This window comes from Microtus oregoni, unplaced genomic scaffold (genome assembly GCF_018167655.1).
Source record: "Microtus oregoni isolate MIOR12 unplaced genomic scaffold, Mior012 000059F_ref0000304, whole genome shotgun sequence".
NCBI lineage: Eukaryota > Metazoa > Chordata > Mammalia > Rodentia > Cricetidae > Microtus > Microtus oregoni.
In genome coordinates this window covers 2671328-2743416 of record NW_024543835.1, presented here as the reverse complement: position 1 = coordinate 2743416, position 72089 = coordinate 2671328, and positions in this window count along the sequence as shown.

Genomic DNA, 72089 nt, shown 5'->3' with positions numbered 1-72089 from the left:
GGCCATGATATTTCACCACTGTCAAAGACACATTAACTAAAATATCACACAAGTAATGAAAAGCAGATATTTATACACCATTTTGAAAACTAAATGTCAATGAACTAGAGCCAATAAGGAAACCCTTCTTTGCTTCTTTGCACAAAGGCCAATAATAAATTTTTGTGACTTAAAATGTTATAAATGAGCATGATAAAGGCTTCAAATTTCATTTCCTATAAAAAGCTTGATTGGAACAAAACTGGGCTTAATCACATATTTATTTTCTAGGTATACTTTTATTCTACAAAAGCACAGCTGAGTAGCTGAAATAGAGACCAAATAGCATTAAATGTTTGCAATGTGGCCATTTATGCATAGGTTTTCTGAACCCTGTTTTAGGATAGAACACATACAATGAAGTAAGATTGAATAGAGTAATCAAATTCAGATTTATTTCTAGGTCAATTATGAAGGTGAAATGGGGGGTGTGACTAAGAGAAGAGAAGAGAGCTGTTTTAAAAAGATGGAAAACTGGATCCTAGAATTATTATTGGCATCCTTATGATATCCTGAAGTCAAGGAAAGAAGATATGCTTGCTTTAAGGGAAACTGTGAATAGACTGAAGAGGAACAAAGCAATGTAGAGAGAGGGGGGGTGAATAGAAGTAAGAGATATCAGAGAGCCAATACTGGAAATGCACTTAAAGTTAATGCCATCTCATCATACCTTTTATTTATTTCAAACTCTACACATAAATAGAATTTAGAAGTGATGAAAAATTTTGTTGCACTTTGAGTATGAAATGCCCTTTTCCCCAGGCTCATGGTTTCGAACATTTGATCCATAGCTGATGGTGCTCTTTGGGAGGTTGAGGTCCCTTTAGGAGTGGAGTCTTGGTAAAGGAAATGAATGACTTGGGCAAGTCTTGAGGTTTTATAGCTCAGGTCCTCTTCCTGTTTACACTCTGCATTTTGAGTGCAGAATCAACCTGATCTACTAGTATCCTGATACAATACTTTGCCTTCCACCATGTTTTCCCTACCATGAGGCACAGCATCACATTGGAACTATTAACCAAATTAAATACTTATTCTTTAAAACTCTTTTATCAAAGAATTTTATCACAGTACAGAAGGGGAACTGAAATACGCTTTGTCATTCTGAAAGAAAAAAAGCAAGGACAGGGCTACCTATAAAACTGTATATGAAGTATTAAAATAATTCATCTCTATTCACAATTCTTAGTTGATGATACCATCCAAACCCATAAGGCAATTTGTTAAGGTTGTAAAAATATAATGCAATAGAAACTCTCACAATTTAAATCTATTGACATGTACATATTTTCATGTTTTCACAATAACCACATCTATGAGCAAACCATACCTAAAGGCCATTGGCAGGTAAACAAACTATGCAAATATTTATTAATTTGGCAAGTCTTTTTGTTTTGGGAGTAATTACAACCATCTGAAAATTAACTATGATGATCTTTCTTGTGATAATGGTGGTTACCTTATGAGTTTTCATAACAGTCTATTAGACCCATATGCCCCAAACTATGATAACATCCAATCCTTTGGGATTCTAGTTTTAATTTCTTAATAATCCTAGGGGATTAAATTGTCCTAGCCTGGCGGATTCCATTCAAGGAATACTTATTTCAAACTCACTATTTTTAAGCTATTGTACACTCTACTGTAGAACACAAAGGAATGTGAAGTCATAGTTCTCTAGGGTATCATAAAATAGGTAGGAAGCCAGGCAGGTTTACATTATAACTCAGAAAGAGATAATGCATTAAAAGAGGAAGCCAGAAACAAAATGTCTTCTCTGGTGAGAAGTACAGAAGACTTTATGCAGTATTAGACTCTAGACATAAAAGTAGCCTGATAACATCCTTAATAAGAGTCCCAGCAAAGAGAATTCTTGGAAGACATTATATATTACAGAGACACGACAGTGAAAAGTAGTGTCTACTTCCCTGTCAGGTTCATAAACCATGGCAGGGTCTCAGCTACCAGAATTATTAACAAGCTCCCAAGACGATTCTGATTCATGAGTTCTGCAAACTGTACTTTAAGAATTTTCCTAGGATATTTGTAAAAGGAGACACAGAGAGAGAATGAATATGGAAGAGCAGAAAAATGTGAAAGCTATGGATTTTCTGTTCATTGAAGCAAGACTGTGTGTAAAGAGGAGGTAGAGAAGAAATCAATGTAACACTCAGTGTAGTCAGTGAGTAACTTCTGACTATATATATCTCTATATACGATATTGTTAATCCTATTTATATATTTAACAATATTTTATATATAATAAATATGTATTTATAAATTTAATTTATATACTGTTTATATATAAATATATATAATTAAAACTATTTATATAAAGTTCAAAATTTGACAAAACTCATTGTTAAAAATCAAAATAGTCCTTAGCTATATGGGCACCATTGACAGGCAAATGGGGGTTTATGGGATATAATTAAGGTTCTATTTTTAATTGAAATAATGGAAATTAATTTGCATTATTTTATGTGCTTCTCAGTAATGTATATCACACTTAAATAAAACCTTAAAATTATACTACATAGGAAAAATAACCAAAATTTCTAAAATACTCTTAATAACTTCACAGCAAGATAATATCTTTCAATCCCCTCATAATTGTATGAAATTAAAAAAAACAAAGCATAGATGAAATGTTCAATACTATGCTAAAGGTAATTTGAGTAGGAAAAAATAACTTACATTTTGAAACAAAATTTTTTTAAAAAAACGCTTTTATGTACATAAGTGCTTGGTGTCATGTATATCTATGTACAACACACATGTATTGTTTTCTCATGGGGAAGAAAAGAACACTGAATCCCCTAAAACTGAATTAACAGATGGTTATAAATAGCCATGTCATTTCTGTGAACCAAGCTCAGGTCGTCTAGTACTATGGCACTGAACATTAATATCTACCTCCAACCCTAATGTAGCCTCTGAAGTTAAAGTCATACCTAGTTGTCCATTTAATATCTATACTAAACTTGCTCAAAATTTCCAAATTAGAATGCCCAAATGAAAATTCTTGCTATATTTTTAAACATTTTCTTAAATATTTGCTATATTAATAAAAGACATATGACAGTTACCATTAAATTCCTTCTTTCTTATACCAATTTTGTTGACGAAAAGTTGAAATTCATTATCAATGTCTTTCCACTATAGGCATTGCATGCAAGATATCATGGACTCTACATTAATAATATAATCCCTGAACTTCTAGTCCTCATCTGTAAGCTACATGCTAAGCACCTGATTTCAGAATCAAATGAAAAGCAAAACTATTTACCATGACTAAGAAATTTTTATCTTAGTGAGGTGCGGCCTACTTCTCTAACCCACCAGCTGTCCACGCTTTATATATACTGCCTCTTTCAATGAATATACTCACTTGCCATTACTCTGAATACTCTGAATTGGTAGAGTTTTTCATTTTATAGTGTTGTTTTCATTATTACTCTAGAAAATCAAAATATATGCCTTTGATATTAGGATCTTTAGCAGATGGAGTAAATAAATAACAGTGGATAGAGAAAAATAACTTCCCAGAGCACCATTGTCTATATAAATGAAGAAACTGCTAATACAATGAAAATTACCACAAACTATTGTTGTGGAATGTTTTTTTCCCAGATATTTGTTTTATGCTGTGGAATATTTGTTTATCTCTGTGAAGCTGTGTTACCTTGCCTGTCTATAACACCTGATTGACCTAATAACATGCTGAATGGCCAATAGCCAGTCAAGAGAAAGGATGGGTGGGGCTGGCATGAAGAGAGAGTAAATATAAGGATAAATCTGGGAAGAAAAGATTGAGGAGTAAATGAAGGAGAAGAGGAGAACTCAGTAGTCCAACCACCCAGCTACATAGCAAAATACGGAGTAAGAATAAAAGAAAAGATACACAAAAATAGAGAAAAATAAAAACCCAGAAGCAAAACGTAAATGGGACAATTAAAGAAAACCTGACAAGAAGCAGGCCAAACTAAGGTGAGGAATTCATAAGAAAGAATAAGCCTCTCTGTATTTATTTGGGACCTGGGTAGTGGACCCCCAAAAGATTGAAGAGTAAAGAACAAAGTATAAAGAGTAAGAACAACTAACTCCAAACTTCCTATCCTAACCCCAGGAAGATTAGCAGGCATGGCAAAGATAGGAATTTGAAGGCAAATTTTACTTCATTTACTGACAAACTTTGCTTCATTGGTTTCACCAATATGTTTCTATTACCACAGTTTGTCATTCCCGAGAGTCCAAATCCTTTTAATTTGTCTTGTTCCTTCTTTATATACTCAAATTTCCTTCTTCAGAGGCTACATATAATGCCAAATTACTAATCACCCTTTGGGTTACTCAACCCTAAATTTGTACCTGATGTTGCATACTGTATATGTTAACAATCTTCTTCTTTGTCTATTTCTTGTTAATTTATAGTTTTCCATTCAAATTTTAATGGAGGAATCTGGTATTTAAGGAGAAGAGACACTCCTCCCCTTATGGCAAGTAACTGACATTGTTTTCATATACTTGTCCGTTTAAATACTAAAACTTATAAAATATTTTTTAACAATTTAACTCTAGATGTTTATCTAGTCCACATCTCATGTTTTCCTTCACCTTAAGTGGTTTTAGGGATATTTTAATTTTTATTTCTGTTTCTTATTGGAAAATATAATGCTCTCTAGTGGATGCTATGATGTATTTATTGAGTGCTGAGTTTGAGTACTAATGTATAATAAAACAAGACTTAGAATTGAGCTCTAGTAGTGCAATCAGTTTATTATATGAAAAAATGCCATGCATATTTGTTCATCTAATTTACAATGACCAAGTCTACCTGGTGACTACAGAAGCCACCAAACACCAGTAAACTATTCCTTGAAATCTCACAGTATGAAAGAAAACAATATTATAAACTGGAGTTAATGCTGATTAAAAAGAAAATATTTTATAACTTTCAAGTGTTGATTCAAAAATAGTAAGAAGATGATAAATGCCTAGTGTTCAGTATAACTCCAGTGAGCTAGTAATGGACTTTGGTACTTATCGGCATAGGGACTTTTAGGACTATAAACAAGGAGAGGACCCTCCTTCTGCAATCACAGTGTTTTGTAATTACAGATAAAAGCTGGTCAGCATTTCCATTTAAAGAACTTAACTCAGCTGTTAAATGTCCATTAGCCTAATATATGGTTTATAATATCTTAGCTTAGCTTCTTATAAAACAACTAATTAGAGATTAATGAGATTTTTCAAATAAAATTATGTACATACCACAAAAACATCACTTCAAGTGTGATCATTTTTAAAACAATTAAATTACATTCATTTTTGAATTTTCTATTTGTATGAATTATTTGTGAAGGGTCTAAGAAGAATGAGAGTATTATTTAGTAATAAGCATCAAGTTGCTATGAGGAAGTATAATACCAAAATTATTGTGGCAGATTGTGAGAAACTTCTCAGATACTTCATTAATGAACTTGCCCAAGGAGATAAGGTATTGCTGACAAGAGGTACAGCTCTCAATTCGTACATGGGTTTACTTAATTGCAGAGAACACTATGACTAGGGCTCTGGACTTATTGGAGATGCTATGGATATTCATGATGAATATAGAAATATGAAGGACCATTTACTTATATCAACCCAATTTCAGACCACTGTTGCACCATTCAAATCTCTAAATTACCCAAGTCACTCAGAGATTTTAGAAAAAGATCTCTAGAGATGGTTTATGACATTGCATTCATTCAGAAAGGCTACCTTGGTAGGGTTCAACTGGAGACTGACATAAGTCTTAAAAAGTTCTCCATGACTTTCTGAATATGAGAAAATAGGTAGTCTTGAGAGACTAAATACCAAGGCTAAATCTCACCCATCTCCTTAACTTTAAAGGAGACACTCATCTTGTATGAGAGTGCCTAGAATATTTCCTCATTTATCTTTATATATACATGTGTATGCAGGTATAATACTAGGTAAGAAGAAGAGGCAATAAACTAGGATTGGGGGAGCATGGAAGGAGTTGAAGAGGGGTAGGGCATGATAAAAATTCAGTAATCATGAATGAAATTCTTTTAAAAATTAACTTTTATGTAAGAAATGGCTGGCCTGCATCAAACACAGCTTTTTTTCTTTATCCACTTATGCTTCCTATTCTCCTCACCTTATATTAGAGTCTGGGGGAAATTCCTCAATAAATATCATAAAAATTAAACTCCATCTTAGAGTCTGCTTTATAGAGATTCCAACCTGTAATACTCTATTCAGTATTTCAAAGAAATCAAGAATTTTAGAATATTTCTTTTTTTCTTTTTGTCTGCCAAAATTTGTATTTATCCCTAACTGAAGATGCCCCACAATTTGTTTGTTTATGTTATTTCTCTTTGAAAATATATAACATGGTAAGAGAAAGAATAAAAATCATCCCTACCAAGTCATTCCATCTTTTCAAAACAACTCCAGCATTCAGTCAGGTTTAATGCATTCTATTTTTGTTAAATCTGAAGAAAGGGTCCTTATAATACTTCCACTTCTTTCCTTTATGCAACTTTTTAAATAAAGATTATTCATTAATTTCATTTCTCAAAAAGTACTCCTTCCTATTGACATACATCCTTCTGTTAATTTTCCTATGCCATAGTAAATATTATGATGTAAATAAACTCTTAAAACTATTTCACCTTTCAAAAGCTCCATTAAAATTGAACACCTAACAATCTCTTACAGCCACACTTTTTCTATTTGTGTGATGAAAGCTCCATGTGAGCTAGATAGTTCCTTTAATGTCATTATTTTTAATTTGTAGCATCTCTACATAGTACAATAAATAATAGAGCTTTATAGGAACTAACATCAGACAAGAGAAAAACAAAATTCTAAGACTATGTTCCTAAGGGTTTTCTAATTCAGCTAACTGAATATTTTGAAAGCATTTATTTTTTATTTTTAAAATTTAATAGACTTTTTTGTAAAACATACCAATTCATGTTCCCACTCCCTCCTATGCCCTCCACACAACATCTCACCCCACCCCCATCTAATCCTCAGAGAGAGTAAGGCACATTGCTTTGTGGAAGGTCCAAGGTTATACGCTGAGCAAGGTAAACATCCAAAGAAAACAGGATCCTAAAAAGCTAGTATTTGCAGTAGGGATAAATCCTGGTGCCATTGCCAGTGGCCCCTTAGTCTGTTCCAGCTATGCAACTGTCAATCACATTCAGAGGGACTAGCTTGGTCCTATGCTTGTTCTTTCCCAGTTTGGCTAATGTTGGTGAGCTCCCATTAGCTCAGGGAAACTGTTTCAGTGGGTGAACCCATCATGGTCTTGACCTCTTTGCTCATATTCTCATTCCTTCCACTCTTCAACTGGACTTTTGGAGGTCAGTCCAGTGCTCTCATGTGGTTCTCTGCCGCTGTTTCCATTAGTTGTGTGATGAAGGTACTATGGTGATATTTAAGACAATCATCAGTCTGACTACAGGGCAAGTCAAGATCGGGTCTCCTCTCCTCTATTGCTTAGGGTCATAGGCAGGGTCATCCTTGTGGATTCCTGGGAATTTCTCAAGAGCTAGGCTTCTGCTAATCCTATAATCACTCCCTCAATCAAAATATCTCTTTCCTTGCTCTCAGCTCTGCCCCTTCTCCATCTAGAATATCCCATTCCCTCAAGTTCTCCTCAACCCTCCCTTTCTCCCCTCTTCTTCCACTTGTACCCTACCTTCTCCCCACACCCCCATGCTCCCATTTTTTTTTAGGCAATCTTGTCTGTTTCCAATTTCCAGGTGGGTCGATATATGTTTTTCATTGGGTTCACCTTATTACTTAGCTTCTCTAGGATCATGAACTATAGGCTCAATGTCCTTTGTTTATAACTAGTATCCACTTATGAGTGAGTACATACCATATTCATCTTTTTGGGCCTGGGTTACCTCACTCAGGATAGTGTAATTTCATCCATTTGCATAAAAATTCAAGATGTCATTGTTTTTTACCACTGAGTAGTACTCTAATGTGTAAATGTGCCACATTTTTTTTTTATCCATTCTCCTATTGAAGGGCATCTATGTTGTTTCCAGGTTCTGGCTATTACAAATAATGCTGCTATGAACATAGTTGAACAAATGCTTTAGTAGTATGATTCAAGACCTTTTGGATATATGCGGGATACTGACGTAAGTTGATTTGTAATTTTCTGTAAAACCGACATATTGATTTCCAAAATTGTACAAGTTTGCATTTCCACTAGCAATGGATGAGTGTTCCCCTTACTTCACATACTCTCCAGCTTACGCTATCAGTGTTTTTTATCTTAGCCATTCTGACAGGTGTAAGATGGTATCTCATTAAGGATAAGGGAATGCCATAAATAACTAACATCTGATTATTTATTTTGACCCACTCAACTCTCAGTGGGATGAGTGTATCATACCCTCTCAATGCCCATGGTTCTATACAGAAGAGGGAAAGGAAAGATTTTAAGAGTGCATTGCCCACCCCCAGCATGGGGGAATTGTCAAGGAAACAGTGTTTTCCAAACAGAGGACTGACACACATATGACTTCACAGAGAGTAGGAAAGAATACACAAGAACTGCACAGATTCAAACCAGACAAAACCCTAGCCCTGAGAAGTGGAAGTAGACACAAAGACCTGATTCTTAACCTAGAAGATATTTGAAATTGACCAGGAAGCAGAAGTGGACACATGCCCACATCCCTAACTCAGTCAGAAGTCATCTCCAATTGATAACCATTTTCAAATGAAAAAGTAGTTTTCTCCGAGGGAGCCTCACTGGGAAACAAACCACTCTTAAGGGTAGTCCCCATCTGCAACAATAGATGGCCAACACAAAGTTAACTCAATGACTGACACAAAATGAATTCAACAGCATCTTTAGACACCCTGCATCATTATGGTAAATCAGGGCATGTTTTAAACCTTAAAGATTCTTTGCATATACATTATGGCTTTAAGTTTTGTGTTTTTATATGATTCCTATGTGTACAAACGTGAGTGTCTCTGTGTCTATTTTTATTTTTTGTTCTTTTCCTTTGTCTCTTTTTCTTGTTTATTTGTTTTTTTTCCTATTCCAATTTGTTTGCTTTTTATTTATCTTATTTTACTTTTTTTTGTGTTTTTTAGATGCCTCTTCATTTTCTAAAGAGAGACAGAAAGGGTATGGATCCATATTGGAGGGGAGATGGGGAGGGATTGGGAGGCATAGGGGAAGGGGAAACCATGATCAGAATTCAATGTATGAAAAAATACTTTTAATAAAATTTAAAAAAAGAGATAACAGGGGATATAGTTTTGATGCATAATGTGAGTATATTCAATGACATTCATATTATATGGTAAGGATAAAACATACTAATACCAATAGGATATGCTACTTGATGGTTTCAGGAGTACTCAGAAAATTTACCTCCTTGATGCTATTTATCACAAAAGCAACCTGGTAAGACATGTGATAGCACACTGTAATTGACATGTTTATCTGTGTGTCTCACTAATTCAATTAAGATTTATTTTTCAGGCTAGTAGATTGACCTCATTTTAATTCATAATGTTTTGAAAGAAATGCTTCTGTAATTAGAATAAATACTTGAGTGGAAAATGAAACTAAGGAGAAATTTGCCTCAGGACACTCTGGTTTTAGACATGAAACTCTGTGAATGAATTCGTTTATGATATTTTTCTCAAAAATACACAAATAAACCAGTACAGCTTAATTATGTTATGTAGATATTTTATTCCTTGGAGTCAGTTTTGAACTTTTTACTTTATCTATTTATTTAAATTCATTTTTTTTTTTCTGAGAAGGTCTGACTAGGTTGCTCTAGCTATCCTTGAACCCACTATGTAGACAAGGCTGGCCTTAAATTCTCAGTGATCTGCCTCTCTCTGTCTCCTGAATGCTAGAATTAAAAGCATGTGGCACTCTACCCATTGAGATTTTTATTTAAAAAAATTATAAGTTGACAGTACCATGTAAAAGGCTCTTGCCTAAAATGGTTACCATTTGCTTCCCAATGATGATGAAAGAGCATAATGTAACATCAAACATTGATTTACAACATCTGATTATGGAGTAATTATTATTAAAGAACTGCTATAATTTGATCTTAAATGTCCCCCAAAGGCCCATATATCATGAGCTTTAGTCTCCAGTCCAACTATAAGGTGGAGGTTTTAAAATGTATACATTAGTGGTGGGTTGAAGTCACTAAAGAGGTACCCTTGAAGTCAATCATGGGGCCCTAAACCCTTCATTTTCTTACCTTTAGCACTCCATCCATTAATGACTGTTCTAAATTCTTTGCCATGCTTTGATGACTTCTCATAAGTACAAAACAGAGGAGCTAACCAGTCACAGGAAAGGGTTAAAACATTCAGCCAACATAAACCTTTTATCCCTTACAAGTAGATTATTTTTACTACTTCGCTACAGTAACAGAACTTACTGTTTTTTTTTTCTCTCTCAGCTTAGCTACTGTGAGTTGAATGCTATACCTACGATAAAGAAGAGAAGGGATTTTGACAATAGTTCTTATAAGAACTTTACAAAAATGAAAGTTAAGTTAGGAAAGCTGTCATTGAAGCATTAATTCAGGAGTTCGTTTTTTTTAGGGGGGGGATTCCTCTCAATTACAACTGGAAGAATGCTGCATAAACTTACTTCTAACACATATTTCTGTATCTTATTAACTATTGGCCTTTAACTCAAGATCTTATAGGATTACTAAGAGATCCATATAGATGTGAAATTTTAATAAAATATACAAATGAATATAAAAATGTCACCATATTCTGGATATTAAAACATAATTCTGCTTTTCTCCTTATTGATATATGGCATTATATACTGAATTTTTGTCATGGTTTTAATTTCCTCTTAATGTAAATCAATTAGACATGGAACTTCATAGCTGATTCGTTAAGATTGCCGATTGCCTCTGAGGAAGTAAGCGTCTTGATCTATAGCCACAAGTGGGGTAAGCTCAGTTATGAGTGAAGGACAATTCAAACTCTATTGTTCCATTGTTTCTGACCATGAAATTAGAGTTAGTGTTCAAATCCTAAAACATCTCAAAGTGAAATCAGACGTGATCAGGAGTACTCAGTGGGTACATCTGTAGATTTGAAAGTAAAATCAGTTTCTCCAATGATTCAGACACAGTAAGATATTTAGTCACTTGAAGGGTAGAACACGTTCTGTAACTGAGAATATTGGGGATTGGAAATTATTATTAATTTTAGCCTTTGTCTGGTGGGATAATATAAATGAGACCAAAATTCAGTGTAGAAAAATAAACCATAATAAATAATGATATAACAATAAATAGGTTGCAAAGAAGGCATTGGTGGAGAGAGTAGTCAAGCACCCTCTCTTATCTGTCTGCTCCTATAGTGAATTCCGCCAACAGATATTGCAAGAGTGAAATATGCTCTCATTTACTTCTGATCAGATAGCCAGTAAATAGTTTTGTTTTGGCTTTCAACTCAAGCCCTCATCTTTCCCTTACATTCTTTATCTTCTCAGGCACAGTGTGAAAACATTGGTAAAATACCAAGATAAATTTAATAGAATATCCCTGTAGGTAAAACATTACTGATAGATAAAATAGTAGTGATAGGAAAAATAATATTTTAGCTTTTGAAATGACAATCTCCAATTTTTAAATTTCAATTACATACATCAAACACCACATCAATGAAATATAAGAAAAATTCTTTAAGCATCATGAAAAAGTATATAAGGTTTTTCAAAGATAAACAGTTTGATTACAAAGCATTCACGATATAAGAAAGCAGTTTTCCTTAGTTACAGAGTAAGTATATATTGTAGCTAAATCCTAAAATATCAACAAGAAATAATGGAAGCTTTAGAAACCAATTCTCTGAAAATATCCCTACTTACAATCCTCAAAGGTCTGCTTAAACTATCTTTTGGCAGTTTCAATCTTGACAGATAATCTATTGCCTGAATGCTGAAGCCAACAGATTTCTCAAGTTTAAAACATTTAAAAAATGCTCATACATAATGCACATATTGAAAAATAAATAGTTAATCAAGCTATTAAAGCATACACTTGAAAATAAATTATGAAAACATCATCAGCTCTGTTGTTTAAACACATAATACAAAATACAGATTATCAATTTAAAATTCCATATAGTGATGAAATAGAGTGCTGAGAAAAAGTCAAAGCAAGACAATAAGGCAATGAGTAAAAACATTTATAAAAATTTCTGAAAGCTGGTAAGGAACATACTAATGACTATAGAGGATTAGAGTTTATTTGCATTCATGAATGGTAATTGTCTTTAAAAGAGCTAACACATAAATCACATATTTTATTAGATTCTATGAGAAACATTAATGTTCATTATTTATTTATTTTAATAATTTCTTTAAGAGTCTATGTACTAAAGAGAATTCTGTTCATTAATTTTTCTTATTTTAGGAAACATAAGAGTGCCTCTGGGATAATTTAAGGGGAAGGCTGCTCTTATTCTTAAGGAGGGCTTGGGAGACAATTCTTTTAACAACTAAGCAAGCAAGAAAACAAAAAGCACAAGCAAGACCTAATTACATAACTAATTACTTAACAATACAGTCAAAATAGTTATTTTACAATATTTTGGCATCTTTATATACTTTTTATATATTTTATTCATTCACTTCATTTCTCAAAATGTAGGTATTTATTTTAGAGGGATTTCCCCTGTCTATGAGGTATTATAAAATGCATATTCCATTGACTGGCTCATTCTGTTTTGGGGATGAGTTGTATTTATTTGTGTGATTGTGGGTACCACAGATTGCTGTCAGGTGGCTTCCTCTATTTCTCTTCATTTTATAATTGAAATCAGGCAGTGTCTCTCACTGAAACTGGGCCTCATTGATTGGCTTAGTGAGGCTGACTGGCCAATGAACTTCCGATACCCTCATTTCTCTGCCTTTCCTACAAGCACACACTGAGAGCTTTGCTTTTCTGTAGGTGCAGAGGATCTAAATACAGGTCTTCATTCTTGTGCAACTGTCACTTTATTGATAAAACATCTTCCCAGCCTTTATGTCCTCATTCTTGATAGTTAGAAAGTATACAAAAAAAGGATAAAAAGAGTGGAAATAATCTTATTTTACTAATCATTAATCTTCATGCTAAAGTTCACTAAAGCCGGGCGGTGGTGGCGCACGCCTTTAATCCCAGCACTCGGGAGGCAGAGGCAGGTGGATCTCTGTGAGTTCGAGACCAGCCTGGTCTACAAGAGCTAGTTCCAGGACAGGCTCCAAAACCACAGAGAAACCCTGTCTCGAAAAACCAAAAAAAAAAAAAAAATAAAGTTCACTAAAACTGAGACAAATGTGAGTATAGTCAATTCAATATGCATATTTCTACTTTCTTAGAAAACTACTTATAATTCATACTAAAATTTGGATATTTGATTCATTAAAAGGCCCATGAAGTGGAGGCTTGATTCTCGGAGAGGTGTTAGATGGGAACTGGGAAATCAATACAAAGCAGGACATAAGTGGAAGTTACCATCCAGTCTCTCTCACTCAGTCTTTGTTGTTTCATTTCTGCCCATGGAATGAACAGCCCTTCTGTGTTACTACTGCCATAAGGGGCTTCATCACAGTCCCCAAAGTGACTCGGTCAAATGATTATAGACTGAAGTCCCTAAACTATGAGGCTACATAAGTTGTTAACTTTAGGATAAAATTTTATTAGTATAGTGGAAAAGTGACTCAGAAAATTGAAACAAAGAAATTAGGTCTTTACCCAGACTATATATCCGCTGATATGTTTAAGGCTTTTGAATTGGTGTGCAATAAAGTCTTTGGAACTAATTGGAGAAGTTGTCTAGAAAAAGCCTTGGACACTGTAAGTACGGTTTAAAAGGAGGCTACACTGAGGGCTCAGAAGGACTGAATTCTGATAAGATTGCCAACAGGAAAACTGACACTGATTTTATGATTTATGATGGAAAATAGCATTTTACTGATAGTGACACTAAAGGTCATCATTAATTTTTATTGCAAAGAATTGGAATTCATTTTGACCATGTCTTGTTAATTTGTGAAGTTGGAGGCCAAATGTCAAAGACTAGTTTACTTAGGATCGATGATATAAATATTGCCTATATTTTAATTTAGCCAAAGTTATATTGAGAATTTGAAATGAAGAGGAATGGAGCAGAGCAGAAGTATTTGACAGGCATGGAAGGAGAAGTCATTGACATAGACAGAAAGAAGTCAAGTACTTTGTATAAGGTGTGAGGAGAAGAAAAAGCCCAGAGTGTGTGAAGTCCCAACTGAATGTGATTTACACAAGGTTTCTTTCCATTGCTGTGGAACATTATTTTAACTAGGAAAGGATATGCAACATTTGTTTTTGTTGTCAAATGTTACTTTAATGGTATAAATTTATGTTACATTTGTTCTGCTATCTTTGTTAACAATGTAAATTTATGCAACATTTGTTTCATTATGAAAAGATGTGTTGTTGTTTCACCTTGCCTGCCTAAGGTACTTAATTCATCTAATAAAAAGCTGCATAGCCAATAACTAGGCATTAAATGGATAGGTGGGTGTTTCAGGCAGAGAAAATAAATAGGAGGAGAAATCTAGGTTGGAGAAAGATGAGAAAAGAAAGAGGAGAGAACATGGGAGAAAGAGAATATGCCCCAGGCCAGAATCCATGTAGCCACCATCTAGACATGAGAAGCAGTGAAAGTAAGACACACAGAAGTTAAGAAAGGTTAAAAAGTTAGAGGCACAATATAGATGAAGAGAAACAATATAAAATCCAAGATAAGGTTGGGCATTCATAACTAATATTAAGTTTCTGTGTCATGGTTGGTTGGCGGCCCCAAAAAAGAAAAAAGAGTGGTACAGGCCATATCAAATACCAATGTTTCAGGCTGATAAGGAATTACCAAATAACTCTCCAAGCATCCGTGAGGCTCAGGGAGAGGGCAAACCATCCCTCTTGGAACCAGTGTGAATGTTGGTACTTTGTACAGAAAATATCCTTTGTAGCTTTCTCCCCTCCACCACAGGTATTTATCCCTTGAATACTTTTCCCCTACATAGACTGCTTCTATTGGGGATTAGCTAGACCTGACTCCTTGATTCAGGTGTATATCATAAGCCACACTCCTTGTTAAGTTGTATAAAATAAACACACTTATCTATAGGAAAAAACACAGCTTCTCCATCAAAAAGTCCAGTCCACCAGATCACAGATGTTCTGTGTCTGTGTGCCTTTAATTTCTTTCTTTTATTACCTTGATATCCTTAGTGAGAATTCTGGAATCCAAGTTGTGCAAGGACTCAGGGAGGTCCAGAGGATCCATGATGCCTCAGAGGCTTCGCAGGAATTTTCAGTTGCCCAACACATGCCCAAAGGTTTACAAAGGCACCTTTGGTATAAGGACTCTCTATTGAAAGAGATAAGAACACTTGAGAGCTTTGTATTGCCAAAAGTATCTGAGAATTATAACCTCTATTTGTTTGGCAAGGTACTCAGGGAATATTAGAGTTTGGTTCATGTAGTTCCAGGCATAGCCATTGCCAACAATAGGCCTCTATGTTGGTCAAATTACCTTAGCTCCTCAAGGAAGACAGGGTGATTGAGGCTTCCAAAGATTTTAAAGGAAACCCTGGGAGGGTAGGTGGTAAGTTACAGAGTCGAAGAGTATACATGCAGCCCTTCAGAGTGGTAAGTGAAAAATATCTGAATAAAATCAAATCTGCAGGGTTTTAGAACCCAGACCAGTTGCTTCTCAGGTCTTGCCCATCTGTAGCTGTATCTCTATTGTTTTTTAAAGTTAATTTTGTATACAGGTCTTATAACCGGGCTAATTATTCAGAAGCTATAAAACATACAAAATATATTAGATATTCATAATCTTTTTACTTGCATGTCTTCCCATATTCTCTAAGCTAAACATTCTTCCCCTAAAATATAATACTCCTTTCCTCTTTGCGGTAGTTTGAATAAAAATGGCCCCATGGTCTTATAGAAGCTGGTACTATTGGGAGCTTTGGCCTTGTTGGAGTGTGTATGGCACTGTGGGAGGAACTGTGCCACTGGAGGCAGGCTTTGATGTTTCATAAGCTCAGGCCAGGCCTTCTGAAACTCAGTTTATTCCTGCGGTGTGTGCATCCAGATGTAGTTTCCAGCTCTTTCTCAAGCACCACATCGGCCTGCATGTTGCCATGTTTCTCACCATGAAGAAACCTCTGAAACTGTAAGCAGCCCCAATAACATGTTTTCCTTTGTAAGATTTGCCTCGGGAATTTTGTGTCTTTTCTTAGAAATGGAAACCTGAACTAAGACAGCCTTCTGTAATTAAAGAATAAGGGACAGTCTGCACCTCCATCTACTATAGACAGTTTACCCATCATATGCCATGGAATCATCCATTCAGTGTTCTTAAATCTATAGAAATGAAAGGACCCAACTCTGCCTCTGGAGCTAGGATTCCTTATAGCCCCTGCCACCCTTTACTTCTGTGGCATTAATAAGACTTCTAATAAATTCATTACCTAAAATGACAGTCTGCTTTAGTGTTCCCCTTAAACTTAAACCGAATCATTTCACATTGACTATCCTACGAAGAAAAAGCAAATATGAATTTGAAAAATCCTGCTGAGGGAAGCTGAAGATGTTTAAATTTTGAGGATTGCTGGAATAATTGCAACTCTTTGGACTATGGATGCAGAGTAAATATATTTTCACTGTAAGATAAACTGAACTTTGTTGATAATGTATATCAAGTTTGGAGATAAAGGTCATTATTTAACTACTTTGATTTTAAATATTCCCCAAATGTTCATGGTTTGGAGGCTTGATACCCAGGGAATTTGTAAAACCTTCAAGAGATAAGACCTAATGGGAGTTGTTTAAGATATAGAAGATTCATTTTGATGGGAACCATGGTTGTGAAATTTTTCCTCATGTCTTTCTTTCTTTTTCTTTCATTCTTCCTTCCTTCCTTCCTTTCTCTTTCTTTCTTTTGTTCTTTCTCTCTCTTTCCCTTCCTTCCATCCTTTCTTTCTTTCTTTCTTTCTTTCTCTTTCTTTTTTATTCCTATCTTCTTGCCTACCAACAATGAGTTGGCTCTGACTTTCTTTTATAATACTTTCATATAATTAAATGCTTCTTATTAATGTCAATAGCAGCTGAGAGCGTACTGTATGCTTTTCAAATAATATGCCTGTTAATTTTAAAAGGATTAATAACTGCGAAAAGTAAAGAACCACCTCTTACTCATTTTCGCATCCCTCCTATATATTATATATTTAATCATGTTTAATCATCCCAATAAGGCTAACATTACAGATAAAAAAGCTTCAAAATGCACTTAAAGTCACATAACAACATTTTAGAATGAATATGTAAATGCAAGTCTATCTGAATAAAGAATTCCTGTAAGCACATAGCAGCATATATTTAATGTAGATGTCTTCATGTGTACTGTGAATATGTGCCTCTCTCAGTGGTTGATAAAAAAGCTGGTTCAGACGGTGGCCAGGCAGAGTAGAGCCAGGTGGGAAATCCAAACAAAAATGTGGATAGAAAGTAGGCAGGGTCAGGGAGATTCTATGTAGCCTCTGAAGAAGTAACATAAGAGTACATCACCAGTAAGCCATGGTCATGTGGCAATACACAGATTAGTAGAAATGGGTTAATTTAATTATGAGAAGTAGCCAATAATAAGCCTATGCCATTGGCCAAAAAATTACAATTAATATTAAGCCTCTGAGTAGTTATATTTTAAGTGGTACAGTGACTGGTGCGCAGAGAGACACCGACCCAGGAGGACCAGGCAAGATGGAGAAAAATGTCCAATTACATATGGCACCAAATGTGGGGCAAGTATATCCTTATAAAACTGAAGAAACTTTAAAAATGGGCTTATAAAACACATAGATAAGAATCTCACCGTGGAACTCAGGACCACGAGGGGTGCATCCACACACTGAGACAATGGGGATGTTCTATCGGGAACTCACCAAGGCCAGCTGGCCTAGGTCTGAAAAAGCATGGGATAAATCCGGACTAGCTGAACATAGCAGACAATGAGGAATACTGAGAATTCAAGAACAATTGCAGTGGGTTTTTGATCCTACTGCACATACTGGCTTTGTGGGAGCCTAGGCAGTTTGGATGCTCACCTTATGAGACCTGGATAGAGGTGGGCAGTCCTTGGGCTTCCTACATGTCAGGGAACCCTGATTGCTCTTAGAGCAGATGAGGGAGGGGGACTTGATCGGGGGAGGGGGAGGGAAATGGGAAGCGGTTGCGGGGAGGAGGCAGAAATCCTTAATAAATAAATAAATTAAAAAAAAATAAATTAAAAAAAATGAAAAAAAAGAAGAATCTCACCATGGTACCACAAAGGAGGCATTTTCTTTCTTTTTTTTTTTTTTTGATTTTTTTCGAGACATTTTCAAGTCATGAAGAACTCTGTATTACAGATTTAGCTTTTATTCACACAGACAAAAATAAATAAATAATGGTTTATTGGTAGTTTGCTACAAGGTGCTTGGTTTTGGCATGGACCTGCTGCTTCCCAGAGCTCGTAGTAAAAGTACCTCCACAATACTGGAAAGACAAAAGAGAAGGAACCATCTTCCAAGGCTGCTGCCTTGATTCTAGCCATTCCCTCATAAAGTTATAAAAGCTCTCCTGGTCAAAAAAAAAAAAAAAGATTACAGATGCACAATAAGGACAGATTCAGATATAAAAGACTTTTAAATGGGTCAAAATGTGTTTCTTTTAAAAAAGAAAAAAATAAAAACAGTCATAATTTAAAGCAATAATTTAAAAATTCTTAAAAAGAAATAGAGGAATTATATACACAAATATATGTAACTGTATATATTCTATATAAATATATATACCAGAGCAAATACACACACACACACACACACACACACACACACACATATATATATATATATATATATATATATATATATATATAGACATGTAAATACAGAAAATGTACAGACTCTGGATTATGTACATTATTGTATTTTCTTTGAAATTTTTAACATTAATGAGCTAACTGTTGTGATTTTAGGGGCTACTCAGTTAAGCAACCATGTATATTTTAAAGGTATCTTGACATCAAAATTTAAGTTTAAGAATATGTTGCTTTAGAAAAGAGGTTCTGCTTTTGTTTCCACAGATGAAAACCTGCGGATTCCTTACAGGTTAATATGGTTTGATTGAAAAAAAAAACCCTGAAATGTTTGTCAAGATGCTTTGTTCATAGAAAGCAGGAAAAGTTTGGAGAAACAACATCCATGTTCTCAAGAGTTGGGAGATTATAGATGGTCTTTGGTAATTTGGCAGGTTATGATTGTTTGTTTTATTTAGGTAAATATAAAAATATAGGACAAAAAGACAACTATTAATCTCAGATATTTTACATTGACATGAATTTTGGTATAATAATACAAATTTAAAGTTAATTTTATTTCACTGTATATATGCTTCTATTATTGTTTAAAGGACTTTTCTATATTGATACAAATTTAAGGTCAATTTTGCTATGCTACACGCATATTTCTACCCTTGTTTAAGGTATTATGCTTATGCAGCTCATTTAAAAATGTAATAGTCATCTGTAATAGTCAAACTTTGTTAGTTAGGTGTTCTAGATATACAGAGATATATTTCCAATCGATAGGTAATCTTTAAAAATCATCAAAGACCTACACAATATGGAATTTAAAATGTTTTAATAACTTAAAATTCTTTGGATGTGAGATGTCTGCTAATGGTAGCACCTGTTATTTCAAAGAGGATAATGGGCATCGAAGAAACTCATGGAGCTTGTCTTTAATGTGGCAAGGCTAGTCACTTGGGAATGATTCTGTTTTGTCCTAGACTATTTGATTGTATACTATATAAACTGTCATGCTGGACCCATAGGAGAGTGACTGCAGAACTCGAAGATGGGACCTTCAGGATTCTGGCTTCATGGGAGAGTGCCAGACATTCTACAGGACATAGAGGAAAATTATTGACAAACTGCTAATATTGGTAGAACAGTTTCTAATTTACCACTTCACTGAGAGACCTGCCATACACTCTAGGCCTATAGACTAAATATAGGTGCCCCAGTGTTACAGAAATCTGTGGGTAATTGTCCAGGAAGCCAGATATTAATGTCATTTCTCGAGTTTTAAAAGTTGCTTCAAATTCATTTCTAGTTTACTTAGGTAGTATTATATCCTTCTTGGGGCTTTGATGGAATTTAAGACTAGATAGCTATAATTATAGCTTTCCTTAGTTATGATAAACAATAAATTAGACAGGAAACTTTAGATTAACAAAGGTAAGAGAGATGATAGAGTATTTTCTTTAATTTTGTCAAATAAAAATAGATTAAACATTGTAGCTGTAATTCTTGCTTGATACCTGTTTTGTTATATTTAAGTTTTCTATGTTAAAGTTAACTCTTCATTTTTAATTAGACAAAAGGAGATGATGTGGGATGTCCTCTGTATGCTATAAATATGTGTCTCTCATCTGGTTGATGAATAAAGCTGTTTCGGACCAGTGGCCAGGCAGAACAGAGCTAGATGGAACGTCCAAAGATGTAGAGAGAAAGATGACAGAGTCACCTGAAGAAGTAACATGTCAAGGCATCACTGGTAAGCCACTGCCATGTGAAAATACACAGAAAAATTGTTAGTAGTAGGTAGTAACATGCCTATGCCATTGGCCAATTAATTACAATTAATATTAAGCCTTTGCATGGTTATTTTTTAAGTGGTTTTGGGTATTGGCAGGTGGAGAGAAACCAGTTTCTGTGGGATCAGGTGAGATGGAGAAACATCTCTATTTACACATGTTGACTTGCAAGAACTCAAATTAATGCTCAAGAGCCACTCATGCTCATCAGTCAGCAAAAGAATTTGAAACATGCAAATTATTTGTTTTTAATTTTAAATATTCAGGAATATTTATTAATCATCAGCAATGTGGGCTCATGTATATTACAAAGAAAATTTTAGAAACCAATGCAAAAAAGAGGAAAATAAAAACAAGGCTCTCAAATGTGTTATGAACAGTGAAAGGCATATACACAATAACTGCAAGAACAACAGTAAAACTGTTACCCTGTCAGAAAGAAAAATAAAAGAACTAAACTTGTATATGTTTCCTTGGAGAGACAAGGTCCAGGACAGGTAAGAGTATGATATCCATATTCTTCATAGGACTTATTAGATAACTGAATGCATCTTTTAAAACAAGAACATACATCCAGTTACCCATGTATAAACCAATAAACAATTATCAAAACAAGAAGGCTTTCCTCAAATTCTACTTCAAATCCAAATGATTGATCATATACTTGTCATTGATTTTCTATAATAAGGTATTCTATGTTTATAGCATATCCATCTATGACTGTAAAAATGTGATAGAAAGATAATAGTTATGGCTTCAATAGCAATGTGCTTGCTTGGCATTAAAAACAAAACTGTTTTTTTTAAAGAGAATTTAGAAATAGTCATTTAAATGAGTTTTATTAATGGTTATTTATAAAAATGAAATCTTCAAATAAATAGTTCCAAAAGAAGCTAGAAATATAAAACCATATCCCTATAAAAAGAAAAAATTATAAATACCTTATTTATACATACACATATAATAAATGACTTCTTAATACTGACATAATACTCAGTACTATAGAAATTATTTGAACATATCACATAATTAAGTCATATAAACGAGGTCTTTTTCTGTTTATCATCAAAGAGTAATTTTTTTCCCAGTGACTCTCAGAAAATGCTGGATAAAAGGCTAGAAATATCTGTCTTATTTAGGACTTCTATTGCTGTGAAGATTTACCATGAATGCAGGGACTCTTATTAAGGAAAACATTTAATTGGGTCTTTTTTACATTTCATAACTTTAGTACATTGTCAAGCATTGCAGCATGCAGGCACAAATGGTATTGGAGAGGTAGCTGAAAGTTCTATATCTGGATCTGAAGACAGCAGGAAAAAAATTGAGTCACACTAGCCTTATTTGAGCTTCTGAGACCTCAAAACCTTGCCCAGTAATACATTTCATCCAACAACACCACACCTACTCCAATGTGGCCACACCTCCCAATAGTGTCTGAACCTAAAAGCTATGTGGCCATTTTCATTCAAATCACCCCATTCCACTCCCTGTGCCTCTTAGACTTATAGCTATATCATAATGCAAAATGCATTTAGTTCATCTTCAAAAGAGCCTACAGTCAATACTAGTCTCAAAATTGCTTAAAAGTTCAAAGTCTCTTCTGAAACTCATACCATCTCTTAATTGTAATCCCCTGTAAAATCAAGAAAAAGTAGATCACAAACTTCTATCATATGATGGCACAGTGTATGTGTATATGTGTGTGTAGATAGATAGATAGATAGATAGATAGATAGAGAGATAGAGAGATAGAGAGATAGAGAGATAGAGATCGATTGTTTGGGCAAAATCCAAACTCTGTATTTCCATGTCTCTTGTCAAAGTACTCTTTAGATCTCCAATTCCTTTCAGCTTTGTTGACTGAAATATACTTCTTTCTCTTTGACTGGTTCTGCCCCCTGTCAGCAAGTTTCCTCAGCAGCTAGCTATTGCATTACTATGACATTTCCACCATTTTGGTGTCTCCAAGTTAATCCCGGCTTCACCTTCACAGATTCACACACAATGGCCTCTCTAGGCTTCCATGCAGGGATACCCTTGACATATTCTTGACCTCATCAGTATTCTTTAGACACTGAATGAGTTCCCATAACCCCTTCCTTCTATCCATGACTCTAAAGTCAGATCACAAGGCCAAAGCTCTCAAGTTTTGCTGCTTGCTAAGGCTGGAACATGGCCCCCCTCACTCAATTACCACCTCTTTTTTTATGGTTTCCTTCAATTTAAGCTTAGCTGGCTGAAACTTTATGTGTGATCTCAAACTCACAGATCTACCTCCCTCTGCCTCTGGAGTGCAAGGATAAAATGTATGTACCATTTTTTTAACATTAATTTTTTTCTTTAATCTGTTTTCACAAGTTGGAGTCTTAGCTGGGTAGGATCTTGCCCTGAGTTCACCATCCATTTTGTTCCATTTAACACTAGAATTTTATCAATTGTCCTTGAACACAGTATTTAGCTCCATTCAATTCTCAGTTTTTCCCTTTTCTCCTCAAATTGTACATTTTGTAACTTTCCTTGCTATGCCTGCTCCTTTTCATTATAGATCTGCATACAGTTCACACTAGACTATTTTGAAATCCCCGCTCCAAGCATAATTAATCAGAAACTCTTCAGTTTATCCTTAAGGAAGTTTTTTTTTTTTTTTTTGGCAGGTGGGGCAAGAGACGCTGGCAGAAAGCTGCCACATTTTTTTTTTACATAAATATCACTAGAATAGTCTCTAGGCTCATATTAATATTCTTCTCTTCTGAAACCTTTTGAACTTTGCCTTCACAGTTCAAATCACTCTCTGCTATAAACTGGTTTCATGGCAACAAGTTTAACATCACAACACTGAAAGACACATTTATAAATTGAAAATAATTAAATATTAATTAAAACTAAAAATATTCAAGTAATATGCACTTAAAGAAGGAAATCAAAGGGTCGCATAGATTATGATTATATATTAACATGCATATGCATTTCTTTTCTTGTATGTATATGACTTGTGTAAGAAGTGTATGTATATAAATGTACATGTATATTGGCATATTAGCATCAATTTATATCTACATTACATAAATCAGTAAGTGTAAGCCTAAATAGGAACTGGGATGTATTTCTAGAAAGAAATAAATCTTAACAACATACATCTAAGGATAAATATATTTAAAAATGTAACCTGTTCTACAGAATATTTATTTTATTAGCATTGTTTTGATTATTCTGATTATAAAATGAGAACAAAGATGACTGGAATTTCTATTTTTGTATCAGGCACCATGTTAATATTATGGCCATTCTACTTTGCTCACAATATAGTCTTCAGAGAATATCGTAAATTACCATTGTCTTTCTTACAATGATTAAGAAATATTAGTATATTTCAAAATAGAGATTGATTAGCCCATCCTCCAATTCTTTCCAAAAAGAATGTAATAACATAATTTGTGCATCGTTTGCTCCAAGCTTAATATTTGGCACACAGTAGTTGCTTAGTAGAGTTTCCTCAAATAATATAATAGATTCCATAGATCTAATCATGTTCCCATACTTTACTTTCAGCATTTTCCCTGGGCTAAATATAATTATTTCAATCAGAGCACTCATAAAATAGAACCATTTGATTAACTTATGTTTTTATGAGGTTTAAATCAAAAGCATTTTGTTTGTTTCATTCTCTTCATTTTAAAGCCCCTTTAAAATAGATTACTGTTTTATTACCTTAGTAAATATAGAATGTAGAATATAATTTTAGTCTTTACTAATGATTGGGGCCATTAAAAAGTTCCACAATCATCATGCTTACAATTATTCTTTGAATATATCGTTGCATATATGGAAAGTTTAGGCCTTTGGATTTGTGAGACACATCTAGATTTTTCTATGTACCATATTAAAATTGCTTTGGGAAATGAAGTGATGATAAGAATGTATCCTACATTGATGATTCTTTCGTGGATTTGCATGAAAGAACCAAAGCTGCGTAATAAGCTATTTCAGTTTCTCCTCATATTATCAACACTTGACCTCTTATGTAAATAAATTTGATATAATTTTATTCTACTCCTGAATTTGGTACATTTAATACTTTCTAATCTATTTATAACTGAATTTTGTTATTAATCCATTCTCAAAAATGAGAGAAGAAACAAATAGAATATATTTTGAATAATTTGTCTCTAAAACACTTCTCTTGCAGGAGAGTCTTCACCTAAACGATAAGTTTTGAAGATTACACAGGGGATTCATATTACCTGAGGTATATTTATTCATAAGATTACTTAACATTATGTATCATGGCTGAAAAGCAAGTGGATGACAGACATAGAAATAGAGCCACAGAGAAAGAAAAAGAATGAAGAGTGATGGAGAGGGAAATGTGATTGTCTATGATTTTCACATATACCATTATATAGAGAGAATGTACATGGATTTATCTCACAAGAAAGTGAGAAAACTTGGTACGGCATTACCTCCACCAACTCTTCTTTTCGTTATTCATTCCTTTACAATGATCTTTTTAGTTTTTTTCTTTCTTTAACCATAGTAACCCACTTTTCTTCAGATATAAAGTCAAAACATTGCATTACCCCTCTCTTTCTCTCTGTGAGTGTATGTGTACATGTGTGTGCATGTTTGTTGCCATCAATTTTCTATGACATATTTCTCTTGTTTTGTTCTTTCTTTACTTGGTTCTTGCATTGAGTGCATCATTAAAATGTCTAGTTATTTTCCTTGTATTACTTGTTCAATTCTTCTGCTTGCTTTTGGGCACGTGAAGCTGTCCATGCATCACTCCTGCTCTCATCTTTTTCTATGAGCTCTATTTTTAAATTCATAAATCTCTTTCACTTTTGTTTACATTGATGGTGTGGAAGTTCCTTCTGTCTATGTGTTGCTTTTATTGGTTAATGAATGAAGATATGCTTTGAGCCTATGGCAGGGAAGAACAGAACTAGGTGGGGAAAATTAGGCTATCTACTGGAAGAAAAAATGGCAGAGGCAAAAAGAAACCATGGAGCTTCTGGAGATAGATGCTTGGAAAATGACACGGTAAGCCACAGACACGTGGCAACAAACAAATTAATGGAAATTAGTTAAATTAATATGTAAGAGTTAGCTAATAATAAGCTAGAGCTAATGGGCCAAGCAATGATTTAATTAATATGGTTTCTTTGTAATTATTTTGGGTCTAAGCTAGCCAGGCAGCTGGGAATGAACAAGCAATCTCCTTACTACAAAGGACACCAATTGCTTTAGTTGGGATTTATAATGTACCTTGTTGAATAATTCTATTCATCCATTTCAGCTTTTTTTTTGTTTTTATTGTTGTTCTGTTTTGTTTTCTTTTTTAGTTTCTAGCTAGAGGAAAAGATTTAGTGTTAGATGCAATCTATGTCTATGCCAAAATTTACTAAACAAATGCATGACTTTCTATAGAAGATATACTTATCAATTTCTTTAAGATTAATGTAAAATATTTTATTCACACGTTTTTGTGATTAAGATATCAATGATGTTACAAGTGTCTATATTGGGTCACAATTTATTATAATTTGATGTATATATTCTGGTTTCATTTCTTTTTACCAATATCTTGCTTTTCTTTGTTCTTTATTGAGAAAGCAGTGATGTCATGATGTCAGAGTTGAAAATATGTTATTAATATCTCTCTGAGTTTATAACGAATTTAAACACTCAAATCCTCAATTTGCAAAAATTTTGTGGCAGACTAAACGTCAAAATTGAGAGGTAATAAACCGAACACATCCCTCTATTCTCATTTTCAATACAGCTATTACTACTGTTCTTCCCTCATTACAATCAGTTCCTAATATTTAACATTAATTGTTCAATAGTTTCCATTGATGAAATATCTCTTAAGTGTCTTCTAAATTTAATTTGATTTTAATTAACAGAAACATTATCTGTTCCTTAATAAAAGTTACAACTTTAGAGATATATTAGTCAAGAAGATAATGTTTTAATTAAAATTTGTATCATAATTCTTTAAAAATATACTGTATTGAGAGACACTGATTAACAAATATTATGATTTTATATCTTTTAGTAAGGCAAACTTTATATTAGTTTCTTATAATGTTTATCCTCTGAAAAATAGATAAAATTACAAACAAGAATGCTTAAATATCTTTACTTTTAAGAGCTATATACAAAATAATTATTCTACTATGTATTTTATTTAAAACAAATGTTATAAGGTTAATATTGTCCAATAACATTTAGAATCACATAACTCAAAGTAATGGAACACTTAATTTAGAAAATGAATTTCAGCTTCTTTTAATTGCATCCATGCCAAACTTTGTGATTAACACTGAACTTCATGCTAATCTGACATGTTAGCATTGTTGTTTTGAGGTAATATTGCATGAGATTTTATTATAGGGCATAACCAATAATTTCCTTGACAGTGGTAAATGTATTAATGATTAGTGCATATCTCAGTGTGTGTGTGTATATGTGTGTTTGTGTGTGTGTTAAAAAAAACTGTTTCACTGCTTCCCTACAATCACCAACACTTGATAAATTTCAATAAATTGGAATGACACATACAATAACAAGTGAAGTAATTTTTCTAATAGGAGAAGAATATTTCTTTGTCTGATAATATTCTAAATTAACTGAAAATAAATGCACACAAATGAGTTATGCCATACATTTCTGATGACATTTCAAATATATTCTAAACCACTGTAATGCAATCAATACCTAAAGGTCTAAGGATTGATTGACCACTGTTTAAAGTCACTCTAATGACTATTGTTTGTAAACATTTATCTTTATAAAATAAACCAAGTATCTCAAATTGTGTTTAAAAACACACACAGAAGTTTCCAAAAATACTTAGCCTGTAGCTTTTGACTCTAACTCTAGTTAATTTCAAATATATGTTTAAAAAGACCCATTGCATATATCAACACTACTATGGAAAAGGAATTATATTAAGGAAAAGGAATTGCTGGTTGATACAAGTATAAAGTGGAAAATAAAGCTAGCTTGTCTGGTTGCTTTATCCTCAGAAACTATACTCTCTATAAACATGTTTCTTTTCCCTCTTAATGAAAGAGGGTGCTTGAGTGACATGTAGAATACCTACAGAAAGAGGCAAGCTAAGCTTGGACAGATAGCACGCTATCTTCTTAATTGGTGACTGCATCTTTGGGTAGCAATTACCACAAATAAGATTGGCCATTGCAGTGCCTCTTTAAACTGAAAAGCAGAAGAGATGATGTGGACAACAATTGAGAAGGAAAAGGCAGAGTACACTTTAGAAAAAGAAGGAATCAGTAACAAGAGTCACTACCTGTATCTATTTAAGCATTATCCTTCAACATATTTGATGGAGAAATATGTTCGATTTATTTGATATATTAATAAAAATACTATCATATCATATTTGCTGATGATGTTATTTGTTTTAAATCTCTGTCTCTCATACAGTTTCTTTCTCTCTTCTATTTTCTCACCCTTTAATTTTTTCACATCTATCTGTCCCCACACTTCCAACACCAAAATACACAGATACTCACAAATCTATCAAATTATGTACCACAAGCCAATCTTTTGAAAAATCTAATTATCTTGTAAATGCACTCAATGATAAACAAAACTCCATGCATTTGAGTGTTTAATGGAATAATGAAGACATATTCACATAATCCAAGGATTGATTATAGTCCCTTTGTCACATCTCTCAGTACCAGGGAAGTCAAAATCTTACTGTAACTAAAGATGTCTCCCTCATACAAGGACGAAAGATTGCATTCAAATGTATAGAGAAAATTTCAAATGAGAATTGTAGGAGATTCGATTCTGCTTTCAAAGATCTCAGTAATTTATTTTTGTACACAGTACATATTAAAAAGTACCTGCTTTTGGATAATGAAAATTGATTTTTTTAAGCTGAGTTGCTCTAGTAAAACTTACATTAGTAGGTTAAATCTGTTTGTAACATTTGTAGCTTAAAATTAATAAGCCTATTTGTGACACTTTAAGTGATTTAATTTAAAAAAAATTGCCAGAATTAATGTGGAAAACTAATTTTCATTTTAATTATTTCACACAATACAAATGTTTGTATTTCTACACATTCATTGCCCATATGATCGATTCATACTTTGTTCTAAAAGAATTGTATTAATGGCTGAGTCAAAAACTTGAGTTGAAATGCTTCATTATTCATGTTCCATAAAACTCTTACAATCTATTTAAATTGATCTGTCATTCAGAGCTCTGCCCCTTTTCGTTGTTATAAATTGCATTTCAGTACTTTGAGTCTCTATACTGTCCATAAGTCATATTTTATGACTGAGCATATAATGAAAAGATAGCGTACAACATTAGTTACAAGGCTAGTTCACAGCCAAAGGAGAAAATCATTGAATAGTATCTTTAAGGAAGCATCTATATTCTACTATGCTTAAACCTTAGAATATTGAACATTCTTTATCAGATTCAATTTGTGATAGACAAGTATTAAGTTCTGTGGCAAAGTGAGATTTTCCTCCTGAAATAACATTATTGATTAACATCTTTTAAAATTTGCCCTGTAATTTTCATATGTGATTAAATATTGACTTTATAAATGCTGAAAACATGCAAACTTTAGAGTAAAAATGTATCTTCTTCTAAATGTAATGATAAAAATACACTTACATCTTCTAACATATTTATCCAAAAATTTCTATTTTCTCTGACTGTCCTACTTGCAATATATTATACTAATAGAGCAAAACATAATAAGCTGTACATATTCTGTTTTTGTTTATTTATTTGTTTGTTTTTGAGACAATGCTTCTTTGTAGCTTTGGTGCCTGTTCTGTAACTAGCTCTTGTAGACCAGGTTGGCCTTGAACTCACAGAGATCTGCCTACCTCTGCCTCCTGAGTGCTGGAATTAAAAGCGTGTGACACCACCCGGCTTATACACATTTTGTAGTACTTCATGAAAACTTATTTAAAATGTCAATAATAACAGTAGTTTGAAATATTGTCAAATCATTTTTGAGTAAAAAACGTGAAAAGAGAGAGATATATTAATATCTTTCAATGATAATAAATCTATATTATTAATAATATGATCTCATTAATGAACTCAACTTAAAAATGATAACATGAATAGTTCTCAAAGTGATAAAATGTTTGTGACAAATGGATATTTCAATGTAAAATTTAAGTTAGTTCTGCCATGTTTAGTAAGGAGCTATTAAGGTCGAGTTGAGTCTGATTTTCAAGATGAACTACTATGTGTGTTATTTAACCTCTTCATGCCTCAGTTTCCTCATGTGTATAAAAGGATGCTTGAAAAGAGGATTGTCTGGATCCTTATAGTTTTTTAGTTTATGATATTTTATCTAATTCAAATGATTTATTCTTTTTCCTATATCTCTGAGAGAAACGTAAGTTAAACACAATAGAGTTCCCACTTAGATTTGACTTCTGGTTATTTCAGCCATTTTTCTACACACCCATGATCTTTGTCACACTTATATTATACATCTGCATCTACACCTATATTTATATCTATATATCACAGTTGTATCTAGCATTCTCTTTCCATTCAGTCTCTTTACTTCAAGATCTCCACTTGAGAAATGTCATCAGCAGGCAAGTTAAGTCATCATGGGACCAAAGAAATTTTTTGGGTCCATTGCAAAGTTAATTTTATATTATTTGTACCAAATATGATACCTACATTGAATCCAAACAGACAGGTCTGTGTTGGTAAATGGAAAAATCACCTTTGCATTGTTCTTCAGACTTCCAAGACTGAAGGTATATCAATGGGCATGAATACTTCTGTGGAGCATGTTTTAACCAAGAAAAAAAAGTACATGTATAATAAGGACTTTGATGAAGTCTTTCCTGTGTTATTTAAGTACCTTATGGTCTGATCTTAAATGGAGTGGCTCTATTCCATGCAGTTTAATGAAGAAAATTATTTCTAAATGACTTTCTTGTCTCTTAACTGTTTCAAAACAGTGAATTCAGCTTTGTGGATGGCTCTTAATTGTGAAGCAGTTTCATGCAGTAGAAAATTAATAGGGTGGATTTGTCAAGGTTCTCTGGAGAAACACAGCTGTAGAATGGATAAATGTATATAATTCTTTCATGGATTGAGGCTGACCAATAATTTGAAAGAACTGCATTGTGAGCCAGTAAGTCAGGGGCTCGTAAGAATTGACAGTGAGGTTCCAGTATGAGATGCAATAAATTTGAGAGTCCGGAAGTGATGATGCACAGCAAGATAATTGACATTTTCTTATTCTTTTAGATTCCTTTGTCTACTTATATCTGAATTTTTATATTTGCAAAAACTTCTAACTACATGTATGTCCAAAGTAAGTATGACTGTATACATATGGTTGCACATATAACAGAATATGATCATGACATTTGAAAATGTAGGCAGAGAGCTGGTGAAACGGCACAGTGACAAAGGTAACTGGCCATCACACTTAATGACATGAATTCAGTTTCCAGAATACATATGATAGAAAAACAAACTCCTTCAAATTGTTCTCTGGCCTTTATATACATAGAAAAACAAACAAACAAATTGCAATTAAAAATAGAAAATGTATAAAGCATAAAATTTAAGAGCAAAAATAGTATTTGTTTTTAAGGAATTTCCCTTTACAGTGATAATTGTCTAAATTTTCAGAGATAAGTTAAAATAGATTAATTAATATTTACTGAAGCCAGATTGCTGTCAGTCAGTATGAAATCCACTAAAAGAAAACATTAGACTAACATGATAAATAAAAAGATACTTTCCTAAATATCTGATACACATAAGTAAATCAAGGGCAGTAGAGAAAATGATTTAATGCTATAGTCAGATTGACAAGGAGAGCAAAGAATACAGGGATGAAACTAAAGTGTGGTGCACTAAAAAGCATGACTTTATTCATTATAAATTTTATAATCACATACTATCATATGCTTAATATGTCTAAATACTTTTAGGAAAGTTATCTCTAAAATTGTTAGTTGGAACTCCCTATCCATATACTCTTTTGTCACGTTATAGCTATTTAATGGATTTTTTTATAATGCAAAAGGGATTTATCAGATAATAACGTACATGGAATTTTAGAACAGTTGCAAAGTTGATTTCTTGCCATAAAGTATAGCCATTACGCTAGCCCACCCTCCCCCAGTCCATACAGGAGATCTCTTGGGAACTTGAGAGATTGGTTTAGGGGATGGGTGGAGAGCGAGAGTACTGAAAGAGATGACTGGGGGTCACTTTTCAGGTTAAGGTAGAAACCTTAAGTAAGGGAAATTGTCATGAATTTACAAGGATGACCCCAGCTAAGACTTCTAGAAATAGTGGATGCAAAGCTTGAACTTGCCAACTTCCATAATCAGATTGGTGAGTACCCCAATGGACATGAGAGAGCCTTCATCCTGTAACTAATAGAAAAGGATGCACAACCAAACATTAGGCTGAGCTTGGCAAATACTGCTGAAGAGAGGAAGGAAGGACTGTAGGAGGTAGAAGGTTTATGAACATCACAAAACAACCATAAAAACAACTAATCTAGCTCATAGGAATTCACAGATTCTGTCTGAACCAACATCCAGGCAGCCAGCATGGAATCTAACTAGGCCCTCTACATATGTGTGAAAGTTGTGTAGTTTGGTTTACATGTAGGACTCATAACAATAGGTACTGGGGCTGTCCCTAATACATTGGCTGGCTCTTGGTACCTGTTCATCATACTGTATTGCCTTGTTTATCCTAAATACAAGGGGCTGTGCTTAGTTTTATTGCAACATGGTATGGCATGGGAGGTCTGATCTTTTCTGAACAGAAACAGAGGAGTAGTGTTTGAAGGGGAGTCAGAGCAGAGGAGGGGAAACTGTGGCTAGGATCTAAAAAGTAAATAAAATAAAATAAAGCCATCATACTAAGAAAAATCATTATCAGTCTATTTTCATAAAATAAGAATGCTCCCAGTCTGTATTAATATAAGAAAACACTACTAAAATGCTTTAAATTGAAAACTTTCTATGCAAAGTACTAGCAATAATGAGCTTCGTTTTTCCACCTTGCTCAGCTCATCTATCCTCAAATATTTTGAAAACAAACCAATGTCATTTTTATATTCTTAGTGGCATTATTTACTTCTTAGCTCATGGTTCATGCTATCTGATTCAGCCTATACCCACATGCTTCCTCAGTTATTTGAATGTTCCCTCTGTCCGTTCTATCTGCACGAGAAGAATCAGCAGCCAGAGCGCAGGTTTCATTATCTTGAGATTTCAAGCACCTAGAATAACACTGTGCTTCATTTTATTGAAAATTCTATATAGAGAGGAGACTTAGATGCATGATTTCTTCAGCAAATACTAATTTAGTATGCCATGGCAAAATGAATCGCAGGGATATCCAAAGAGATATGGATCAATAATGAGAGAAAATGAGATACTCATTTTATACTTTTATTTCCTAGAGTGAAAAGGAGATTAGAACAAGGTAATATCTGGTACAGTAATAGCTAATGTCATACAAAATTTATTAAAGAAATTGCAATTGCGGAAATTATCAAATAAAAGAATATTAGAGGTAGAAGAATCATTTCACATGCTCCTTTCTTTTAAGCAGAAGTAGATTTGTCTGCTGTCCTAACGTAATGTCTATTTCTTCCTGCGAGATTCTTCCTTTTCCATTATTGAGCACTTTTGGACTGCTGGTTTTCTGTCTGAAGATGAATACTAGAATAACATGGACAATGATTTTGACAATATGTAATTGGTTGTCCAGTAAATGATAGAGATTAACCAAGGGGTAATTATAAGGTTTTGTGTTGAATTTTCACATAAGAAATTATAGAATACATGGGACACAAGCCTAACAGTCATAGGAATATGATAGTCCTGTACCTGTACATATCTATTCTGCTTTATTGATCCAATATAAACTCATAGATATTGCTTAAGATTTGTGAGGTTTTTTAATCTTTTAAAATTTTTACTATTTCAATTTTTATTGGGAAATATTTTTTTCATACAATGCGTTCTGATTATTAATTCCCCTCCTTCTACTCCTTCCAGTTCCTCCTTGCTTCCCTACAGATTCACTTTTAAATGATATCCGGTGAAAAACTATTAAAATTTTCCAAATATCTTCAACAATATTAAATTTGTCATATCTACCAGTTAAAGAGAAATGATCATCCATTATAAAATTTTCCTTTTCAATTTATATTTGTTTAAAAATTTCACGTATTCATATAATGTGTTCTCATCAAGTCCAGTTCTCCCCCTTCCTTTTCAATTTTATTTAATACTCTCCACAACTATTCCCTCTCAATTATGTATATGTTTTTTATACCAACCAACTCTACTTAGTGCTTCCAGCATGGTTGCCAGTGTAGGGTCATTTACTGAATTATGAGTAGACTCACTCACATGGCTTGCTTTCTTGAAGAAAACTGACTCTCTACCAGTAGCCATACATTCCTAATAGCTCATAAAAGAAGATCTTCCTAACAGATTACCTTTCAATGTCTTCTACATTTTCAGTGCTACAACTTGGGTTTAATATAGTTTGTTTTATCTTAAATATACCTTTATATATTTTATAACATATAACATAATTTTATATCATTAAGATTTGGGTTTTTTTTCTCTAATTGGCTGAGTCTTACCTAATAGGTATTTTTTCAGTAAATTATTAAATGTGTTTATTAAGTTGTTTGTTATATGTTAGTTTTCTTGTTTTGAGACAATGTTTCATGTAATTCATGATGGCCTGGAACTCTTACATAGCTCTGGATTAACTCAAACGTGACTCTTCTGTTCCACCTGCTGAGCGGTGGATGAGCGGGCACTCCTAGTCTTCTCTTGTACTAGGCACCTAACTGGATCGCACCCACATTTTGTGCATGATAGGCCACTTCTCTCATAAATATGCTCTACAGCCTGCCCCAATCCATCTATTTTCTATAGAAACAAATAAAATACACAAGTAAAATTAATTTGTAGTTTGGTCATCCTGAAGAAAAATTACTGCTACATATGGTGCCCAAGATAACATTACACATGTCCACATAAGGCATGAGAAAGCTTTAAAAAGTTCCAAACAAGCAGCGTCCTGGCAATCATGATCTCTTAGGTAAATTAGGCATATAGGGGGCAGGCTTATTTTTAAAGGCTCAGCTGGGCAGCTGAACATTTGAACAGCTTGTCCAGAGTACAAATGCAGGCAGACACAACAAATTTCCAAAATGTGGCCTGCACATACTTGCATGAGCTTAAGTGTTCAAGAAACCAAATTGGTGGAGCCATCTGCCAGCATACCATATGCTAAGCAGAGCTTCCTGAGGGTAGCCTAGCAATTTTAAGATGTGGCTCACAGAGTCAAAAATACACTACAGATATATGGAAAATCATATACCGAGCAAGAAGAACATTTTACTAATATAGCATGCTTAAAATGTGCAGAGATGGTGAAGAAAGAAAAGAAAATGAGGTCAGAAAGTCATAGAAAAATAGTTTAAAAATAATTAAATATTTATATAAAAAATGAGGTATTGAAAAAAGAATAAGTGATATAAAGATGGGAAATACACAGGGTTTCTGGATACTGTATGGTGTTGTTTCACTTTGAATTTCTTAAATCTAATATTCAAAAAGAATAGCTGCTAAGAAATATTGGATTATGAAAACTGCTAAATTAAACAAACCAATGTATTTAAAGAACATCTTAACTTCAGAATGGAAGTCAAAAAATATGCTGCTTTGAGGGAGAGATTTTGCTTTTGTTTCCACAGGAAACAAAAAGCTATAGATTTATTCAAAATTAATAAAGATTAAATTTGATTGGCAGAGATGTCCAGAAAATCTTGTCTGCATACTTGAAGGAAGAAACTAAAAAAAAAAATTCTACAGGACAGAAGAAAATATGTTGATCCTTCAACATGGGGTTAGCCCTGAGGCTGGATGACACATGGTAAATCGTGTTATCTTGTTGGTTATAGAGTCCTCATGACTTACTTCTTTACAGCTTCGATATGCTGTCCAAAAAAACTTATAAAGTTGACAGATGCCTGTTACCTACTCAAATGTAGAACAAAAAAATCATCTTGTGCTGAATTTTGCACACAAAATATTCCATACTTGTGTAAATATAGATATTTATGTTATCTTTAAAACATTATATGTTTCAGAACAAAAGAACTAGACACAAATAAAGACAAGTAGCCTAAATGATCCATTCTCTCAAAATGCCTTATTACACTTTCCTAAAATTTCTGCACTCAAAACAACATCAATGCTGCTTACTGAAATGGTCCAGCTTCAGAGACTGCTCTGGCCATGGCTTCAAATAAACTCTGACCTTTCCCATCACACAGAGACTAAACCAAAAATAATATAGTTAGCATTCCCAGTACTTTCAATTTCATCAGGGTGACCTAAAGTTGTCATCTTTCCCAGAAAACAGGAAAAAGTCTAGAGAACATGATGCCCACATTTCCAAGAGGTAAGATCATCGTTTTTTTGGTTACTTGGTAGGTTATGAAAATTTGTCATTGTATTGTGGGGTTGGTTACAAGCTGTTAGTAGTCATGGTGAGAAAAAATAGATTAGGTTCAGGTATCTCTTTCTAAAGAAATAGAAAAGGGGGTATAAAATGATAGGATAAAAGTGAATATTATTAAATCTATTATTAAACTATAAAAGCAACCACCAGTCTCATATATTTCAAATCGGTATGGGTTTTTATATATTGATATAATTTAGGTTTATTTTTGTCATTATATATATATATATATTATATTATATATTCTTGTCTAAAGTATTATTCTTAGATAGCACATTTTTACAACTAATGAATATTTCTAGTCCTTGAAATCTATTTAAGATAATGAAGAAAGACAAGTTAGTAGTTAGTCATCTATAACAATTAAACTTATAGTGATGACAGGTAAGGTTTCAGAGTTCAAAAGGGATATATTTTAAATACATTGCCTTAAAACACCTAAGAGACCTACAGAATATGGTCTTTAAAATGTTTCTATAAAATAAGGCTTCTATGACAGTGAGAAAGTATGCTCTTGGCAGCACCAATTTGCTTCAAAAAAGCATAATGAACATTGAAGAACCTCCATATACAGTTTTCTTTCAATGCGACAAATCTAGCTATCTGTACAAACACACACACACACACACACACACACACACACACACACACACACACACTTCCCTTCACTCAACTGCTCAACCAGTGGCAGTATTCTGTCCAAACTCCAAACAGGGCAATCAGGATACACATACACACAGACACAAAAAAAAAAATTGCCAACCTTTCCCAGGACAAGGTATGACATGCTCAAAATCCCTGCTTCATAGAGAAGTCTGTCAGATATTCTAGGCCTAATGATTGAATATGGATGAACCAATGTTGCAACAGAAACTTAGGTGACTTTTTTTGGTAGCCAGCTGTCTCTGTCATTTCCATAGTTTTAGAAATAGTTTGTCCTGCACTTCACTCGAGTAATAATATATCCTTTTCAAGTCTTTGATGGAGTTAAAGACTAAAGAGTTACAGTTACCATTTTCCTTGTTAAAAAATTCAAAAAAAATCATAAAAATGTCTAAAATATATGTTTAAGAAATATAAAACTTTAAATTGTTTATATAAGGAAATATTTTGAGGTGTAAAAAGGTAGTTTGGGTTGGTAATTTAAGTTGAAATTAGAAGGGGAGGGGAGAGGAAGAGAAGGAGTAGACAAAAATGTATAGCTCAGTAGAATCAGTAAAAAAGGCATATTTAGTTACAAAACTTTGGAATCTTCAAGATAGGATGAATAATAGAGTACTTTCTCAAAATTTGCTAAATACAGATAGACTGGACATTTTAGATGTAATTCTTACTTGATAATTGTTCTTATTGTATATACTTTTACTATGTTAGAATTAAAACTCCTTTTTTTATTTAGAGATAAAAGGGTGAATGTTGTGGAATATTTGTACAATGTGTGAATATATGCTGTTGTGATTGGTGTAATAAAACGTTGAATGGCAAATAGCTAGGCAGGAGAGAATGGGGGAATTTGCAAGGATAGGAAGGAAGAGATGCAGGAATCTAAGCAAACAAGAGTTGCTAGTTAGATGCAGAGAAAATAGGTGCAAGATGGAAGAGAGGTAACAGCATGCAGCAGAATGTAGATTAATATAAATGGGTTAATTTAAGTTATAAGACCTCATTGAGAAGAATCTAATCAAGATCTAATCTAAGTCTAATTTAAAATCAAGCTTTCATAATTAATAATAAGTCTCTGGGTCATTATTTGGTGCTGGCTGTGGAAAAGAAATTCTGATTACAAGTCAATGATTACAAAGGTGAATTTCAGGCTAATTTCTTTTTTCTATATAACAATAAATTAATTTATTAAAGATACAGTCATTTGGGTAAATGTTAACTTGTAGTACTTGACTATCTACATATGCACTCTTTAATTTCATCACTTTTAAATTCATTAGTTATACGTCATTACATAATTTTAGCCTCATTGATGTAGATGTTTCCTAGTGAGTATTAATATTCAGGCTAATATCTAACTAAATCCTCCCTCAACCAAGCACACATTAGATCTGCAGTGCCTACTTGAGTAATCTTCATTATTTCACCATGAAAACTGTATAAATGAATGACTTTGAATTCATAAAAACTAGATATTTTGTCCAGACATAAAGTAGTTTCACCAATTTTTTGGTAAATACAGATTCCCATATTATTCTCTTCTATTAAACAAGAACTGGAGAATGTATTTTATGCTACGTTTCCTAGGTGGTATTGTTTATCACCGAAGATGTGACCAGCGACTCCACTTTTACATGGCTAGTTTCCTTTGGAGAAAAAGCAAAACAACACAGGCAAAGTTCCAATGCAATCACAAGAAGGGTATTCTAGTTTTCATAAGTATACATTTCAAATTCTTTGATAAAACTGGTGGTAGACCAATTACCACTCTTAATTCTGGAATATGACCTAACTTCATAAAAATAAAATTGCTATTGCTTATGTCAGGAAGGAAGAGGCAGATGTCTTTAATTTTTTTCCCCTGTGGAAGTATATGGAGGCAAATCACACAAATTAAAGTTCAGAGGTAAATAAAATGAATTTAAAGAGATTGTCCACGTAAATGTCTAAACTGGACTACAGTAGTCATGCTCACTAAGAAACAACAATGTGCATATCCCATAGCTAGTGTATTCCCCAAATCTCAATTTGTATAGTAAAGATTCATAGTACAACTCAGTAAGGGCACACTTTCATATAAATATGTAGCACTTCAAAGTAATCCTAAGACATAAATATATGCACCAAGTAGCTAAAATATATACTTTTAAACAACAGAAACTCAATTCTTGTTCTTCTACTATCTAGGCAGAAACACATGTTCCGTTCTTTTCTCACTGACCCTTCCCAGAGACAACTAGGCTTATTTTTTAAAAAATTTATTTTTAAGAATTATAGCTGATAAGAATTTAATAAAGCATACATTTCTTTAGTAAACACACTATGTAATAAAGAATTATGACCAGTGTGTTAACAAGATAAGTCACAACTTACTTTGAATTTATAAAGAACCTAATCCGTGAAACCTGTATGTATTTCTTTGACAGGCTGATAATAGCATAGATTATCTAGAGCTATTAACCATGTTATGAAAAATTCTTGTTCAGCCAAACTCTTTAAATCCATATTCTCCTTTGTATAAACCTAAGTTCTCAATACAATTTTCTGCCAATAGAACCATTATTTCTTTGTAGCTTTATCAAATCTGAATTTGCAAACCTGCATTTTGAGTCAAACATTCATTCTTCACACAAACCATGGATGTTCATCAGTTCAGACCTCTTTGTTAAAAATTGAAATCTTTTTACATGTTTCCATGTTTTGCAGCAAACCTTTCTTCTAGTGACTCATTCACTAGTAGTCTTTCTTTTATCAGAAGCCACAAAGCAATTTTTGCCTATAGAGCAGAATCTAGCAAGAATTATATAGCATCAAATATTTTATTATGCATGACAATAAATTATTACACCCTTACTGTACAAGGCTATATTGTTTTTGTCTGCAAACAAAATTTAGATATCTCAAGGACAGAAACAATATATTTGATTAACATATTTAATGACACAGAAAACATTGATTGTGGTTTACTTATTTGATAAATAGAGTATACCATGAAGATAGAGATGGCAAATAAATGTTCTTGAGTTTCAAGGGGATTCTGTCTCTGCAATTCAATCTAATAGTTACTAGAAGAAGGTCATAACATAATGCTCTAGACCATGGTTCTCAAATGTTATTGTCCATCCAATCACTTAGAGGGCTTATTAAAATACTTAATGCTAGTCATTACTCCCACTGATCTGATCTCGAAGATCTGCAATAGGTCCTGATGATATATTTCCATCACAATCATATAGGATGCTAATAGTGATGTTCTATAGACAGTGATTTAGAGGAGGGAATGGCAATCACATGGGAGAATACGTGAAAAAACAGGCAATGGAACAGAAAGTCTACTTTAATCAAGGAGCTACAGTAGGCTCTATGGTTGGCTTACATAAAACACAGGAAGAAAATGTGCCATGTCCGTTGTGGACACATAATAGTTTTAGTGGATTGTTTATTTCATGGTAAGGAGTGTGAATTTTAAAAATATGAAGAATTTATGTCAGAAATACTTCAATAGGGAGGGACGTCATTACCATTGGGCTTTAGGTTTTGAAAAAGATTTTAAAAATTAGATAGGATTGCAGAGGGGTTTGTATCATATTGAAAGTTACAAATAAATGATGAAACCTATATTATTATTTCAACATTGAATGTTTCATATTATGTTGCAGATTAAGGTATGGTGTGTCTCAGGGTTCTTAAGCAGACAAAAAATCACCCTCATTGTAAAGAAATGACAATTTTCTGTCAAGTTTTTCCATTTATCCCTAAATGGAAAATGAATACCGAGTAATCCAATGCCTTGTGTCCAAATATAGCAACATTTTATCCACGAGTTCCACAGATATTCTAAACTATTGTAGCTGAAGTAACATTTGGAAAGTTTATGATTATGGAATTGGAAAGACAAATACTGAGCTAAGCTTAAATAACCTAGCTACAGTTAATAGAAAATCAATCCTAGAGTTCAGGTAGCTAACTTTTCTCATTGCAATGATTCCCATAAAAGCAATTTCACAATTAAATTGACTATAATATGAATTGTTGTTATCTAATTTGTGTGTGAACAGGAAATAATACTTAATTCATAATTATAACACCATTCACTCTGAGCATATCTGCTTTCAGAGATATTATACACATGTTCATTTTATAGCACTGAAGTATAGTGCACAAAAATGGCTTTCTAGAGCCTCTATGGAAAATGATATGATACCATTGGTCACCTCTTTTCATATATCATTTGTAGGCATCACAGTACCTGACATTTCATAAATTACCATATTATCTTCCTATAACTCAGAGGAACTCAGCCATCTGACAAGAAATTGCTATAGCAGATCTACTCCTCTGTGAGCTTTTTTCCTTTATAATTTTTTCTTCAATTTTACAAATAACTCCTGCAAACTATTCAGTCTAATTTTAATTTTTGGAACATGATTAAAACTGAAATTCATTATCAAATGATGAACTCATGCTGTCCCTCCTATCAGTCATTCACAAATAATTCTACAATGGGATATATATTTCAATATATTTTCCTCTGCTATGTTTATGAAATATTAAAAATTATATAATTCACTTTCCTAATTCTTTGAGATTTTCTTTCTAAGTATGTGGATGTTGAATAAATGTTGCCTCCTGTTTTTATTTGCATAAGCATCAATAATAGTATTCTGCTGCTAAATTATAGAAGAAATTAATCCAAATGATATAGTATTTTTATTTAGCTCAGACACATTTAATTTATAGCCACATATTAACAGAGAATAAAGAATTCATAATTGTCACTTACACTTGCCTCAGAAGCTATTGAGGGTATTAAATATGTTGATGCCATAGACTTTTTTTTAAATTTATTTATTTATTAAGGATTTCTGCCTCGTCCCCACAACCGCTTCCCATTTCCCTCCCCCTCCCCCGATCAAGTCCCCCCCCCCCATCTGCTCGAAGAGCAATCAGGGTTCCCTGACCTGTGGGAAGCCCAAGGACTGCCCACCTCTATCCAGGTCTCGTAAGGTGAGCATTCAAACTGCCTAGGCTCCAACAAAGCCAGTACGTGCAGTAGGATCAAAAACCCACTGCAATTGTTCTTGAATTCTCAGTATTCCTCATTGTCCGCTATGTTCAGCTAGTCAGGATTTATCCCATGCTTTTTTCAGACCTAGGCCAGCTGGCCTTGGTGAGATCCCAATAGAACATCCCCATTGTCTTAGTGTGTGGGTGCACCCCTCGTGGTCCTAATATCCAAGTTATTTGGGTTTATTTTTCTAGGAAATGTCATACACTCTTGAATTTTAATTGTGGACCTCACTTCTGATCATCTCTTCATACATACCCTCAAAGAAAATTGCATGTTACTTTTTATGATGGAGAAAATTTCTTTAATTTTTTTTCTGGAATTATTGTACCAATTCTAGGAAACCATATCGTTTTTCATAGTGATTCCTACTATGAGAACACCTATTTACTATTTAGCAATGAATGATCACAGGAAATACTCAGCAAATTATTAATTAATTGGAGCATGAACAGCTCTATACTGTACCCCCATTATTGTTTTACTCCGAGTAAATAATTTTTGATGTATACTTAACTTTATTAAAATTTCCTAAAACAGGCTTCCTGTGTGAGGACAAGCATGATTCTCATCATTAAATATGAGAAGATATTATTACAAAGAGAATATGCATAAAATACCAGAAGAAAGTATAGTATTCACATAAAAAAACAGGCACGTTGATTATTAAAATCAAATTGAAGACCCAGACATAAATCCACATATATGGAAACCTTATTTTTTTATAAAGAAGCCAGAAATACACACTGGAAAAAAAGACAGAGTCTTTAGCTAAAGGTTCTGGTCAAATTGGATGTCTACATGTACAAGAATGCTAAGAGATCCATAGTTTTTACCCTAAACAAAATTCAAGTTCAAGTGGGTTCAAGACCTCAACATCCAACAAGATAAAATGAAAATGACAGAAGAGAAAGTAGGAGTAGCTTTAAATGAATTGGTGCAGGAGACATCTTCCCGAACAGAAAACTGATAGCACAGGCACTAAGATCAACAATTCATAAATCTCATAAATGCAACCTCATGAAACTGGAAAGTTTCTGTAAGGCAAAGGGCACTGTCATTCAAACAAAGCAGCATCCTAATGAATGGGAAAATATTTTTACCAAATCTACACCAGATAGAAGACTAATATTCAAAATATATAAAGAACTCAAGAAACCAAATAAACCAATTAAAATTAGATACATATCTATACAAAGAATTCCCAAAAGTGGAATTTCAAAAGGCTGAGAATCATTTAAAGTGTTCAACACCCTTAGTCATCAGGGAAAATTCTTTGGGAATCCATATTACATCTGTCAGAATTGCTAAGATCACTAACACAAATGGCATCTCCTTCTGGCAAGGATGTAGAACGCTGGAGACACTTCTCCATTGCAGGTGGGGGGTCCAAACTTGTCCAGCTACTATGAAAATCAATATGGAAGTTCATTAGGAAGTTGGCAATGTATCTACTCCAAGATCTCACTATACCATCCTTAGGCATATACCCCAAAATTGCTTCATTCTACCGTAAGGACACTTGCTCATCCATGTTTGTCGAGGCCTTATTTATAATATCCATTAACTGAAAAAAACGTAGTTGTTTCTCAATAGAGTGCAAACTGGTACAGCTGCTTTGGATATCAGTATGCTGATTTTGCAGAAAATTGGGAAACAACCTGCCTCAAGACCCAGAAATCCCACATTGGGGTATATACCCAATGGAGGTTCAATCATACCACAGGACATGTGCTCAACTATGTTTATAGTAGCATTATTTGCCATAGCCAGAATCTGGAAACAACCTAAATGCCCCTAGACCAAAGAATAGATAAGGAAAATGTGGTCATTTACACAATGGAGTACTAGACAGCACAATAAAATAACAACATCTTGAAATTTGTGGGCAAATGGATGGATCTAGAAAACATCATATTGATTGAGGTAATCTAGACCCTGAAATACAAATATAATATATACTCAATCATAAGTGGCTTTTACACATAAATCAAAGAAAGTCCAACCTACCATTCACAATCAAATAGAACCTAGATAACAAAGAGGCCCCTAAGAGAGACATATATGGATCTAATCTACATGAAAAGTAGAAAAAGACAAAATCTCCTTAGAAAATTGGGATCATGGGGATCATGGGAGAGGGTTGAAGTGGAGGGCAGAGGAAGGGAGGGTAGCAGAGAAAAAAATTGTAGCTCAATAAAAAAATAAAAGAATAAAGAAAATATGGTTCATTTATACATTGGAGTATTATTCATCTGTATAAAAAACTACATCATGATATTTCTAGGCATAGATGCAACTGGAAAAATTATCCTGAGTAAGATAACCCAGAGCCAGAAAGATAAATATGGGATTATTTTGCTTATAAGTGGATATTAGCTCCTACATAAATGTTAACCAATCTTCAATCTATAGACCTAGATAGTTTATGTAAAGAGAAGAGGTGTAATGGGGAAACATGGGTCTCCATGGAAGGGGGAAATAGAGTTGATTTTATTGGCTAACTAGGGGCATGTGAAGAAAAGAGGGTGTGGTCAGTTGTGGTGGGAAATAGGATGGAGTGAAAGAATTCAGGGAGAGATGGCTGTAATTGGAGGGCATTTGGGGAGTAGTATGGAAACAATGTGTAGTTAAAACTTCCTGGAATGTGCGTAGTTAATCCCATTGAGGACTCCTAGAAGAGGGGAGTACATAGTTTCAACTGGCCATCTGTTGTAGGCAAGAAATGTTTCCAGTTCAGGCACTGGGTTGAATTCAAGTGAGTTGCTGTCCAAGGGGTTCCCAAACAAACTCGGCTGTTGCTAAGATACTGGATTTTTCTGCAGATAGTGACAGGATGACACCTTTTTTTGCTAAGGATAACACCCACACTACTCAATGAACATGGAGAAGTCAAGCTGGTGCTTTTACATGGTGCCTTCACTTGTACATTCTTGTCCCTTCGGTGTGGGAAGGTACTCTTCAGGCTACTGAAAGAGAAACAAGGACACCAGCTCTGTCACAAAACCTTTTATCTACAGTCAGAGATGTACATTTTAATAAGGACCTGAGCCCTGGAATATAGGGAACTTAAAGGCATTAAAAGTCTTCATTTTGTTCTCTTGTTTTAAAATCTTCTAAAGATTTATAATTATAAAATAGCCATAGTGCTTCTAAGCCTAGGCTACCAATTTTCTGGCACTCATAATCTTGTGCCTCTCATACTTACAAGAGCTTCTACTAACATTACACCGAGTGATAGACTATATATTATTTTATTAATTGGGGGAGGCTAGTACAGAACACAATTTACACAGCAAAAGCTTACTAATTTACTTTTATTAAACAGAGAAAGCTCTATTCTGTTGCTTCCCCCAATGTCAATGTTTCAATGAACTCTTCCAAGGTGACTTTCCCTGGCCAGCATAGCTCTAAAATTAAGAGTACCAGTTAAGAATCACTTGCTAACACTAGTTCTATCAACTATGGTGGCTCCGAGAAACACTGGAAACTTGTTTCCCTGGAAGATTTGTTCTTAAAATAAGGCTTCTTGGTGATGATCATCATCATGACCTAAACAGGTGCTCAAAGTAAATTTTTACGTTTGAAACCTCATTAGAAACTCCAACTGTGTATTGTAATAAGAGTTTTTGCAAGCTTTTCATATAATTTTGAATTAAGATCGAAAGTGAAAACAACCATTCTGCAGTGTCAAGAACCTCAGAGATTAGAGCAGGAAGTAAGAAGTTCCCTGAGTCTCTAGGATTGAGAGCTTCCAAACACTAATGAAGTCTGAGGCCACTCTTCTTATAAGAGGAATGTATGTATATGGAACTGCCCAAGGTAAATAATGCAAGAGCTTCCAGCACAATTTTGTTCTAATCTTGGCTCGAAAACCGAGTTGCATTTGCCAAGGTGAATAGGGTTGTCGTGTGTGAATAGTCCTCTTGTTCTCTCATCTGACACCTCCTGTATATATGCTTCCCCACAGTGAAGCAGACAAATCTATTTTCCCTTTCAGTTCCAAAGCCTTTTATCAAGCACAAAAGATAGACAGATGAGTAAGTCTTGGACCCTAGACACACAGTCTTGTAAGAATAATGCCTGGTTTGTATCTGTTGGTGTCTCATTATGGAATATTTTCTCATCTTTTTTGTCATTTTCCTCCCTCTCCTTATCTGACAAGTTTCCACAGTGTTGGTGACTGACTTCAGCCCACTCTTACTAGGACTTCTGTGGATAACACTGTCTCATTCACCTATTTATTATCAATTATTATTTGGAGTAGGTTTTTTTTTTAATTTCTGAAGATTAAACAATGAAGATCAAAGAATAACAATATATTGTATTTTAAGGGGGAAAAATTTGTCTGTGAATAAATTGCCTTTGAATCACCACATATGAAACATGGACAAGCGGCTAGAGTGTAGGAAAATTTCTAGGTTTGTGAGCACTGGGGAAAAAAGGAGAAATGAATTTAAATGAACTTGTCATAGTTATTGTAACCTGTTCTACTCTTGATTTTCCTTGTTATCAAGGTTTAAGGCTGCTTGTTTCCATTTAACCTAACTAAGCTCATACAAATTCTGTTGGCAATGTCTGCATTTGTCAGGGTGACTTGGAAATGTAGAATTGTATTCTGATACTCCAAGGTGGTTAATGAGCCTCACTGACTGGTTAACAACCCATATAAGATTGATGTGCATGGAATGTACTTTAATAGAAACCAAACCCTTGCCTCCCTGATTTATACACCTTTCACAATTATAGGTCAAACGAAATTTCTGAAGTTCTGGCTACCTGGATCCAAATTTCAACACTCTGTGACACTAATATTAGAATTTATGATCATAATTACAAATGCATCCAGTATACTAGGTAGGGAACGAGCCTGGACATATGAATATTACTTAGTAGTTAATGAATTGTATAGAATAATATGTAGTTTGGTAGTCCCTTAAGTTTGCAAGTGTAGCTATATAAAAATGTTGCTTTATAAACATTTGTTTTATCCACGGCTACAATGATATAAATGGTAGTTATGTATAATACATTTAGACATATTATCACAAGATGTGAAAATAATCTATAAGCCCAAAAAGGATGTAGTTAAAAAGAGGCATCTTTCTGCTTATTTTTAATCAGTAGAAATAGGAATATTCACACTTAGGGAACAGAAGATGAAGGGCTGATCTGGTATTTTAACTGTACTTTATCTCGGTTTGGCTCAGTGGGTGTTCTCCCTGCAGCTGGTTAGACCCTTCCTGCCTCTCTGCTTCGGATGCCTCCATGTAAAGGTGGTGACACTGGTCCTGACCTGAAATCGAAGCTGCTTGCTGCTTACTCAATTCTCATGTTATGTATAGTTTATTCAGACTGCCAAAAGCAAATCATGGGATGAAAGAGGGCTCTAAGTCAAAAACTAGAAAAATCTGCTAAATAATGTTGGTTTTGTAAGTCTTTGTTTTTCAAGTATGATTATCAAAAGGATGCTAACATAGTCCTTTCATTATATTAAAAATGACGAAGTGCATAGCTAATGAGAGGCAGGTACAAAAGGTAAAGGAGAAAACTGTGAAGACCACAGTGACTTGTTTTAAAGGAAAAATAAAACAAGTAACATGTTTTAGGGTTTCTAAAATTCACTTGATTTTAGTCCATTCACTTTGAAATAAGAAGCAAGGGATGTCGATTTTATCACAAATAGAGAGTAAAGGCCCAGTATTATATACATTCTCCATGACATGCCTTGAGGCCCATTCCTTGGCAAGTCTGTATATGCTCGACTATTACCTAACTAGCATTATTGTTTTTCCGTGAATTTCTTTTAATATATAAGCCAGTGTGTAAAAAGAGTATGCTAAAATTCAGGCCCCAGTGAAATCACCTGCCAATATAAGACAATAATGCACATCCTCTAACTTGATAAACATGAAAATTCTATATTGACTCAGACTCACTGAGTGTAGAGTAGATCCAAGAAACCGTTTCAGCAATTCTTATATGAGAAACAAAGGCCTAAAGATAGGCTTATAAATTCATATGTGTATAAGTCAGCTTGGACAGCCATTTAAAAAATGAAGAATATTCAGGTATTAGCCCATTATCACATAGGCTTAGGAGAAATGTCTAGAGCTTTAACAAACTGTCTATTTGATTCTGAAAAAATGTTCTGCTAATTGCACTGATCATAGACTCTATCCTAACTTCTACATATGTTATTTAACATCCCAGGCTTCTTCCTACTTCATTTCCATTCTTTTCTATTTACTATTCACCTACTATATCTGTCCTCTTCCTTTAGTAGAATTTCTTTAGGAGGTTTTCTTTCTATGTTTCCAATTTGTATTCTTCTTCATATTTTTAAAATATTTTCCTCTAGTTCTCCAGACAACCTTCCTTATCTCTCTTGCTATTCCTCTAACTCATTGTTTATAATAACCTTGCATAATGTATAATGTTCTTGGAATGCCCTTGGATAATTTTAATATTCGTTCAACATTTTTTTTATTTTTTATCAAGAGTCAGTATTATTCACTGTGAATTATGAAAGCAAAAATCGCATGGCAGAATAGTGTTTATGCCATAGATCTTCAATATTTGATATATATTGTTACATTATTTATTCACTTTTGTTAAAATTGCTTTCAATATCTATCTCTTCTGCCAACAATGTACTACTCAAATATGAAGTTCCTTGAGATCAATCTATCCTTCTGTAAGTTCCTGGCCACTATCATAGTATCTAGAATATAGCTGTTGTATTATAAATCTCTTAATGCTTCTGAATATACAAACTGTACTTTGGTAGAAAACTGTAGCCTTTGCTGTAAGACATTTTGCTCTTATCTGCAAATATGAGGCTAACTTCTCAAACAGACGTCAATGATGATGTTTATAAATGGGTGTTATATAAACAATACACAAATGGTAAGAATTTTCCTCCTCCACGGGACATAAAATAAATTATTTAATCTAAGGAAAGATTTGTCTGTAATTTAAACAGTTCTTACCTCTTCCTTTATTTTGCAACACATAAATATAAAAATAACTCAATATTAAAATCTCCTAATTAAAGCGAGTGAAGAAAATCTTTGTTCTTTAATAACAGTGGGCTTCTTTCACTTGGGACATATGCAAATCTCCATTGTCTCAGATAAACTAGGTGTCTGTTTATTGCAGATTCACCCCATATGCATATAGGAAGGGGGAGCAAAAATAGGTGGATATCCTTGTGACAACATGTATTTTTAGATAACAGTTGATGCTAATGGGGCAAGCCCATCTAATTGACCGACGGTTGTTGTTGATTTTTGTAGTTTTTGAACTTGACCCTGAATCTGAATTGTATAGGACCTTATTCAGATAGTTCTGGCCCCACTGTCTACAAATTTCTGATACAGAAAATATCCAGCAGACCACATAAATTCACCCAACACTTCAAGGGTGATACCGATCTGGGAATCATGCTTGGAGAACCACTACTCTGCTCTGTAGTGTGTGTGTGGAGGGGGGGAGCAGTCTACATATGCCAAAAAGAAGAGCATTGTGCTCTGCAGGAATAAAAACAAACCTGGAAAGTTAAAAAGAAAAATACTTAAGCCAACCATATTTTCTAAATTAATTGCACTAATACATATATAAATTTTTATTCATAAACTATTCTAAATTTACTGATGTATCATGTATATTTGTAAATGTGAAATAATGTAATTATGATACCCGAAACTCTAACAAATTATGCTTGTTTTAGGACAGTGTGTGATTATTATGGATTGGGTATAGCAAAAATCATGATGTTTTCTTTAAAGAAAGAATAATAAAAGAAATAAACTACATACCTGAGTAGTTATAGTAGAACCTACATGATATGCTATGTAAATTACAGTATATATATTTTTAAGATTCTAATATATATATATATATATATATTAGATTCTAATATAATATATATATATATATATATATATATATATATATATATATAGAGAGAGAGAGAGAGAGAGAGAGAGGTCTGTTATTTGAGCTCCTGGTACATATTTAAAAATTTTCCCAATGTTAGAAGTACTTAATACAGTAACAATCACACCAATTTACTGAGCATTACAACAAACCTGGTACAAAATTGCTACTATGAGTTATGCTTAATTATTCATGACAACACACCCCATGAAGTTGGCACTATCAGCATCTGTAGTTTAAATAAGTGTAAAGCAAATCTTTAAAAGATTAATTTGCCAAAACCACATGGTTGAAAATTGCAGAACTTTTTAAATTTGTTTGGTGAAAAGCACTACCCACTTCTGTTTGTGCAGCTCAAAAGTTTACAATTACTTCTGTTTGACTCACTCTCAGGAGGTTTAGATGCTGAAAAAGTAGACATGAGAAGAAGCCTCTATTAGCTAGAACAGTAAATTAGGGTAAAACTATTTTTCCGTTTATATGAATCCAAAGCTCTAATAAATAAATAATTTATTTATGAGATAATAAATAATTAATTTATTTATCTCCTTTGAGAGAGCTCGTTATTAAATAAATATCAGAAAATATTTTATAAATTGTTTATATCAACTCAATATATCTTCCTCAAATATCTGTTCTATTCAAACATCAAGATTAGATCAAATAATCTGAGGGATAAAAACAGTCAAAAATAGATTTTATTTGGGGTCATATATGTTTTTTTCTTATTTACTTCATTTATTTATTTGTTTTTGTTTCAAATATCTTCTTATAAGATTGTTTCTTAAGATATTCTATGAGTAAACATATAGATACTGTAAAAGAAGAGTTTCTTACAAAATAATACCTGTTAGAAATCAAGAATTTACTTGTAGGCATTGGGGTGAGTTTCTGGCCCAAGGCGCCAGCCTGGGATGGGGAGCTCAGGGGTTTCTTGGCCCCCTGTCCTGCTTGGGCTCTCTGCTGCCTCTTTCTTCCTGGCCCACCCAGCTTCCGTCCAGACCCCTCCCCACTTCGCCCCCACTGCCCTCTTTTGGCGCAAAGCATCGCCCAGCGCAGCCTATCTGGGCGCTGGGTCCGAGTAGCCGGGGCTCCCGGGGGGCAGCAGTTCCTTTGTTTCTGTGGCCTGCCTGCACCAAGCGCGGTAGGCGCTTTGTCTGCGGGCTGCCCAACCAGCACGGAGGACTGATCTTTCGGCGCCAGGAGACCCAGCATTGGGGTGAGTTTCTGGCCCATGGCGCCAGCCTGGGACGGGGAGCTCGGGGGTTTCTTGGCCCCCTGTCCTGCTTGGGCTCTCTGCTGCCTCTTTCTTCCTGGCCCACCCAGCTTCCGTCCAGAGCCCTCCCCACTTCGCCCCCACTGCCCTCGTTTGGCGCGTAGCATCGCCCAGCGCAGCCTATCTGGGCGCTGGGTCCGAGTACCCGGGGCTCCCGGGCGGGCAGCAGTTCCTTTGTTTCTGTGGCCTGCCTGCACCAAGCGGGGTAGGCGCTTTGTCTGCGGGCTGCCCAACCAGCACGGAGGCCTGATCTTTCGGCGCCAGGAGACCCAGCATTGGGGTGAGTTTCTGGCCCATGGCGCCAGCCTGGGACGGGGAGCTCGGGGGTTTCTTGGCCCCCTGTCCTGCTTGGGCTCTCTGCTGCCTCTTTCTTCCTGGCCCACCCAGCTTCCGTCCAGACCCCTCCCCACTTCGCCCCCACTGCCCTCTTTTGGCGCAAAGCATCGCCCAGCACAGCCTATCTGGGCGCTGGGTCCGAGTACCCGGGGCTCCCGGGTGGGCAGCAGTTCCTTTGTTTCTGTGGCCTGCCTGCACCAAGCGGGGTAGGCGCTTTGTCTGCAGGCTGCCCAACCAGCACGGAGGCCTGATCTTTCGGCGCCAGGAGACCCAGCATTGGGAGAGCCAACATTGGGGAGAGACAGCGTTTGGTAGGCAAGGAGACATAATCCGGTAAAAGAAGATCCATAGGGAGCATTTGGAAGAAGAGATGGGCCGACGTCAAGGCAAGAATTCGCCCAACAAGCTGAAAAGCAACATGAAGCTACCAGAAACAAGCGACCTCACAACGGGAGGACAAGAACCCCTTAATCAAGAGGAAGGAGAAAAGATTGACTTCATGAAAGTGATTGACACCCTTAAACAGCATGTAAAAAACGCCCTTATAGAAATGGATGAGAAATATAACAGAAAGTTTGAAGAATTGAATAAATCAGTGAATGATACCCTAGAAAACCAAGGAAAAACAATCAGATAATGGAAACAGTTCAAGACCTGAAAACTGAAATGGAGGCAAAGAAGAAAACACAAACAGAGGGCCGTCTGGACATGGAAAATCTAGGTAAACGAATAGAGACTACAGAAACAAGCATAACCAGCAGAATACAAGAGATGGAAGAAAGACTCTCGGATTCTGAAGATACCATAGAGAAAATAAACACACTGATCAAAGAAAACAGCAAGTCCAACAAACTCTCATCACAAAACATTCAGGAAATATGGGACACAATAAAAAGACCAAACCTAAGAATAATAGGAGTAGAAGAAGGAGAAGAAGGGCAGCTCAATGGTCCAGAAAATCTATTTAATAAAATTATAGAAGAAAACTTTCCCAACCTAAGGAAAGATTTTCCTATGAAGGTGCAAGAAGCATACAGAACACCGAATAGGCTGGATCAAAAAAAAAACATCCCCTCGCCATATAATTATCAAAACACAAAGCATACAAAATAAGGAAAGAATATTAAGAGCTGCAAAGGAAAAAGGCCAAATTACTTATAAAGGTAAACCTATCAGACTTACACCTGACTTCTCCATGGAAACCATGAAAGCCAGAAGGTCCTGGTTAGATGTACTGCAGAAACTGAGAGACCATGGGTGCAAGCCCAGATTACTATACCCAGCCAAGCTTTCATTCACTATAAATGGAGAAAATAAAATTTTCCAGGATAAAAACAAATTTAAACAATACGCAGCCACAAATCCAGCCTTACAGAAAGTAATTGAAGGAAAATCACTAACCAAGGAGTCCAACAATGACCACAATACCTCAGACATCTAGAGACCCTTCACCAACACAAAACAAAGAAGGGAAACTCACAAAGTCTACGACTAAAAAAAAAATGACCGGCGTTAACAACCACTGGTCATTAATATCACTTAATGTCAATGGACTCAACTCACCTATAAAAAGGCACAGGCTAAGAGATTGGATACGAAAACAGGATCCAACATTCTGCTGTTTACAAGAAACACACCTCAACCACAAAGACAGGCACCTACTCAGAGTAAAGGGCTGGGAAAAGGCCTATCAAGCAAATGGTCCTAAGAAACAGGCAGGTGTGGCCATACTAATCTCTAACAAAGTTGACTTTAAACTTAAATCAATCAGAAGAGATGGAGAGGGGCATTTTATACTCATAACAAGAACAGTTCATCAGGATGAAGTCTCAATCCTGAACATCTATGCCCCTAATATAAAAGCACCCACGTACATAAAAGAAACATTGCTAAAATTCAAGGCAGACATCAAACCGCACACACTAATAGTAGGAGACTTCAACACTCCTCTCTCACCAATGGACAGGTCAATCAGACAGGAACCTAACAGAGAAATAAGAGAATTAGTGGAGGTAATGAATCAAATGGACTTAACAGACATCTATAGAACATTCCATCCAAATAGGAAAGAATATACCTTCTTCTCTGCAGCTCATGGAACCTTCTCGAAAATCGACCACATAGTCGGTAACAAAGCAAACATCCACAGTTACAAAAAAATATTAGTAACCACCTGTGTCTTATCAGATCACCATGGATTAAAGTTAGAATTCAACAATAATGCTACCCCCAGAAAGCATACAAAGTCATGGAAACTGAACAGTCAACTATTGAACCATAGCTGGATTAAGGAAGAAATAAAGAAAGAAATTAAAGTCTTCCTGGAATTCAATGAAAATAAAGAAACAACATACTCAAACTTATGGGACACTATGAAAGCAGTCCTAAGAGGAAAGTTCATAGCACTAAGTGCCCACTTAAAGAAAACAGAGAAAGCTCACATTGGAGACTTAACAGCCCACCTGAAAGCTCTAGAAAAAAAAGAAGCAGACTCACCTAGGAGAAGTAGAAGACTGGAAATAATCAAAATGAGGGCTGAAATCAACAAAATAGAAACACAGAAAACAATACAAAAAATCAATGAAACAAAAAGCTGGTTCCTGGAGAAAATCAACAAGATTGACAAACCACTATCCAAGCTAATCAAACGGCAGAGAGAGAATTTGCAAATTAATAAGATCAGAAATGAAAAGGGGGACATAACCACAGACACAGAGGAAATTCAGAGAATCATTAGATCTTACTACAAAAGCCTATATGCCACAAAATTGGAAAATGTAAAGGAAATGGATACTTTTTTAGATAAATATCATATACCAAAGTTAAATCAGGACCTGGTGAACAATCTAAATAGACCTGTTAGTCGCGAAGAATTAGAAGAGGTTATCAAAAACCTCCCTACCAAAAAAAGCCCAGGACCAGATGGTTTCAATGCGGAATTCTACCAGATCTTCCAAGAAGATCTAATACCTATACTCCTTAATGTATTCCACAAGATAGAAACAGAAGGGTCATTACCAAACTCCTTTTATGAAGCCACAATTACTCTGATACCAAAACCACTCAAAGACTCAACCAGGAAAGAGAACTACAGGCCAATCTCACTCATGAATATCGACGCAAAAATCCTCAACAAAATACTGGCAAATCGAATCCAAGAACACATCCGAAAAATTATCCATTATGATCAAGTAGGCTTCATTCCTGAGATGCAGGGCTGGTTCAACATACGAAAATCTATCAATGTAATCCAGCATATAAATAAACTGAAAGAAAAAAACCATATGATCATTTCATTAGATGCTGAAAAAGCATTTGACAAAATTCAACATCCATTTATGTTAAAAGTCTTGGAGAGATTAGGGATACAAGGGTCATACCTAAATATAATAAAAGCTATATACAGCAAGCCGACAGCTAACATCAAATTAAACGGAGAGAAACTCAAAGCCATCCCACTTAACTCAGGAACACGACAAGGCTGTCCACTCTCCCCATACCTCTTCAATATAGTGCTTGAAGTTCTAGCAATAGCAATAAGACAACATAATGGAATCAAGGGGATTCGAATTGGAAAGGAAGAAGTTAAACTTTCGTTATTTGCAGATGATATGATAGTGTACATAAGCGACCCCAAAAACTCCACCAAAGAACTTTTACAGCTGATAAACAGCTTTAGTAATGTGGCAGGATACAAGATCAACTCCAAAAAATCAGTCGCCCTCTTATACACAAAGGATATGGAAGCAGAGTGGGAAATCAGAGAAGCTTCACCATTCACAATAGCCAAAAACAGCATAAAATATCTTGGGGTACATCTAACCAAGGAAGTGAAAGATCTATTTGACAAGAACTTTAAGGCATTGAAGAAAGAAATTGAAGAGGATACCAAAAAATGGATGGACCTCCCTTGCTCTTGGATTGGGAGGATCAACATAGTAAAAATGGCATTTCTACCAAAGGCTATTTATAGATTCAATGCAATCCCCATCAAGATCCCATCAAAATTCTTCACAGATCTGGAGAGGACAATAATCAACTTTATATGGAAAAACAAAAAACCCAGGATAGCCAAAACAATCCTATACAATAAAGGATCTTCTGGAGGCATTACCATCCCTGACTTCAAACTCTATTACAGAGCTACAGTAATGAAAACAGTGTGGTACTGGCATAAAAACAGAGAAGTCGACCAATGGAATCGTATAGAAGACCCGAATTTTATCCCACAAACCTATGAACACCTGATTTTCGATAAAGGAGCTAAAAGTATAAAATGGAAGAAAGAAAGCATCTTCAACAAATGGTGCTGGCACAACTGGATGTCATCTTGTAGAAGAATGAAAATAGACCCTTATCTATCACCGTGCACAAAACTCAAGTCCAAATGGATTAAAGACCTCAATATCAGCCTGAACACACTGAACCTGATAGAAGAGAAAGTGGGAAGTACCCTACAGGAGCTGGGCACAGGAGATCGCTTCCTATGTATAACCCCAGAAGCACAGACATTAAGGGCAACACTGAATAAATGGGACCTACTTAAACTGAGAAGCTTCTGTAAAGCAAAGGACATAGTCAATAAGACACAAAGGCAACCTACTGATTGGGAGAAGATCTTCACCAACCCCACAACAGACAAAGGTCTGATCTCCAAAATATATAGAGAACTCAAGAAACTAGACTTTAAAATGCTAATTAACCCAATTAAAAAATGGGGCACTGAACTGAACAGAGAATTCTCAGCAGAGGAAGTTCAAATGGCCAAAAGACACTTAAAGTCGTGCTCAACTTCCTTAGCAATCAGGGAAATGCAAATCAAAACAACTTTGAGATATCATCTTACACCTGTCAGAATGGCTAAAGTCAAAAACACCAAGGATAACCTTTGCTGGAGAGGCTGTGGAGGAACGGGTACCCTCATCCATTGCTGGTGGGAATGCCATCTTGTGCAACCACTGTGGAAGTCAGTGTTTCGGTTTCTCAGGAAATTCGGGATCAACTTACCCCTGGACCCAGCAATACCACTCCTGGGAATATACCCAAGAGATGCTCTATCATATGACAAAAGCATTTGTTCAACTATGTTCATAGCAGTATTATTTGTAATAGCCAGAACCTGGAAACAACCTAGATACCCTTCAATGGAAGAATGGATGAAGAAAGTATGGAATATATACACGCTAGAGTACTACGCTGCGGTAAAAAACAATGACTTCTCGAATTTTGCAGGCAAATGGATGGAAATAGAAAACACTATCCTGAGTGAGGTGTCCCAGACCCAAAAAGATGAACATGGGATGTACTCGCTCATAATTGGTTTCTAGCCATAAATTAGGGCCACGGAGTCTACAATAGGTGTACCTAAAGAAGCTAAGTAAGAAGGTGAACCCAAGGAAAAACATATAGTTATCCTCTTGGCTAAGGGAAGTAGACCCAATTGCCGGGGAGAAAATTAGGATTTTGGGGGTGGGGTGGGATGGGGGTAAGGGGAGATGGGGAGAGAAAAGGTAGAAGGGAAGGAGGGGGGACTTGGGGAATCAGGAGAATTGGGATAAAGGAAAGGTGGATAGGGGAGCACGGAACCACAATTCTTAGTTAAGGGAACCACTTTAGGGTGAGCAAGAGATTTGACCCTAGAGGGGCTCCCAAGTGCCCAACATGAGGTTCCCAGTTAGTTCCTTGGGTAGCTGAGGATTGGGAACCTGAAATGACCCTATCCGAGAGCAATACTGACGAATATCTTGCATATCATCATAGAACCTTCATCTGGTGATGGATGGAGACAGAGACAGAGACCCACACTGGAGCACTGGACTGAGCTCCCAAGGTCCCAATGAGGAGCAGAAGGAGGGAGAACATGAGCAAAGAAGTCGGGACCACGAGGCGTGCATCCACCCACTGAGACAGTGGAGCTGATCTACTCGGAGCTCACCAAGGCCAGCTGGACTGTGACTGAAAAAGCATGGGATAAAGCCAGACTCTCTGAACATGGCGAACAATGAGGGCTGATGAGACGCCAAGGACAATGGCACGGGGTTTTGATCCTACTTAATGTGCTGGCTTTGTGGAAGCCTAGCCAGTTTGGATGTTCACCTTCCTAGATATGGACGGAGGGGGGAGGACCTAGGACTTGCCACAGGGCAGGGAACCTGGACTGCTCTGTGGACTGGAGAGGGAGGGGGAGAGGAGTGGGGGGAGGGGTAGAAGGGTGGGAGGAGGGGGAGAAGGGTGGGAGGAGGGGGAGGGAGATGGGAGGCTGGGAGGAGGTGGAAACTTGTTTTTTGTTTATGTTTTTTTTTTCTTCTTTTCTTAATAAAAAAATTATTAAAAAAAAAAAGAATTTACTTGTACAAATAGCAAAGTACACAGTAGTTCTGAAATTGCTGATAATAGGTGGAAAAACTATCCATTGAATGAAGAAAAAATTCCTTAGATAGTACTTGGTGTGTATGTCAACCCTTTCTTAAACTTGAGTAAGTCAGTGGCATATAGGCAGTAGAGGCATGATAGCTTTATTTTCAGGGTTTCTGTATACTCTGTAGCTAAAACTGCTTAGTGGGGAAAGGCAGAATTACATTATGGATTTATTTTGATAATCTTAATGAGAAGCAATGGTCATTCTACTAGAATAGCAGTGGATATAAATATAACTACAAAGATAATTAAAGGGATAAATTAAAAATTAAAAAGATAGAACCAGGTCACATATTCGAGGGAATAATTTAAAGATCATAAATAGAGTCAGAAAAAATCTAGGCTTCTGATGTGGTTAACTTTACTATGTTAGATCTAAGAGGTAGAGCTGAGGAAGAACAAGCTTTATGATTGTACTTATATTTTCTAAAAACATAATCATATATTTAATTATACTCCATTTATTAGTTGCATCACATTAACTTGTGCTCTAGTAAAATATGGAAATTTTTAGACCCCCATCCCCGTCCTAGGGATTCAGAAATTTGAGGATAACTGCCTTACCTTCCTGGTGAATGTTACTCATATTTGAGCCCTAAAACTCGTTTTATGAATTTTTGTGCATCTGTAAAAATTGATTTTCTGTCAACTTGACACATCCCATCACAATCTGGGAAGAAGAAACCCCAATTTAAGTACTGTGTATTGGCATACAGACAAGTATGTGGGTACTTTTTCTTGATTGATGACTGACAGGATTGTGCCTATTACACTGTAGGCAGTGCCACCTCTGGACAGGTGGGTCTGGAATATATAAGATATCAGGCTGAGTAAGTCATGCATAGCAAGCCAGTAAGCAATCTTCCTCAATGATGTCTGCATTTAATTCCTGCCTGCTGTGGAAAAATGGTCTTTTATCCTGTCACTTTTATTTTAATAAAATGTTGATTGGCCATTAGCCAGGCAGGAAGTATAGGTGGGGTGACCAGGCAGGAAGTAGAGGCAGAGCAATGAGAAGAGAATTCTGGGAAGAGGATAGAGGCAGTCTCCAGTTGTCATTCAGTCACAGAGGAAGCCAGACATAGAGAAAGCAAAATGAGAATGCCTCACTGATGAAAGGGACCAACCCACATGGCTAGCACAGACAAGATTTATTGGCTAATATAAGTTAAAGGAGTTATCATAAACTTGAGCTAATAGGTCACCAAGTTTATAATTAATGTTGTCCTCTGTGTCTTTCTTTGGGGCTGAATGGTTGGTGGACTGGTCAGGACAGAAACCTCTGTCAACAAATGGTACCATGTGGACAACTGTATCCACATAAAACCTGAGAGAGCTTGGGAAATAATTCTAGACAAAAAAAGAACAGAGTTAAACATGGCTTCTTGGTAGCATTTTGAGAGGCTTCCTGATTCAGTTTTAGAAGCAAAAACTTTGCAGCTATTTTAAGAGGCTTCACCCACAAAACACTTAAATGGTGTTTATGAATAGCCTACAGCATGTTTCTTGGTGGCAGCACAGACGTTGAAACTTCATAGAGTGGTGGCAATAAACATGACTCCTGCTGGTACCTCCACCATGAGGCTAGATTCTCAGAAAGCTTTGGTGGATCCAGCCAGCAAAGCCACAACTTTAATTCTAACCATATCACTTAGCAAGTTAAAGACTCATGTGGTCAGAAAAGGAGAGATATACAGAAACAATATATTCAGATGAAGAAAACCTCTAAATGATTTACAGTGTGTATAAAAATATATGCACGCTTGGGAGAAAAAGGATAAAGTCCTTAAAATAAACATAAAAGAGAGTAGTTGGGTGTGGTGGCAAACACCTTTAATCCCAACACTTTGGAGGCAGAAGAAGTCAGATCTCTGTGAGTATAAGGACAGCCTGGTAACAGAATGAGTTCCAGGACAGCCAAAGATACACAGAGAAACCTTGTCTCAAAAAAAGCCAAAAATTAAAAATGAAATAAAAGAAATAGAGTTTAAAATAGAGTCCCATAAAAATGAAAAATACACAGATAGTCTGGATACTGTATGTTATTGTGTTGTCTTTAAATTGTTTCATGGCTGAGGAAGGAGCAAAAGCTGCTAAAAGATATTTGATTATAAATGCTGCTGGCTTAATCCAACATATATATTTTGAAATTGCTGTGACTTCAAAATTTTAGTCAAAAGCTATGTTACTTTGGAGAAGCAGTTTTTCTTTTGTTTCCACAGGAAATGAGAGGCTGTGAATTCATTCTTGGCTAAGAAAAATCAGGTTAGATTAGGAAGATCCCCTGAAGAATCTTCAGTGGGAGCAGATTATCCAGATGATACAATATTTCAGAGGACCTCTGTTGGAGTTTCCTCTGAGTTCTGTCTCCAGAACAGTTTCAAGACTGCTGGCTGAGGTGACCAAGCAAGCCTCACAGAATATTCCATTCAGTACTTGACTATAATTCCAAATCTGCTTTAGGTCCCTGTAAGTATATCAGCACCCCCAATGAGCAGGAAATTGCCTGGAAAACTATGCCAACATTCGCAAAAAAAATGGATTATGAATGTTTCTCTTTGTTTAGAATATTAGTTGCACGATTTTACAGATAATGCTCTGGGAGAAAGCTAAACAAAGGATATAAGACTCAGAGATCTTGTGTTGAAAAAATTATTAGGGGAGTACTGTGGGACAATGTTTTTTTTTTATCCTGTCACTTGTATTTTAATAAAACTCTGATTGGCCAGTAGCCAGGCAGAAAGTATAGGCAGCAGTTAGGCAGGAAGTAGAGGCAAGGCAATGAGAACAAGAGAATTCTGGACAGAGAAAAGAGGCAGTCTCCAGTTCTCATCCAGTCACAGAGAAAGCCAGACACAGAGAAAGCAAGATGAGAGTGTCTCGCTGATGAAAGTTACCAAACCACATGTCTAACACAGACAAGAAATATGGGCTAAATATAAGTTATAACAGTTAGAAGAAGCCTGAGCTAATAGGTCAAAAAATTTATAATTATTGTAAACCTCTGTGTGTTTCTTTGGGGATGAATGGTTGTGGGACTGGGCAGACAGAAATCTCTGTCAACACCTACATTCAGATTTTTACTCTGCTGGTGTTTCTTCCCTAGCATTGCTCAGTATCAGACTGTGATAGTGACATGTTAGGCAAGTAAAACCTTACATGGATGACTTTCAACCAAGTGGCAAGCTCACAGTCATGGTTATATACAGAATAATGTTGTTCTTGAGTCAGTGCCAGGGGATGTTATATAAAGCTAACCCTCTTGACCTCAACAGAAGCTGCAGAGAATATTGTACATGTGTTTTAAAACCAGTAATTATGCATGCCATTTTCTGTGCTTTGCAAAAGTGCTAGACAGTGGTGCCAGAGAAATTGACATTAGCAATCTAAGTTGAATAGGTAAAATTGTAGAAGACTTTGCAACACAAAGTTGATTAGGTACACATGACAGAGATAGCAATTTTTAGCCGTCAGTCTCTGCTTGATAGACATAAATAGCTATTTTCAAGGCTCAAACACCCACACTTCCATCTTTAGAACAATGTTAGAAATTCTGGATACTTGACAGTTAAACCTCTGTTGCAAATTATCCTCTAGCAACAAGACATTAAAGCAAGAGTTTCTGGTGTTTTGATGCTTTTAAATATGGAACCTTAATGATATGTATAAAATATGGGACTTAAAATTTAATCTAATAGTTCACTTGATGTGTATGCACAATTAAGAAACTCCCACTATAGGGGAAAATAGGGTACATTGATATGATTAATGTCTAAAAGCACAGAAACCCCAGCCTCTACAACAGAGTATAAGTTAGAAATTTGTGTTAAATTTCTTGATTTTGAGAATGTAAAGCAAAGCAGAATGTTTTAAATTACAGTTTCTTAGCATTCTGGGATATTGCAGTATATTCTGAACCCAGCAGTTTTGTTCTTGGACAAAATAGTAAGGTTGTTGCTTTTGTTTGTTCAGTTGTATTTTGTTTTTGTATGTGTTATCATCCTACTTTGAAAATTATTTTTTTATTAAATGACATTTCTTTTAGCCAAGGCACCTAATTGAAAAAACTTATTTATTCTTTATCAGAAAATATTTACTTATGTAAGTTTACTTTATTCTCGTCTATGGTATTCATAGATTGTATTCTATTCTATTGAGTTAAAAAATGTGTTATCAGCAAATTGTAACATTTTAAGAAATGCCAACTTTGTGACCTTGAGAAATGCAGACATCTTGGCATGTGACAACTCCTCCCAAACTCTTGCATGGTGAGGAATAAACTATAGAATGACTTCTAGGAGCTTACAGACCACGTCCTTAGAATAAAGGTAGCCTATCCATGTAAAACTGTATTCCTGAGAAAGGTCAACTGTCCCAGAAAAGTTTAATCTGTGTCCTAGCTGACATACAACTGATGCTAGCCTGACTTGCCTTTCTTAGACTGAAAGAGACTTGCAGTCCTGTCTTCAAAAGAGGTTTCAAATTATAACCATGCAACTCATTTAAACTCATATTTCTTTTTCTCATGTACCTGAGAGTCATCCCTTTGGAATATAATCACTAAAAAAAGATAAGGCCTCTGTCTCCTATGCCATGTGGAAGGATAGAATCTTGACTTTGATAACTGCCATCCTGCACATACAAGTAAATCACATTTGCACTGGACAGCATTTTTAATTTACTTTCCTGGCTGTATTGAGCTAATTTATTCCTCCTCCCTCAGACTTTCTTTTTTTTAACATACAACATACAGGCTTTCTGTGTATTTTCTATCTTTATGTGGCTTATTACAATTTTTATTACTCTGTTTCTTTTTGTTGTTGTTTTTTTTATTGAGAAAAGGAGAAAAAAAAACAAGTTTCCACCTCCTCCCAGGCTCCCATTTCCCTCCCCCTCCTCCCCCCCTACGCCCCCTCCTCCCACCCTTCTCCCCCTCCCCCCACTCCTTTCCCCCTCCCTCTCCAGTCCAAAGAGCAGTCAGGGTTTTCTGCCCTGGGGTAAGACCTAGGACCTCCCACCTCCGTCCATATCTAGGAAGGTGAACATCCAAACTGGCTGGGCTCCCACAAAGCCATCTTTTAAAGCTTTCAGGTCACCTCTTCTCAAATCAGAAGCAATCTCAGTTAGACTGAATAAAAAAGCCATTCCCTCACCTTATCCAGCTGTGTTTTTACTTACAACATATATAATCTCAACATTACTCTGATAAACGTATTATCTTTGACAACCAAACATGAAAAAAAATGCTTCAGCTTTGTTAAAATTCTGAAAAGACAAGACTATTCATATTCGAGGTACTTTTGAAAGTAATTTCACTTCCTCTTCAGTGTGTTCCACAAACAGACAAATTTGAACCTTCAATTACATTCTATCATAGTAAGAAGTTGACTGGACCATAAATGAAAAGACATGTGCTCGCAATTGCATTGCCTGAGTGCTAGTTATGTACATTATCCATCTCTTCAATGAAAACAAAGACTTTCCATTTTTTTCTTTTAGCTATAACTACTGCCATGAAATGTAAAACATATGAAAAGTAGGCAATTCTCCTGTACAGTAACCACTTTGCAATTTAATTTCAACTTTCTACACAGATATCCCTCTCAATGCTGATAATTTTCAGTGGAAAACAAAAACTGTACAAGAATTTTGAGAAGAAATAACTCAAAATTTGTGATAATATTTGCTAACCATGACCAGTTGGATCCCACTCAACAAAAAGTAAAATTTATGAAGGAAGAAAATTTTGTTTACAAAATAAGTGTAATATTTCTTTTGAAAAAGGTATCATATATGCCCTAGAGAAAGTCTATAGAGAAAAGTAAAATGGCATTCTTATATATATTTTCCTTTGTATGACTCATATTTAAAATAGATATCTCTTTTCTGGATATATCCTGTGACACAAAATCTTAAATACTAATATGTTGAAATATAAGTTTTAAAACTATATTCCAAATAGTTAACCAATTAATATTTACATTCTTCTGATAAATGCAAAGTATCAATTCTCTGAACATAGATTTTTATCGTTACACTTTCAAAATAATTATGCCATTCAAACTGCTCAGTTGCCTGCAAAACCCAAAATGCTTGAACATTACTTTTAGAGAAATTTTCATGAAGCCTTTAAATTCTGAGTGTCAAATTCAACATTTAGGCTCCAAAGCCTACGGGTGGTATTTATTACCCTTCAACATTCACATTCATCATTTTTTTAAAAAAAATATGTTTCAGATTGACAAAACTGCAATTGTAAGTCAGGGTTTAAACTCATCCATCCCTTAACCTTTATAGTTCCTCTTTATATAAAGTCTTAGGACCTGCCAATTAGCAAGACACCAGGCACTGAGAATAACTTAAAATGTCTTTATGAAAAAGGTTCAAATACAAAGTATAGACGGAAAAGTTAAAACAAACACTTAAAGAACTATCTATTTTAATTACTCTGAGTGTTAATATCATGTAACATTCCTTAAATTTAGCAACTAATAGAAAAATTAAATACCAACAGAGGTTATAAAGTATTATAAAGAGCTGAAAGTAAGTCTCCATTTTATGATATATACTAAAATTAGTTTACTTTAACTTAAAAATTAAGATATAAGCTATAAATTTAGCCTACACATTTTTGCAGTGGAACTCATTACACAGCAAAAAAAACATAATTATGAGTCTTAAGTTATTTAATCTAACACTGTTTTGTTGGATTGTTATAAAAGTCAATACTATGTAGGCATTCAGTAAAACATGAAAAGTCATTTAATAGACTATTTTGGATGTCAACCTGTAGAAGAATGAAAATAGACCCATATCTATCACCATGCACAAAACTCAAGTCCAAATGGATTAAAGACCTTACTATCAGTCAGAACATATTGAACCTAATAGAAGAGAAAGTGGGAAGTACCCTACAGCAGATGGGCACAGGAGATCACTTCCTAGGTGTAACCACAACAGCACAGACATTAAGGGCAACATTGAATAAATGGGACCTACTAAAACTGAGAAGCTTCTGTAAAGCAAAGGACACTGTCACCAAGACAAAAAGGCAACCTACTGACTGGGAGAAGATCTTCACCAACCCTGCAACAGACAAAGATCTGATCTCCAAAATATATAGAGAACTCAGGAAACTAGACTTTAAAATGCTGATTAACACAATTAAAAAATGGGGCATTGAACTGAACAGAGAATTCTCAGCAGAGGAAGTTCAAATGGCCAAAAGACACTTAAGGTCATGCTCAACCTCCTTAGCGATCAGGGAAATGCAAATCAAAACAACTTTGAGATATCATCTTACACCTGTGAGAATGGCTAAAATCAAAAACTCCAATGATAGCCTTTGCTGGAGAGGCTGTCGAGGAAGGGGTACCCTCATCCATTGCTGGTGGGAATGCAATCTTGTGCAACCACTTTGGAAATCGGTGTTTCGGTTTCTCAGGAAATTCGGGATCAACCTACCCCTGGACCCAGCAATACCACTCCTGGGAATATACCCAAGAGATGCCCTATCATATGACAAGAGCATTTGTTCAACTATGTTCATAGCAGTATTATTTGTAATAGCCAGAACCAGGAAACAACCTAGATGCCCTTCAATGGAAGAATGGATGAAGAAAGTGTGGAATATCTACACATTAGAGTACTACGCTGCGGTAAAAAACAATGACTTCTCAAATTTTGCATGCAAATGGATGGAAATAGAAAACACTATCCTGAGTGAGGTAACCCAGACCCAAAAAGATGAATATGGGATGTACTCACTCATAATTGGTTTCTAGCCATAAACAAGGGTCACGGAGTCTACAATTGGTGATCCCAAAGAAGCTAAGTAAGAAGGTGAACCAAAGGAAAAACATGTAGTTGTCCTCTTGGCTATGGGAAGTAGACAAAATGGCCGGGGAGAAAATTGAGATCTTGGGGGTGGGGTGGGATGGGGGTAAGGGGAGATGGGGAGAGAAAAGGGAGAAGGGGAGAATGAGGGGAACTTGGGGAAAAAGGAGGATTGGGATAAAGGAAGGTTGGATAGGGGAGCACGGAAGCACAATTCTTAGTTAAGGGAGCCACCTTAGAGTTGGCAAGAGACTTGAACCTAGAGTGGCTCCCAGATGCCGAAGGCAAGGTCCCCAGTTAGTTCCTTGGGCAGCTGAGGATTGGGAACTTGAAATGACCCTATCCTATAGCAATACTGACGAATATCTTGCATATCATCATAGAACCTTCATCTGGTGATGGATGGAGATAGAGACAGGGACCCACACTGGAGCACTGGACTGAGTTCCCAAGGTCCCCATTAGAGCAGAAGGAGGGAGAACATGAGCAAAGAAGTCGGGACCACGAGGGGTGCACCCACCCACTGAGACAGTGGAACTCCGTGGAGCTCCAATAGGGAGCTCACCAAGGCCAGCTGAACTGTGACTGAAAAAGCATGGGATAAAACTGGACTCTGAGCATGGCGAACAATGAGGGCTGATGAGAAACCAAGGACAATGGCATGGGGTTTTGAACCTACGTAATGTGATGGCTGTGTGGGAGCCTAGCCAGTTTGGATGTTCACCTTCCTAGAAATGGACGGAGAGGGGAGGACCTAGGACTTACCACAGGGCAGGGAACCCTGACTGCTCTTTGGACTGGAGAGGGAGGGGGAGAGTAGTGGGGGGAGGGGGAGAAGGTTTGGGGCAGGGCGAGAAGGGTGGGAGGAGGGGGAGGGAAATGGGAGGCTGGGAGGAGGTGGAAACTTTTTTTTTTCTCCTTTTCTCCATAAAAAAATGGAAAAAATAAACAAAAAAAATAGTAAAAAAATCATAAAACTAAATGCTAGTTATCCACACTGTATACCTGTTTTATCCATGCTTAAATGACATGAGAGTCTGTGATGTTTTCCAAATGCTTTGTGAGTATAATTTTCATTCTTATACTGTTCCCTTCTCCATTTAACAAGTAGAATAATTACATAGCAGAAAGAAGTTGATAGCAACTAATGACACAGTCATATAAACTTGTGACAGGAAACTTCATGATTTTCAATCAGTCTTCTTACAGAATCTAAAGGTACATTGAAATCATATGTATACATATTTGGAAATGTTATTTCTAAGCTTATTTCCTTGGATTCTGATTTTGTGGCCCAGAAGCATTAACTATTTGCAGGGATAGGCTTTAGAGAGTAGGAGCAGTTACAAATAGCTTTTATACATAACACAATACTCTTACTTTTAAAGGTTGTTTAGATTGCCAAAAAGAGTTTTTTCCTTTAGCCTTTCATTCTCATTAAAAAAAAATGGCCTCAGAAAACTTCAGATTTTAAAACAATTGGACTTATGTTAGCTTTGCTCTTTTCTTTGAGGTCACAGTGACATCTATGTTAGGAAAGTCTATCATTCTATTAGTCATAATTCCAAAACTGGTGTGGGATTGTTTGTGACTTACACCTTAATATAATAACTTTTTTGTATAAACCTAAAATATGATCCTATGTAGCAATCACAATTCAAGAAATTACATATTATCCACCTCATGTTTTAAAACAACTCATTGAGTTTTATATTTTAAAATCAAACATTTTTAATCAAAAGAATGAAATCTGACCCTATATCTAACAAAATAATATGAAAACAACAAATCCTACTAAAAATATATCTAAGATCTAAAATAAGTCTAGAAACTATGAAAATACTAAAAGAAAACTTACAGGAACTATCATAAGACATTCTTATACACAATGATTTGCTTGTATGTGATCTCAACATCACTAGACATAAAGGTCATTTAGATATAATAGCATTATATAAAACTAAAAAGCTTAAGTGTAGCAAAGAAAAAAATCAAAATAGTGAGAAAACCACCATAAAGGGAGTTAATTGTTTGCAGCTATTTATCTGACTGAAGGTTAATAATCAAAATATTTACGGAACTCACAAATCAAAAAAAAAACTTAAGATGTGTAATTATTTAAATAAGACATTATTTAAGAAATTAAAATGGTATATAATTTCATTGTAGTGACAATAGTTACTATGAAATTGCTGTTAATATTTCCCAGAAAGGGGAATTCTATTATGTGATTAATAGGAATATATATTTTAATAAAGTTATAAAATATCAGTAAGAGGTTCCTCAAAAAAGCTAAAAATAGATATACTAAAGGATCTGTTCATCACATTTCTAGGAAATAATCTCAAGCTGTTGCAGGGATACCTATAGATTCATATCTTTTCAAGCACTAGTACATAAACAATAAATTTATTTAAAACATGATTGACAGAATAAGACAATTCTCCCACACCAGAATATAGTTGTCTATGGTTTGTGGGAGGAAAATGAAAATGTGATATATACAACAACATTATTTTATTTGGCCAAAAAGAATGAAATTGTGTCCCTGAAATATAACTGAATGATATTGAGAGCACCTTAATAAAAATAACTCAGACACAGAAATACATACCACTGCTTGTTCCCACTCCTATTTCGAAGTGAAAATAGTCATTGTTTGTATAGAATAATGATTATTAGAGTTTGGGGACAGACAATGGTGTGTGGATAAACAGAGGTTGCATAATCAGTACTAAAACACAGTTAAAAAGAGAAATGTTTGTTCTGGAATTCCATATCACAGAAGGATGATACAGTTCACTGATGGAGGTGGGTCTTTTATCTTATCTGTTGCTTTCATTGGTTAACTAATAAAGAAAAGAAAACTGCTTGGCCTGATAGGACAGAAAATTAGGTAGGCAGAGTAGACAGAACAGAATGCTGGGAGAAAGAAAGCCCAGTCAATCAGTCGCCATGATTCTCCCACCCGACACAGCCGCAGGTTAAAATATTCCCTGGTAAGCCACCTCGTGGGCTAAACAGATTATTAGAAATGGGTTGGATCAACATGTAAGAGCTAGCCAATAAGAGGTTAAAACTAATGGGCCAAGCAGTGTTTAAAAGAATACAGTTTCCATGTAATTATTTCGGGACATAAGCTAGCTTGGCGGCCGGAAGCTGGGGCGGCAAGGAACGTAGCCCGTCGCTCCTACAACAGTTCACAATGAGTAAAAATTTACAAGAGAGAAGTACAAATAACATACACATATGAGAAGCAAAGGTCAAATGTTTAGATTTGATCAGTACACACTATATTCAATAAGATAATATGTATAATGAATACATCTTTATAAAAAGTAAATACATCTAGATGACAAATATTTCACATTTTTCTTTTTATTTGTAATATTCTTTGACTCTCTCCTTTCATTCACGATTCTTCTCTAAATTCAATTTGATTTCACTGTTTGCCTTCTCTATCTGACCTTACTCCCCACAGTCACACTCTACCACATTGTACACTTTGATGCTTTGTATAAACATTATCAATATTTATAATCTGTACAATCCCTGTAGCTCTTTCATGATAATGTAAGATCATTGTGAGCCAAAACATTAGCTTTTTTCCTGACCTAGGTTAACATCTAAAATAACATCCAATATACATACTCAATCTTGTTCAGGTAATTCACCAAATATTAAAAGTTCCACTTTCAACAGGTATTATTTCCTTTTTAACTTTATTTTAAATATAAAGAAACTGAGGGTAGATGGGTAAGGTGGAGGCTCACAGTCATATACCAGCCTTATATAGGATACTTTGATGTGAATATCACATTGAGAAACACAAAAGTTAGCATGTACTACTGAAATGGTTTCTGAGTTAGGCAAGGTCTATGTTGATTAATAAAAAAATATTTAAAAGGGAATAATATCCAAAACGTTGAGGAGTTGACTGTACTCTAGATGTTTTACAATACATTTTCTGTAAATATTATGTCTGTCATAATAGTAGTTAAATATCACAATATGCATTACGATGTTCTACCCTGCAAGTTAAAAGTCTTCTTTAGCTCGAGACCCTCATTTTTGTTACATTAATTGGAGGAGACAGGAAGTGCCCTGTCTCTGTTTTCTAATTTTACAGTAAGGAAAGTACAGATGCCTTGTAATTCCAAGGCTTGGAGAGAGCAATGAAGTTTATCTTTATAAAAGCACATTTTACATGCCAGAACAAGGCTGAGATGGAAGGTTGTCTCACTGTATTTAATTTAAAGCTTTGTGTACAGGTTCTCAATACATAATAAACAAGTAGGTAAACAATGAATGATACAAAAGAAAATATAAAGCAATATAGATGGAATGCTTATTGTAAGTTAGATCTGTATTTGTTTCCCAGTTAGGATTAGGTAACAACCTACATAAATGGGTAGGTCCATTACAGAAATCACTCCGAAAAAAAAAATTGTGCAAGGAAGCAACTTTCCATCGTGGTCAAATTACTTCAGAAGCCTTGAATTCATGAATAAAACACTCCATCAAATTTTATGCATCTCAAGCACTTCTCCCACATTTAAATTCACAGCATCCAAGTGAGGTAGGGAAGGAGGAATATTTCATTTTTCTTATTTGGTGAAATGAAGATAATGAGGCACAAGGAGGTTAATGATAGATTTGAAGTTAATGCAATCAGTCAGCAGTAGAATCTCCAGTAGAATTTAGGTTTCCAGACTCTCAATTAGGGTTCTTTTCAAGATACTATGCTAACTACATTTTCTTGTTGAGGGAATTTAATGTGGTCTTGTATATAAAAATGTCCACTATATTTTTCCCAACTAAGGAATCTTGATATTAATTCAAACTCTTAGGCCTAGAGTAGGTGAATTTATACTGGATATTTTAGCACTGAGGTTAACTCAGGCCATAATCTGTTTCTCTCCCTATGTAATCTCTCTTTCCCTATATTCTAGAATTGAATTATCCATGTTCATAGAATACTCTTTGAAGGTATTAAATGCTATGTGTGAAATTTATTGACTCATCATTTTTATTATTTATTTTAAAATTCAGAATTGTAGTAATTGGAAAAGCAGAAAAAGGTGAGAGGAGACGACAAGTTGTAAGTATTACAGAGAGAACATCGGATTTTAAGATGCCTACATATCTTGCCACCTCATTGATAACTCCATTTTTCTCTACTTTTCTGGTTTGACCCACTCTTTAATTTAAACATTTTTACAAGTCCTCTATTTTATAGCTATACCCTTTTGTGAGAATATTTTTTTCATGCGATTATTTTCAAGACTTCTAAATGTTATCTTATGCCAACAAGTTCTAAATTTAAATGTCTAACTTGGACATGTTTTCTCTGAACTTTCAAGTCACAGATTTGCTGGAGGAAGCCTTGCAGTCAGTGGTTACCCACCCACTGGGGTGTGGCCTCTTTTACTATGTAAGCCAATGTAGAGCATGCATCCACACTCTTTCTGGTTGCTGGATTCGGTTTCTGTTCTCAGCTCAAGCAGAAGATTCTGATTTGTGAGTTTACCCATAAATAAATAACCATCTATTTCTCAATTCTGAGCTAGTGTGGGATTCCTTTTGAGTGTCCTTCCACACAGATTCACTTGCCTGCTCAGTTTTACCACTGCAGTCTAATAGATTTCCAAATTTAATGTGCTCCCTGCCAAATAAAACCACCCATTTTACTTACAGTCTTTACCATCTCAGTTGTAGATAATTTTATCCCTTTCAGTGAAATGAGGTAGAAATCCTGGACGTATTCACGGTTCTCTTTATCTCCCATATCTTTTATTCAGTCCACGCTGGAATTCCTGCTGGTTCTACATTTAGATTCATACAGAACAGGACTTCTTCTTAACACTCTGTACAAGGCTACTATCATATTTATTTGGATTGCCATAATTGCCATGAAACTTGTCCCCTCTCTGCAGGTATCCCTAGCCCAGCAACAATCTTTATAAAACCTATGGCAGTTTTCTCTACAAATCTTTCCATTAGCACATTTTACTCAGTCAGAAAGAGGATATTACTACATTGGCTTTCATGTTACTTTATCAACCTATTGACACAGTTTACAACGTTCTGAGTCTATGTACGCCAGATAGAATGCAGATTAATTGCTAGGGAAGCCAGGCAAAGGGCTGTATTCTATGTTTAAAGCTACCTCAAGTCAAAATGCCTGTCCTTGAGATAAGAAAAACATTCAGAT